Source organism: Prionailurus bengalensis, chromosome A1 (genome assembly GCF_016509475.1).
Source record: "Prionailurus bengalensis isolate Pbe53 chromosome A1, Fcat_Pben_1.1_paternal_pri, whole genome shotgun sequence".
In the NCBI taxonomy this organism is placed as follows: domain Eukaryota; kingdom Metazoa; phylum Chordata; class Mammalia; order Carnivora; family Felidae; genus Prionailurus; species Prionailurus bengalensis.
In genome coordinates, this window is record NC_057343.1 from 27,923,431 (window position 1) to 27,995,519 (window position 72,089).

The 72,089-nt window shown below is 41.4% G+C and overlaps 1 protein-coding gene across 1 annotated transcript; it reads right to left on the reverse strand.

Moving 5' to 3' along the window:
- Nucleotides 1-28,403: 28,403 nt before the first annotated feature.
- On the reverse strand, nucleotides 28,404-36,430 carry FAM216B (family with sequence similarity 216 member B). Its single transcript, XM_043579489.1, has 4 exons — nucleotides 36,330-36,430; nucleotides 34,413-34,525; nucleotides 31,529-31,649; nucleotides 28,404-29,804 (listed from the first exon to the last, which is right to left on the reverse strand). Exons 2-4 carry the CDS (start codon nucleotides 34,509-34,511, stop codon nucleotides 29,611-29,613), a joined length of 414 nt encoding a protein of 137 aa, XP_043435424.1. The 5' UTR covers nucleotides 34,512-34,525; nucleotides 36,330-36,430; the 3' UTR covers nucleotides 28,404-29,610.
- Between the last annotated feature and the right edge of the window lie 35,659 nt (nucleotides 36,431-72,089).

Consider the following 72,089-nt stretch of genomic DNA (forward strand, 5'->3'; position numbering starts at 1 on the left):
CATGGCCCTTTCAAACCAATTCAGTGTGCTTATTTAAGTCCCAGAGATTTTCCGGGAATTCTTAGATTATAACAAGTCCCCAGTTGCTTCAAGTCACAAGAATAGTCTCAGTTCAGCAATTTAAGGACGCAGCCCAGTTTAATAATAAAAATCTGAACTTCAATTGAAGTTTGATATTCTCCTGTCCCCCAGCTTTATACTGCTTCTTTGAGCTGGGAATCTAAGACTAGGAGAGGTGAACAATATCAATTTCTATCCATTCCAGTTATATGTGCCTTATCTTCATGCACACCCTTCACTCTACCCCACTTAGCGACTGCCTCCACCACGGTTGAAGTTGGGGGCAGGAGAAAGAAGTGAAGGAAAGAAAAGTTCTTCCTTCATTGAAAAAGATGTTACCTGGTATGGCAGATAATTTCTCTGCAATTTCTACTTTTACAGATCATAGGGAAATAAATTCTTCCAAAGATTTTTTTTTATGAAGTGAACATAACATTGTCTCCAAATACTGAAAAAGTTTACCAAAAAATAAAGTTACAAATTTTCCTTTCAATAGTAAGACAATTATCCTAAATAAAAAAAAAAAATGAAGCAGCATTCAATAGCTTTAGAAGATACTACAGCATGACCACGTGAAATGTATTTGAGTGATACGCAGCTGGTTTGGCATAAGAACATGCATCGTAATGTATCAAAGTACATAGATGTACATTGGTGAAATACTATAATAATATAGATAACCAAACAGGCAGTTGATAAAATTTGGCTTTCTTTCTTTCTTTCTTTCTTTCTTTCTTTCTTTCTTTCTTTCTTTCTTTCTTTCTTTCTTTCTTTCTTTCTTTCTATCTATCTATCTATCTATCTATCTATCTATCTATATTCAAATTAGTTAACATACAGTGTCGTCTTGGCTTCAGGAGTAGAACCCAGTGATTCATCTCTTACATATGACACCTAGTGTTCCTCCCCAAAAGTGCCCTCCTTAATGCCTATCACCATTTAACCCATCCCCACCCACCCACCTCCCCTCTGGCAATCCTCTGTTTGTTCTCTGTATTTAAGAGTCTCTTATGGTTTGCTTCCCTCTCTGTTTTTATCGTATTTTTTCTTCCCTTCCCCTATGTTCATCTGTTGTGTTTCTCGAATTACACATATGAGTAAAGTTATATGGTATCTTGATTTAAAAATTCAATTAAGTAAGCATATGTAGATCCCTCTTTAGCATGATTGTAAAAAATACCCATCTCCATCAACAAAATAGCTTCATACCCAGTGGAAAAACTCTAGAAACATTTCCACTGAAGTCATAAATAAGAAAAGAATGTCCGTTAACACTGCTGTTATTTAACATTGTTTAGACTGAGGTACTAGATGTTGTAAACAGGCAAGAGAAATGCACATTTGAAATGAAGAAGTAAAATCTTTGCATATGATGTGAGTTATAAACCTCTGAAGCCAAAAATCAAATGAAAAACTAAACAATAAAGTTAAATTGAGGGAGATGACCACTACAAAATATAAATAAACAACTTCTGTATGATCAACCACCAATTAGATAATAATGGAAGACCCCATCTCAAATCACAGTACCACACTGTGCAGAGCCAGACCCCAAAGCCAAGGAGCACATGCTCAGTGTTTCATCACATCTGTGAATTGCAACAAACACGTGGCATGCCTTAAAGTGTAAAATAAATAAATAAAACAAAATTGCAATAAAAAGATGCATTTCCTAGAATGAATGCAAGAAGAAATGTACAAGGTCTATACAAAGAAAACTTCTTAAGACCCTGAAGAGCCATGAAAATGATCACTTTAACAAGTGAAAAGGTATGCAGTATCCTTGGAGAGGAAAATGCTATCTCATAAACATAATTTGTCAAGTGAAATGATACATGTAGTGCAATTCCAATGAAATTCTGTTAGGGAATCATTGATGGACAAGCTTATGTTTCTCTACATGAATGTTATTCTCTAATATTTAATTTTAATTTTTAACCTCTCATGTTAGACATTTCTTTGGTATTTTACATGGTTAATGATTGTTTAAATTCAGTCGTGTGCTTAGGAAGTTTTTTGCCAATATTTCTTTGGTATAATAAAATTTTCATCTAGGATCATGTTCTTTCTTCCTAAGTATAATCTTCAGAATTTCCTTTATTGAGAGTTTGCTGGTAGAAAATTCCCTCCCTCTCTCTTTCTCTCTCTCCCTTTCTCTTTCTTTCAATTTTGGGGTCCTGGAAATGATCTATTTTGATTGTTTTAGTGTTTGCTTAGCTAGGTACAGTATTTGGCTACTGGATTTTCTTCTTGGTTCTTTGATGGTATTACCTGATTGTTTTCTGATTTCCATTTTGCTGTCGAGAATTCACTGGTCAGACTAATTGTTGCTCTTATATAGATGATTTGTATTTTCTGTGATTACTTTTTCAAATGTTCCCTTTGTCTTTAATAATCTGTACTTTTAGTCTGATGAGTCTAGCTATAGATATCTTTTTTCCTGTCTTGTGTAGGACTAGTTATCTTTCCTGAATTTAAGGATCCATATCTTTCATTAGTTCTAGAAAGTTCCCATCCATCATTTCTTCAACTATTGCCTCTTTCAAAGTCTTTTTGCTTCTTTTCAAATGTCAATTATATCTTTTGTAGACATTTTTTCAGTCTATCTTCCATGTCGCTAATGTTTTTTCTCTTCCCTATTTCTCTCTTTTTCTCAATGTGCTACATTTTAAAAAATTTTTCAATTCTATATCAAGGACCTTATTTACCTCTAATAAGCTGTGTCTGCTGTACTCTTTGGGCTGCTATTGGCTTTTTAAATTTCAGTGATTATAATTCTGGGTGGAGATATATTTGGCTATTTTTCAAATCTTTCTTTTCAATAACATGTAATTATTAGCTCGTGTTTTTATTTAGTTTAAATCTCCTTAAATATTTTAAACACATGTATTATATATTCTTTATACATTCTTCATTATTCTATTATATGAAACAGGCAGAGGTCTAACAGAACTATTATTTATGCTTACCCTTATTTGTGGTGGCTTATTTCCTCATATTTAGTAGATCTTAGTCTGTGAAAATCCAAAGAGGTCCAGTTTGAGGGAACTTCGGCATTGCCTACCTGTGACCATTTAAAATTAATTGTCTCCATGCTTCTTTCTTCCTTCTCCCCATTCCGTTATCCTCCAATTTTCTAATTCTTTCTCAAAATGTGTAATCTTCAGTTAAACCTATGCTGAGTTAATTTCAGCTGTTACATTTTTTGGATTCTAGAATTCTCATTTTTAAAAATATTTCAGTTCTTTGCTGAAATTCTCAATCTTATTTTTATTTTCTTGAACACATTAGGTACAATTATTTTAAAGTATCTGTCTGGTAACTATTTTATTATTCCCTATAGATCTGTTTATATTGCATATTATTTCCCTTTATCTTTGTTCACATTATCTTTGTGTGTGACTGATAATTTTTGATGGAGTCCTAATCTTTACTTATGAAAAAATATAGAAATAATGTGAGGCCCAGAATAATTTTATCTTCCTCCAGAGAGGATCCACACTAGTTTCTGGTAAGAGACCAAGGGCTCTAGCCATCCCACACTACCTTGATTCAATTTCAGGGATTGAGGTGGCTCAACATTGGGTATCAGTCCCTGTAAGGTCCAGTGTATTCATAAGTCACCTTTACTCTTAGGGTACATTCCTTTTGTGACCATACAAGTCCTTCGTCTTTGTTAATCCCTGGACTCTAATGATTGTCTCTTTACTCCACGAGGCTGTTGGAAACTGGTTATCTTCTCAGCTACATCTTTCAGTAGTAACAGATACCCCCAGAAGGAAAGCAACTTCAGAGGTGTGTCTCGCTTAGTGGGTTTTTCTGTTTTCCACAGATCTGGTCCTCTAATTCCTCATGGCTTTGTTTGTTCTCTGAATACTTCAAGTATATATTTGTTGTATGTTTCCAACTTTTCTAGTTGTCCTCAGTGGCAGGGTTGATTCTAATGACATACTCTACCATTATCAGAAGGAGACGGTTTTTATTTTTCTTCTGGTAAAAAAAATCTTTTCCGGATTTTGCACCAGTTCTCCATCAATATTAGTGGCCATCTGATATTGCTAGTCTATTTTGTCTGCTTATGTCTGGCTACTGTTTCCCTTAAGTGCATAGTTTTCAATGTATAATATATATTATTATTCCCTCAACAGTTGAGTCATATTGTGAGCTTCTTTGTAGAGTTTACAACCAGTAAAAAGGTAGTGGAAGGCCCAGCAGTGCTACCCTCATCAGTTAATGAATCAACAGTAAACAAACTGGAGAAAATCTTTAACCCTCTGCTGAAGCTTGGAGAGAAAGCTGGTTACCGCCAGATCTCTGATCACAGTCATAAAGATGGAGAACTATTTTTGAAAGATTCCCATCTAGTTCCACTGGGATTAGAAAGATAGAACTCCCTGGGCAAATAGGTAGTGACTTTCCCCAAAAGGATTCACAGGCCTCCAGCAGCTAAGCTACCTCAGAGAACCATGAAATCTCAGACTTAGATCCTGGTGTGAAAGAGAAGTAAGTCCTTGACTCCGTGGTTATCTCGTTAGCTCTTGGCAGGCCCCTAAAGAGGTGGAGTTTATCAACTACCTTTTTGCCCTGACTCCTTGGGAGATCCTCGGCCTCAGTGGAAAAGTCTTCTGAAGTCCTTTCTTCTCAGAGTCCTCCTCTCCTTGTGAGTCTACTTTTATGAAGAACACTGGTCTGTGTTCTTTGAGAAGAATATGGCTGTGGTGGTGGTGGTGGTGAGGAGGAAGAGGACGACAATAGCTGGAACCATTTATTGAGCACTTTTTTAAAGTTTATTTTATTTTTGAGAGAGAGAGAGCGAGTGAGCGCGTGCGTGCAGGGAAGGAGCAGAGAGAGGACCCCAAGAAGGCTCCACACTGCCAGCACAGAGCCTGATGCAGGGCTTGATCTCATGAACTGTGAGATGATGACCTGAGCCGAAATCAAGAGTCAGACCCTTAACTGAATGAGCCACCCAGACGTCCTATTGAGCACTTCTTAAATGATAGCCACATCACCATATGCTTTGGGCGTGCTGATTTCTTTAACCTCCTTTAAGAAAATCATATGCAAATGTTTCTTTTCCCTTTACACTGCAAATTGAAGCTTAGAAAGATGAGCCACTTGCCTATGGCTCATGTAGTTAGTAAGAAACAATGCTAGTATTTTAACATGCAAAAGACTCCTCTTTTTATAACTCTGGTACATTTTCTAAATGAAAATTACCTACATGTGCTGTGATAAATAATTCTTCAGCGGGGGGGGGACTTTTTAAAAAATATAATGTATTATTAAATAATTCTTAACATATACTTATTTTTGTAATAGTCTTGTAAGGACAATTGTAAAATGTATTACAAATAAACACATTTAGTATTATATATTATATTTAGCCACTTCAAGAGTCAAAGTCTAAAATGTAAGATAATCTTAAAAATTTGGCCATCTGTTATTGCAAAGCTTTTGATTTCTTCTCTCCTACTACCTAGCTGTAGAAACATGGGAAAATTGCATTATATTTCTATTGGTCTGTTTTTCAACTGTATAATAAAAGGGCTATCTTAAATTATCTCTGACTCCTTGAGATCAAAGACTTTTTACCTTCTTAAAAATACCAAATGACTTTTAGAAACAATTTAAGAAAGTTATTTTGTAAACTCTTTAGTCAAATAGAACTTCCCCCTTTATTTTTCAATCAGATGGTCATATTTTGCAGGTATGTTTTGCTTTAAACAATATATAAATTTTCTTTTTTTTTTAGATTTTTTTTTTAACGTTTATTTATTTTTGAGACAGAGAGAGACAGAGCATGAACGCGGGAGGGTCAGAGAGGGAGACACAGAATCTGAAAGAGGCTCCAGGCTCTGAGCAGTCAGCACAGAGTCGGATGCGGGGCTTGAACTCACAGACCGCGAGATCATGACCTGAGCCGAAGTCGGCCGCTTAACCAACTGAGCCACCCAGGCGCCCCCATAAATTTTCTTAAATAGATAAAGGTAGATTTTAGATGTTGGAAAAATGTGTGTGGCAGACACTATTAGCAGCTGTTTCTTCTATCCATTCTATCTCATTAATAGAAGCCAATTTATGTAATTTATAATTGAAATATAATTGACATGAAACACTGTAAGTTTAAGGTGTATATAGTGTGTTGATCTGATACATTTGTATGTCACGATATGATTACTACCATAGTGATAGCTAATAGGTCCATCATATCATATAATTATCCTTTGTGTGTGTGTGTGGTGACAATATTTAAGATCTAGTCTGCTAGTAACTTCCAAGCATATAATACAGCATTGTTAACTATAACCACAATGCTGTGCGTTACATCCCCAGAATTTAATCATCTTCTAACTGCAAGTTTCTACAATTTGGCCACCATTTCCCCCATTCCTCTATCCACCAGCCCCTAGTAACCACCATTTTACTCTCTGCTAATAGAAACTAATTTAGTTCAGCATGGCAACATGCCCAGCTGTAAATTCTAGCTTCATCGTCACACATGGAAAGGATGAACATGTGGCACAGTACTACTGGCCAATGAAATATAAAGTATAACATTGTAATAACTTTATATGGTGACAGATGGTAACTAGACTTACCACTGGGGTTATTTTGAACCGCGTAAAAATGCAGCATCACTTTGATGAGTACCTGAAACTAACAGAATAGTATATGTCAATTATACTTCAATCAAAAAACGAATAAAAACTAAAGTTGCCCATCTCCAGTCAATGCATACATACGTACATACATAAAGTGACAGTTTCTGGAAAGTGTTTGCTTTCCTGATTTAGACACCTCCTCTTCTTCATTGCCCTTTCTTCTTTCCTCCTACCTGGATCGCCAACAAAAGGCTTCTAGAAGCAGCAGCCGTCTTGCAACCGACTATAGACGAAAGCCACGTGCTAAGGATGAGGGGGTAGAAAGAAACTTGGTCCTTGATGGCCCTGGTGATAGTCTGAACGGTCTACCTCCAAAATTTTCTGTTACATGAGTGAATAAAGCACCATATTTTAAATCACCAACAGTATGGTTTTGCTGCCAAATGAGTTCATAGCTGGTAGAGCAGGTATTGATTCTAGTCTACACTAAAATAGTAGAATGAGATATAAGGCACACATTCCCTTTTGTTCTCAATCAGATTTAATCTGTTGTGAGTGTCCACCTACTTGGTTGGTGGGAAATTCATCCTCAGTCATTTTTGTGATTCCTGTCCTGTGTTCTCAAGAACGCCAGACTTATGAGGTACTTACACACACACACACACACACACACACACACACACACACACACACACAAAACCAGGGAAAATGCCACATCTTCAGTCCACAGTGGCTGTATTCACGGAACATTTATTTACCTATTTTCCAGGAACCGTATGAAGAAAGAGAATACACAATGAAAATGCCTGTAGCTATGAATGTGCTGTTTGGCCCTCAGCTCCAAGCAGACGGGGACGTGTACCATGTCCAAGATTTGCCTATGAGATTTTTAGCCCCTGATCTCCTGACCAAGATACAGAGTCCTGGGTTCAGGCGTCCTTCAGTCTACCATCAGGGCACTACCTGATCTCCCCTACTGGGCGAAATGTGTGAAACCCTATCCCTATATTTGATCTTAGGACTCTAAACCTTCTTAGGGTCCAAAAGCTTCTGCTCTGTCCAATTTGAACATTCCCCTCTGCAGAAGGGACCTAACTTAATTTTCACAATAATAGCAAACACTTTTGTGCTCTCCTGGTCATACAGATGAGGAAACTGAGGCGCCAAGGCTAAAGTCACCCAGCTAATAAGTAGCAGAGGCAGAACTTGGATGCAGAGAGCCTCATTTTCATCCCTGCCCCTAACGATGTATCATGCTACTCCCTGCTTATCACACAAAGGCTTCTCACTTCTGGTTACGCTTACCTCACTTCTCTTCTGGGTAAACAGGTCCCAACTGTTAGAAACACGATGCTGATCTTCTTTTCCTGGGTGTGATGAGGGAAGAGGTATTAACTCGCAATACTTTTCTTAATAACTCACTCTGTAATATAGCCAATGCAAAACAATATGTTGCTTTAAAACTGCATTAGTTGAAGCTCCTTGTGTCTTAGTGTTTTCATAAGTTGGAGATAGTCATTCAACTACAACTTTGCTTCTCTATTTTACCTCATTACAATTCAGTGATAGGGTAAAGAAGGATTGTCCAAGAAGGTGTTGGAAATCTTCAAGAAAAAAAGTGATATTATAACTAGAAAATTGATACAACAGCAGGTACCATACTGGTAAAATGAATTTTTGCTTTGGTATCCCTAGATGCTCCCTATTCAATTCTTACTAAAATGTATTTCAGTCTAGAAGAAAATAGGGACCCTGACCACTGTTATTAATGCTCGTTGCCTTTTAATTGAAGCACACTCTTGGAAAATGTCGTATGTATCCGGGGAAATTTAATGCATTCGGCGTAAGAATAAATCTCTTTTTTGAGTGAGTTACATCCAGGGATTTTTTTTTTTTCACTTTGCAGTCATTCCACAATCTCTCTGGTTTATCAACTCCTTTTTCTTTGCTAAGCGGTGATGGTAATGCATACATTTGCCTTTTCCAGTAAATCATCCTTTTATAATTTGGCTTTCTTTCAATCTCAGATTCCCATCAGAAGGGTTTTACCTCGAGGCATATTGCAACCAATTTCCCTCGTAATTAATGCCATATCTGCCTCAGAGTCCATTTCAACTCCCAAATGAAAATTGATGAGGCAGCCAACCACGATAATCAGATCACATGCCACTGATTAAACTATCAGTCTAGTTTCCAGACTATCACCTTATAGTGCTGCATCATAGCCAGAGGGGGAGTTTTCTGGTCTTTTGCAATGTATATTGCTCATAGTAAGTGTCCATAAATTGCCATTAGCAGACGAAGAGAGGGATTTTATATGACCCCTATCAAATTCTACCAGAAAGACTAATGATCAAAGAGGTTTGTGTTACAGGGACTGAGACGCCACAGCATATGAAAAAAAAAAAAAAGCTGTCTAGACTTGATAAAACGAGCCACAGACTGTGACAAAAATCTCCTGGAAAAGAAAAACTACTCGCGTAGGTGTTTTCTCTCATCCAGGTGGAATGTGGATGGTTGAGCTGCATTATTGCCCAGGGAACATGGTGACGAAATCTTCCATCCACCAGCCTTCAACTCCAGACCTCAGGGTGGGAGTGGGATTAGAGGTTGGTGTTTGAGATGACTCTTCCCCAAACGGTCAGAGCAAGATTGACTCATTCTCTCGTTCATTCGATTCATATATTCACTCGCTCACTCAGTGTTTTTCAGGCGTCAGGAGAAGCACGGGGTCACGTAATGAAAAAGATACTGGGTCTGTTCTGGTGGAGCTGATACATTACGGGTGGGTGAAGGGGGACAAGTAAGTAGCCAGACCGTTCAATGCAGAAGGGTTAAATGCTAAAGGGGAAGTAAGCATGAAGTACTAGTCAAGTATACAGCTATGTGTGTGTGAGAAGTTCCTGGAAGGGAGCCCTAGAGCCCTCCGTAGGTGGGGATAGTTAGGGATTGTTAGCCGGGTAAAGAATAGGGGCAGGGCAGGGCATTCAAGGTAGTGGAAACAATTTGAGTCAAGTGTGGGATGGATGGAGAGTATGACTTGTTTGGTAGCTTTGAAAAGCTAACCACAGGGGCGCCTGGGTGGCGCAGTCGGTTAAGCGTCCGACTTCAGCCAGGTCACGATCTCGCGGCCCGGGAGTTCGAGCCCCGCGTCAGGCTCTGGGCTGATGGCTCGGAGCCTGGAGCCTGTTTCCGATTCTGTGTCTCCCTCTCTCTCTGCCCCTCCCCCGTTCATGCTCTGTCTCTCTCTGTCCCAAAAATAAATAAAAAACGTTGAAAAGCTAACCACAGCTGGAACAAAGGTATGAGAAGGGTTTTGTGGAGAAAAAAAGACTAGAGGAAGGCTGCCTGAAAAATTCCATTGACTATCACAGGGAGCAGCGTGGATATTGGAGCAGTTATGAAAACAGATATGTATGTGAATATACATGCATAAATTTACCTATAAATGCAATACTTATTTAATCAGTAGAGTATGGTTTTTGTTTGGGTACCACTTTGAAATGTTTTTAAGCAAGTCATTTAAAAAAAATTCAGGACCACTGTAGATAGGAACCCTACCCCTAAGAGACTCTTTGACACTCTCAAGCAGATACTTTATGTCCCAATTTGAATGACCTGACTCCGGTTTATCTCACTAATATCCATAGCTACTCCCAAAGTAATGGCCAGTGTCTTCTGAGATAAGAAATTCCAGAGCTTTTTCCTATTATAGAACAACCTGCATCGGTGGGGACCTAAATCACATTGACTTACTGAATTAAAAAGGTTGACCTGTCCACTTTTCAAAGGCTCAGCTACCCTGTGCAATTTTCTGGCTGCCTGTGACCACTGAGTAGCACAGTGTATAGAAGGCTGTCATGGCAGTCAAGGGGAGGGAACCATGTGGCCTGCTTGGCAGGTATGTCCTACAGCATCAGAGGACACTCAAATAAGGACCCAGGTGCAAAAAAATAAGTTGACAACAAAAATACACAGTGAACAAATGGCTTAGTCCTATTGGCTATGCGTGCACTTTTTTTTTTTTTAAAAAGCTCGTTTGTTCTTACAATTTATTTTAGGCAACAGACATCTTGTCTCAAAAATGATAAGCTAATTTGATAGCTGTTGTAATTCTGAAAACAAACTGATGATGACGGTGATGACGATGATGGTAGGAGTTATTCGTACAGTAACATGCCCAAGACAAATCCCAGGGGAGCAACAGAAACAAAATCAAATGGAGAGATTTGTCTTTGCCCAAGTTCCTCTGAACTGGAAATTTCTAAAGGTGTTTTGTGTGGCACACTGCACTGTTTGCAATTTTTAGCTTTTAAACTTCAGGCACATCAAAGTGTTGGGAGAGATTCAAAGAAAGATAATAAAATTCTTCTGAGGCTGCCTTACAGAACTGGGCTAACTGCCTGAGAGAACAGTGCTGTTGAATCAGCCCTTGCTGAGGAAGCTGCCACACTGGGCCGCTGAGACCCCTCCATCTCATCCAAAGGACAAGGGCTTAGACCATTATTCATTGCCTGGCCGGCCTTGGGGTGGCTTGCACACCTTAGAAGAACAAGGGCAGCAGGCGTTCAGAGCATGGGGCCATGCTGTGTGGTTTCCTCAGAGAGGGTTAACTGTATGTTTGCCGTGGAGTTCTCCGCTTCCTTCTTTCCTTCCTTCCTATTTGGCCCTCAAACAGTAATAAGGGGGAAGTCTTAGGATCTAGTTCCTGATCCAAGAATAGATACATGAATGCCGTGGTTGCTTCAGAGCAATGTGCACCTGCCCAGACACACTGGATTCCAGACCACCTGCCATTAGTTTTACATTGTAAAGAAGTTTCCTTAGTTCCGTTCTTGAGAGCAAATCTCAGTACAGGATGGGGGTAAAGGCCCTGACACTAGGTTTGGCCCTTCACACAGATAAAGTGAAAGTGAAGGAGAGGCAGATGTGAAGGGAACCTACGTTCACCGAGTTTCCACTATGTGCCAGGCACTGAGCTAAAAGTCCTGTGCATATTCTTTAATTCAGTCCTCACTGGTGTCCCATGCCTTGCCCTTTAGTAACCTTTTGCTGTCTCATACCGTGAAGGTGATATGCTTAAGGCCACCCAGAGAATAAATGGTGGGGCTTAGGTCACACCTGGATCTATCTGGCTCCTAAGCCCGTGCTGTTTGCATTATGCCACATTTCAAGGACATAGACTATAGGGGTGAGGACTCTTATGGGAACAAACAAAAAAGACGTATCTGTGCTCAATATCCAAAAAAGAAGTACTAAACCTTCTCCGATGGCCCCTGATTTACTTGCTTATTTTTAAACAGAGAATAATGACCAGAAAAATGAGCAAACAGAAACTTCTGTGTTTTCTACTTCATGCCTATTTTTCTTAAATAATCTCAGTTACTAGGAAAGGATCTATTTAAAAACCTTATTCTAGCTAGTTTGTGACCCAGGACAGACTGTGAAGAAGTTTCTGGATTTCCATGTTTCTACATTTTGTTCATTAGATCATATGGATATTTTATAATTTTGTGATTGTCAGCTCTTAATAAAAATGAACTTGTCATCTAAAGGAGCCCTTTAATGTACCCCAAAATAGATTTCAGGGACCAACTGTCAGTCTCAGTAAATCCCTGCCTTCTTCCATTTTTTTTTAAATTTTTTTTTCAACGTTTATTTATTTTTGGGACAGAGAGAGACAGAGCATGAACGGGGGAGGGGCAGAGAGAGAGGGAGACACAGAATCGGAAACAGGTTCCAGGCTCTGAGCCATCAGCCCAGAGCCTGACTCGAGGCTTGAACTCCCGGACCTCGAGATCGTGACCTGGCTGAAGTCGGACGCTTAACCGACTGCGCCACCCAGGCGCCCCTGCCTTCTTCCATTTTTAACAGGGAACCAAAGGAACTTACAGTGAATTTGTTCAAACATGAGTAAGATCCATAGACTCAATATTCCCATCAGGAATCACAGATACTTCAGTTGCCCATGTTAGTTTCCTACATCTCTTCATACTGCACCACCTAAAAAATTTAGGATTGGAGCACATAGAGATAGAGGCAAAGGACAGAGGATGTCAAGTCCCTCAGGTACTTGAGGTTAGGATTCTTTCTTAACCCCTTCCTATGATTCCCTATGCAGAGAAATGCCATAGTAGAGATAAACTGGGGAGTTTCTCCATGGATTACACAGCCACAGTTACATACATCTCAGCATCTCTGAACCAACCAGAACAATGGCAAACTAGGAAGTAAAAGGAGGTAAGAGATAACGACACAAAGACTGAATAATAAAGTGGATGAGTCAGTTAGCCACGCAGGAGAAAAGAGTACAGTCGTAGGCTGGCAAAGGTTATAATTATCAAGCTCTGTGAATGTCAAGTACTGGGAGAGCAGAGCTAGGGGAGAGAATGGCAGAGGGCAAGGTTAAGGTGGGAGTGACATGGACAAGGGAAAGGGAAATGAGGCCAACTAATTAGGGATGAGTCACAAGAAGCAGAATCTGACAACAGAGAGCAGAGATCAGGAGGAGCAAGACTGCAGCAAAATAAGAAAAAGAATGAATTGTATGTGAACATTGAGTTCAGGCGAAAAGCAGACTTATAAATCCCCATGGCTCCTGAGTTGGCATCACTGGATTATGGCAAGGAGTCTATGTAACTGATGCTTAGAATGATCAGGCTGGGCCATCGAGAACATTTTAAAATAGGAGTGTCTTATGGACGACTGCAGAGACGTGTAATACATTTTGGAGGGATTTTAATGTAGTTGGATTTCAGTTTTATCAGTAAGTGCGTAAACATTTAGCTATTTGGAAGTATAACCAGTTCCCAACCATCCTGGGTAAACTAAAGCCTAGCCAAAGAGATCACTTGCCACATTTCCAAAGGCACAGAAATGGAAAGGAAATGGGGTCCTGTTGCTAGATCCTCGGGTGCCTGGGGGAAGAATGGAGGCGGCGTAGAATTGCAAGGCTTGGGAAGCCTCTTAGGGAGTGTGCCAGGCTGCTTTAGCAATAGCATTCCAGCAGGGCGCTACAGGAACTTGCACTGGGAGGAGGCTTGGCAGTGGAGTAAGGCAACTTAGGCACTCATCTCTGATGCAGAATCCGAGGCGGCACCAAAAACCTCTGGTAATCAAGATAATATTCTGACGGATTGTTTTTACAGATCGAAATTAGTGCAAAAACAATCCATGACGAACAAACCGTCAAACTTTGAAACAAAGACAGAATCAGCAGGGACACTGAAAACATCCGGGAGAGGCTGGATGAACTGGAGAGATGCTTAGGAGGAAGGACAGGTGGTTGATGCAGTGTGCTGAAAGCGAGACAGGGGAGTCAGGGACAGAGCCCAGCTTTATGACTCATGTGGCATGTCAGTCCCCGACTTAGGGGATTCAGAGAAGGAGGGCATTTGGGGGAGGATGATGGTAAGTTCCGCTAGGGCTTTGTCACATGTGAGGTGACATGAGCTATCAAATGGAGGAAGTTCAGCCAATTCCTGGAAATATAGCTGGTACTTGGCAGAGAAATCTGAGCTGGCTATAGAGAGAGAGGCTCACATGTAGATGCTACTGGAAGCCAGTGTATAGGTGAGCCTGCCCAGGGAGTAGGTATACAGACAGAAGAAACAGATGAATGTGCTGAATGTAATAATAAAAAGCAATAGTAAGTAACATTTATTGAGTTTTACTACGTGCTTACCACTCTGCCGAGTTGTTTACAAGCAATAGCTACTCAAATCCTCACAAGGACTCTAAAAGATCTATGCTATTATGACTCTCATTTTACTGATGAGGAAATGGATGTTTAGAGAGGTTAAGTAAGCCAGGATTTGAGCTCGGCAAGCAAATGGCCAAGCCAAGATTTAAACTCAGGAGGTCTGAAGGAAAGAGCGGGGGGCAACCTGAAGAGAAGAGCAAGGGCCAGGATTTGAATGCTGGCTTTGTGGTTTACGGGCTGTGTGATCCCGGCCAGCGCTCATCCTCCTGCCGTCTCTGTTTCTTCGTCTGTAAAACGGTGATAGCAAAGGCTACCTCCTCGGGTTAATAGGAAGATGAGACAGGGCATATTAAGTGTCTGGGTGCGCAGCACGAGCTAGCTAACTATGGCAATCGTGAGGAACACACGAGGGTCATGGCAAACATTCAAAGGGCCTTAGAGAAGAGGGGATAGAGGAAAATATAATAGAGAGGGAGAAGCAGAGCCGGGAGAGAAGCAGTCCAAGGGAGGGAGCATACCAGTGTTTGGTTGGTTTGCCAGCCATTGATGCCCTTGGCAGAAGGGGTAAGTTGAGTGAGGTGGTTGGTGGTGGGGGGGTGGGGGGGCTCATTAAGTGATGCTGAGGAAGGAGAGCTAATGCATGTGGACAATCCTTCCTGAAAGTGTGGCCCTGAAGGGAAGGGAAAGGCGAGATGTTGCATGAGGAAGACACAGTGGTCAGGAGGAGTACTCTCCCACCCCCTATGCGTCTGAGGATGGGGGAGAAATTGGACCTTTTTCCTCCCTGAGAGGAGAAGTCATGGAAAGTGAGAGAAAACATCAGGCCTAAAAATAGTGATGACTTTCTACTTAAACTTGAACAGTAGTGAACGTCTTCAAAAGTGCTTTTATAGCCAATGTGATATGGAGTCTTTAGAGCAATCCTGTGGAGTAGATAAGGTGGTTAGATTCCCCGATTTATAGATGTTGAAATGAAGACTCAAAGGATAAGAGATAAAGGGTTGTCAATGTGAGAAGATTAAGAGACTCCCTCCTCACCCCAGCTGGTGTGCAGAATGGAGGTAAGGTGCTGATTCTCTAGCATAGCCATGAGAGGGGCCATGTTCCAACAGAGGGCTACTAGGGGGAGGGGTATGCTCCCCGGAGGCAAAAATGCACGGGAGGAAGTGAGTGAGACACAAGAGACCCGTGGCTAGCCCCCACACAAAGTCTAAACCATGAGAGAGAGAGATCTGAAAAAGACTGTAAAGTTTAACTTTGCATTAAGAATATACTAAGATCCTTTTGGAATTGTCTTAAGACATTGAGAGAAGATTGGAATTGTTTGCAGTGGATTTTTTCTCTGGAGCCCTGGGCACATGGGGCATGGCAATATTTTCTTTTGTGCAAAAGAAGAAAGAACAAAGGTAGAAAGAAGAGGAAGTAAATGGAAAGATAAGGGTTTTAGGAAAGGTTGAGGTTTCAGAGAAAGACAGAATTTAGAGAAAGTGGTTGAAAATGAATAAAGCTGGGCCGAGGTCATATTCTGGGAAAGAAAATCTACACTGCATTTGAAAGAAAAACAAGACCTGGAGAGAAGCTGGGGGGAATGGGATATTAGTCTGGGTGCTAGTGACAAACTAAAAGTGGTATGACACAGGTGTGCTGTTTCGAAGGGACACATGCACCCCCATGTTTATAGCAGCACTATCAACAATAGCCAAAGTTTGGAAAGAGCCCAAATGTCCATCGAGGGATGAATGGATAAAGAAGATGTGGTATATATATATATACAATGGAGTATTACTCGGTAATCAAAAAGAATGAAATCTTGCCATTTGCAGCAACGTGGATGGAACTTGCCATTTGCAGCTAAGTGAAATTAGTCAGAGAAAGACAAAAATCCTATGACTTCATTCATATGAGGACGTTAAGAGACGAAACAGATGAACACAGGGAAGGGAATCAAAAATAATATAAAGACAGGGAGGGGGACAAAACAGAAGAGACTCATAAATATGGAGAACAAACTGAGGGTTATGGGAGGGGGTGTGGGAGGGGGAATGGGCTAAATGGGTAAGGGGTATTAAGGAATCTACTCCTGAAATCATTGTTGCACTCTATGCTAACTAATTTGAAGGCAGTCTGGGAGGCTAGAGGTGCTCTATGAGTTTGAAAAGGGAGCCCAGGTTCCTTATGTCTTGTTGCTTCCACAGGTGCTGTCCTTATCTGTATGACCAAAGTTGGCCCTCTACATCCATATTTCAACCCAGTGGAGGGGGGAAAGAGGAAGCGAGAGCTCTGAGTTTTCTTTGGAGAACAAAAGCTCTGAATTGGGCACACCACTCTATTTACATTCCTTCGTCAGAGCGTTGTCAGATGGCCGTATGTAGCCGCACGGGAGGTTGGGCAATGTGGTCTCTAGGTGGGCAGTCCTGTGCTCATCCCAAACTCAGGGGAGCGTGTTACCGAAGGAAAGAAGAGAGGACTGAGAACAATTAGTCTCTGCACTCACAGTCAGACACCATAGTTAGATAATTGGAGGATTCCAGTAAGTAAGCTTGAGTAGGCTATGCAGAGTGTGAGTGCTAATCTGAGTTCGGATTGCAGGAGTGAGGTGTGTCGGTTTTGGGGAGAAGTAAGACAGTAGTAAAGTGTGGAGGGATGATGTGTGTTTTGGGCGTGACTGAGATTGTACTAAGCGGGACACACTCCTAGGTCCATGACTCTCGTTTATAAATATGCCTCTAGTTTAGGAGTCGGCAAACGTTTTCTGTAAAGGGACCAAGTAGTCAATAGTTTAGGCTTCGTGGGCCATACGGTCTTTGTCAAATCTATTCAGCTCGGCTGTTGGAGCACGAAAGCAGCCTAAACAATATAAGCAAACAGGTTGTTTCCCAGTAAAGTGTTATTTATAAAAACAGGCTGTGGGCCAGATTTGACCTGTGGCCATAGTTTGCTGACCTCTAGTCTATTGCTCTGAAAGTACAGTCCTCTGAACCTACAGTATAACCCTATCAAGAATAACAGTTTCATCTACATTCACTAATACATTTATTTAACTGGGTGTGTTCTATGCGAGGCTCTGGGATATGAAAGAATGTGAGACAGTGCCTGAACACATAGGCAAGTTATTGTCTAAAGAAATATACACGGAAATAATTGCAAAACACCACGGTAACTTCTTTCTTTCTTCCTTCCTTTTGTTTTTCTTTTTAACTGAAGTATAATTAACATAGTGTTCATTAGTTTCAGGTATATAGTATAATGATTCAACAACTCTATACATTATCCAGTGCTCACCAAGAGGAACGATCCCCTTTATTTCACTCCTCTGCACACCCACTTCTCCTCTGGCAACTACCAATTTGTTCTCTGTCTTTTTAAGAGTCTGTTTTTATTTGTGTCTTTTTTTTCTTTGTACATTTGTTTTGCTTCTTAAATTCCACGTATGAGTGAAATCACACACCGGTAATTTCTGTAATAGATGCGTGGGTCAGAATCAGTAGGAACACGAGGGAAGGCATGCCAAAGTTTGCCTGGAGGTCAGAAAAGCCTTCTCAAAGGCAAGGCCCAAGTTGGAGCCGGAGGGGGAAGGGAAGAATCCGTGCCTCACCCAACAGAGAAGGGAATTTCAGAGCGCGTGCGTTGTGTGTGCGAGCGCGCATATGCGTGGGGGGTGGGGGGTGGACAGTATGTGGACAAAAATGGAAAATGAGAGTCTGGCATGTTTGCAGCACTCCCAACATTTGAGGAACAGAGAGATAAATGCTTAGAAGTCAGGTTATAAAAGGCCATTTATAAGTTGTTCCAAGGAATTTCATTTTATGCTGTAGGTCATGGGGAGCCATTGAGACTGCAAATGAGCTGGGCAGTTACAGTAGCAGATCTGTTAGAGAGCTCCCTCCTGCAGGAGCATGTGCCACGGAGGGGCGGGGCGAGACAAGAGCAAGGAAAACCAGTAACTGTTATCAATGATCGTATGTTTGGGGGAGGGGAAGGAGGGCCTGAAATGAGTTGCCAGGGGTGGGAAGAGAAGGAAATAATGGACTCAAGAGACTTCTGATATGAATTATTGGCTTACTGGAAGCAAATTGTGTAGGGAGAAGGAAGAATTCGGTATGACACCCAAGATTCTGACTTGGGTAACCAAGTACATGGTAACACTTATCAAGACAGTAGGGATTACAGAAGGACTGGGTTTGGGGGGGATTTAATGTGCTTCTGGTATGGATTTGACATAGCTGGGAAAATCCAGGTGGAGTCTACTGTGCAAATGGGTGTTTATGTCTGTTCCTTGGGAGAGCGTCTGGATCAGAACTACAGATGTAATCAATTAGGATGCCTCAGTTTTAGGGGGTAATTACACTCCATTACCTTCTGGAAAACACCATTGCAAGGCCAAAATGGACAAATGTAGAAGTCAGGGGGAATTCAAAATGTGGGTACAAGATATAAAATCAAACCAGAATCTGCCTGTACTAACAGTAGACTTCAGACTCTGCACTGAAATTCCCTATGACCAATACAAAGAATGAGGCCATTGCTTAAGTCACGGTATCTATAGGACAGTCAATTGTTTAGTGGGAGCCAGTTGGTCGTGGTACTGAAATTTAAGTTTCCCAGGTGATATGGTGAGCAACTTCTTCAACAGCATCTTTTTATTTATATAAAAAATAAAATCACTTCACTGAGTTCTTTCTTCTCCGTCTCTCAAAGGGTTACATTAAAGCAAAGTTGTACAAGAAAGTTGTTGTTCTCAACTCACCTGTCATCTTCATAAAGTCCCTAGATCAGGAACTCTCTGAGGGTTGTGCTGGAGAGAGTTCTGAACCAGGAGGAACCTATATGACATTCTCGTTGCTAGGGTGGGCAACACCAAGTAAATGAGGGCCTTACAGCCTGTTGTCTTAAAAAAGACAGAGTTCTTCTCTTATTTCAGTGGATTTTGTTTAATTATCCTTTTATATACATTTAAGAGAGTTCTCCAAAGGAGGTCAACATTTTAGTGCAGGTACTTTTAAGGTCACTAGGTTTAGGCCAAAAAAGCTTTCTTCTGTTCAGGATGTTACAAATAGGTCAGCAGAAGGCTGTCACCATGAGCCATTAGGGGAACATGGGAACGACTTGTACTGGACTGTTTTTATCCAGGAGTCTTTTGCGCCTCTAAAAAACGTCAGCTGAGTAAACGTGGAGTCTGAAATAGAAGAGGAGCAGATTTTCTAAATTAGGACATATGTTTGTCAGTTTTCTTCTCAAAAGAGTGTCTTTCAGCAGCATGCTTCATCATCTTGACTACCCAGGCTTTAGTCTTTACATTTAAGAATCAGATCCCTGGGGCGCCTGGGTGGCTCAGTCGGTTAAGCGTCCGACTTCGGCTCAGGTCACGATCTCGCAGTATGTGAGTTCGAGCCCCGCATCCGACTCTGTGCTGACTGCTCAGAGCCTGGAGCCTGTTTCAGATTCTGTGTCTCCCTCTCTGTCTGACCCTCCCCCGTTCATGCTCTGTCTCTCTCTGTCTCAAAAATAAATAAACGTTAAAAAAAATTTTTTTAAAGAATCAGATCCCTTACGTACACTGTGAGAACATCCTTAGCGCACTGCAGTGATCTACATTTATTTATAATTATCCTTCAAACTTTTATGACTGGGAGATGCTGGGAATTGAGTTGGTGGAAGGAACAAAGGAGTTAGAGGGATATGTGCAGAAAATGATGCCGAGAGAGAGAGGCACATAGACATAACAGAGATTTATTCCACTCACTCCTGGCTTAGCTTCCCAGGATCTTTCCTCATAAACTTTTTGTTCCAACTTATGTAAAAAATTCTAAACATAAATGAATAGGTAGTATTACAAGCTGTTATGAGCAAACACTTAAATAACCACCACACAGACCAAGTAATAAGAAGATATTGACAGAATTCCAGAAGCATCCCCTATTATCCACATGGCCCTGTCTGTCACCAAGTCTTCCATCCCATAGTAGTCATGCCCATCAATGTTATGGTAGTCACTATGCATCCCTAAAATACTAGCTTTTGATATAAATAGAATCATAGCACATAAATATTTTTGCCTGGCTTCTTTCACTCAATGTTATGTTTTTATAACTCACCCATGGTGGTGTGTGTTATAATTCACTCATTTCCTTTCTTTTTTAAAAAAAAATTTTAGTGTTTATTTATTATTGACAGAGAGAGAGAGAGAGAGAGAGAGAGAGAGAGACAGTATGAGTGGGGGAGGGGCAGAGAGAGAGGGAGACACAGAATCAGAATCAGGCTCCAGGCTCTGAGCTGTCAGCACAGAGCCCAACACAGGGCTCGAACTCGCAGACAGTGAGATCATGACCTGAGCCGAAGTCGGATGCTCAACTGACTGAGCCACCCAGGCGCCCCATATAATTGACTCATTTTCATTGCTGTGGAATAGTCTACTGTCCGAATTAACCCCAATTGCTTATCTATTTTATTATTGATGGAATTTGGATTTTTTCCATTTTGGAGCTCTCCCCACCCCTCCACTCCCAATTTATCCAATCACTCTTACTGCTCTTCTCTTGTCGTATATATTCCAAAATATACCAGGATTGGAAATTGGAGATGATGAGACTTTACCTGCTGATAGCCATTATAATCTTTGTCTGGAAAATTATCTTCAAAGACCCATTTGACCACACTTACCCTTTGATTAAGTGAGCTATTTCAAGGTGCCCAGTAAATGATAAAACACTAAAAATACTGAGTATTGGTTGTTCTGTTACCACAATTATTATATTTCTAAAGCCAATTTAGTTAGCTAACATTAATATACACGCCGTCAGGCATTGTGTGTTAATCCTCCCGAAGCTCTTCAGAATAGGAACTGTTATTATTGCCATTTTACAGATGGTGAGACTGAGACACAGAGGAGCAGCCCCTTACGTGCTTCCACACATCTGTTACGTGAGGTATCCAGAATTCAACCTTGATGACCAAACTCCATAACCGTGCTCTCAACGATTGCACTAAGTACGTTAACTAAAGGCAAACACGGGGAGCAGAACGTATACTTCTGCCCAGGTTCTGTTTCAAGATCATGTGGCACTTAGTTCTGATGACAAATAATCCTGCCAATGCAGCCACAGTAACCTGTGATAAGGCAGAAGAAAGATTTGTAGGTGAGCTCCCCTGCAGCTTGTGGGGACTCTTCATTTTGTTCTCGCACTGGAGTGGGTCCTGCAGAGGTAGAGGGGCTCTGGCAGTGACCTCACTGAGCACTCCCACAGGAGCCGACCCTGCAGTCCACAGCCACACTTCCCTGGCACCTGTGGAGAAGGTCGCCTTGGGCTTGGTCACAGCCCAGTTAGGTAGTCAGGGTCACAAGGCTGCGAGGTGAGCAGCAAAGACAGCCTAGGCAGAGGCGTTTCATTCCATACAGAATCTTCAGGGTCCGCCACAGGACCTGTCTCCTCACCAGCAGTCAAGAAATGTCTGGTGAAGGAGCTAGAAGGAAAAGCTATGAAGCTGGTTTGACTGGCTTTATGAAACTGCATCCCTCTGCTGTTAGAATGATTCGAATGCCATGCTTAACAAAGCTCTGATTCCCATGCTTTCCTCCTCTTTGGAACCATTTTAGTCTTCAGAACCTGCTGTAAGCACGCTCGTCAACACAACTGCACATGCATGGGACTCCTGCCAAAGAGTGTGTTTGTGGTGACACAGATTCAGTTGTGACTGTGTGGCGTTAACTTCCTGCATCCGAAAGCAGGGGCAGTCAATTAAAACCCTGATTTATTTACACATCCCCTCTCTTTCTTTCAATTGAATATCTTGTTCAGAAGAATTCTATTAATATGATTTATCACAATAAACAGCATGGTTCCTGCTTTAATTGATTCATCTTTTTCTCCATCTAAAATGTTTCCTATATCTCTATTCTGCATCAACTTTTAGTGTCCTTTTCACAACCCCCCCGCTCCATATCCTCACTGACTTTGATCATTTCTACAGAGTCTAGATTTTTTATATAGTCTACATCTTAAATCACTCATTTTCTCATTTTTAAAGTGCTGATTATAATCATCCCTTAAATTTACTGAAATTAGCATGAGTTTTTAAACCATTAGTCAAAAAAGAAGAGGCTTTTTTAAAAGAAACTCCCTGCTGTTCTTTGTGGATGAAACAGTTGACATTTTGTTAAGAGATTTTTATCTGACTTTAATTCTGTAGCTTTAATGTATTCTTCACAGTTATAAATGGAGCGGTTTGTCCTAAATGGAAGTGTATCTATATAAGCATAGTTATATCCAGTCTTTAAAATGGATCATTTCATTTCACACATGCTATAGAATCTTGAATTTCACCTTTACTCATCTCAATTTCTTTACTAAAAACGACTCTGTTGCTCCAAATTCCTATATCAATGGATTGGATATATCAAATTGTAGTAGTAATTGTTCGTAAGTACATATTTTATAACATGTACTAATGGAATAATAAAATATATTGCAATAACAATATGCTCTGCCTGATAGAATTTCGTCACGGGACTCCATTAACGCATTCGGCTGGTATCAGCTTTTGAAAACGCCTTCCGTTGTGGTGCAAGGAAAATGCTCTGGATAATAGTGAATGGTGAAAATGGGATTCAAATAGGAATTTCTAGGAAGGCTGAGCAGAATGAAAGAATACAGAAACATGAACGGATGCTGACCACGCAGTTTTGATATTGCCTGAAACTGGATTGATCCTGTGGATCCCTGTGCTCTCATCACACCCCAGCCTTTCACCCCTTACAGGTCAGGGGCTACCCTCATGCCTGAATGACACTGCTTTGCTCAGGTCACCAAAGGGTTCCTAATTGGCATCCCCAGTGGCCACATGTTAGCCTTCATCGTCGTCAGGCAGCCATTAGCCCTTCCTTTTTCTAATTTCCCTCTTCCCTGGACTTGGCTCTCCTACCTCCCTGAAAAATCCCTTTCAAGCACACTGGTCTGTAGGGCTCCATGCCTCACAGCCTTTCTGGCCCCTGGGTTCCATCTCTGCTCTTCTCCCCTGGGGATCTCCCCTCCTCTTGCCTCTGCACCACCCCCAGGGCTGACTTTTCACCCCCCTGCCAATACCTGCAGAATGCAGAGACCTGAAGTTCAGCTTGTCCAAAACCAGACAATAATTCACTGTCCCTCAGATCAGCTCTCCTGGGGCTGTTGGCCCTGTGCTTCTCCCCCAGGTCTCCCAGTGGTCCTTTGGGTCTGTTCTGTCACACCCAGCCTGAGTCCCCGGTTCTCCTGCCACCAGATCGTTGGGTTTTCCTCCCTGTATTTCATTCCTGGGTTTGGTCCTCCTTATTTTCTGCTACTGGAAAATGAGGACAGATGCCGGAGTCGTTTCCCTGATTCTTTCCTCATCTTCTCGGATTCATCCTGCTCAGTACTGGAAACCAGTTCTCAGGCCAAGCGCCTACTAAAAACACCACCAGTGATTCCCTACGGTTTACCAATTAAAGTTTATTAAAGTGTCTCCATGACCAAGCTGTAATTTCTTCGCAGAGTTATTTTCCAGCACAAAATATATATTCTCTCTGCACTGCCGCCAAATTTAATTGCTTGTAAACGTTACAGTTAATAAATATTATTTCCAGTAGCTCTCAGGTACTGTAAATGAATAAACGACATAAGAAGGGTGACTTAATATTGCCCTCTCACCATGAGACAGTTAATCATAAAATTATAACTTTGAAATAATATGTAAAGTCTAAAACCTTTTTTTTACTTGTTTCAATCATGTAGATTGCCTTCAGAATTGCACTAAAGACGAAAATCATTTTCTTTTTTTGTGTACGCGCTTCTCCTGTTTCATAGGAAGGGAACTGATACCTTGAGTTTTAACACCTGACTTTTTCTTACCAAAATTAAAGCTCGTTTAACTTACATAGATTATACATAGACTTTTTCGATCTTAATTAACTCTTGGTCTGGTTTCATGTGTTTCTTGACCACCATTTCCATGATCTTGGTCACAATCCATTTGACGTAGCTCTCAGCAAAAAGCTGGCCCTTCAGTTAGGAAATGGAGGCACATTTTGCACCTTTTCCCAGCCTTTAGCACACCATCTGACCTCTTGGCAGCTGTCCCTTCCTCTCTCCACAACCCCTTCCTTTCCAACCTTGTGCCTCAAACAGAACCCTGGACTTATGGGACTTTGCCTTCTGATCTTCCTTATTTACATAAATAGACAATGCAGCACATACTGTAATCACTTATAGAATTTAAATAGGTACTATATTTACAGTGGTATTTATTTATTTTTTCTCCTTCAACAAAGCCGGGCTTCTGAAATGCCACTGGCTTTCTATGATACTTTGTCAAGCCATCTTGATCATGTTTCTGGGCTCATTACATTATTTTCAAGGTGGAAGGTGTCTTTCTCTAGAACCCTCTGTAAACAGGTATTCATTTCCCCTCAGAGAACCACGCCCCATGGGCCTAGAGGATGCTGGAACTCACACCATATAGCTGAGTGTTTGGCTTAGTTACAATTGGGTAAAGCCTCTGACCCTGCTCCTAAGCTGTGATTTCCAATAGCTACAGGGATTTCCTCTACTTCTGACCTGACTGGACCCGTTGTGTAACTGGTACAGTATGGTAGCCTTAATGTGGAGAAAAATGAGCGACAGTTCTCTGGAGGCAGACAAGGGATTGATTTCGAACATAGGGATTGATTACATTTCAGGCAACAGGACTGTAATTTAAGGGGTAAGGCAGAGTCAATGAGGCCAATATAATGGTTTCCTCTACAAGCACTGATGCAATTAGGAACTCATTTTAATTGAAAAGGTGCAGGAACTCTTGGCCCTGTTCCTATGGCCTTCGTCACAATAGGAAATGGGAGGGAAAACCAAGTCAGGATTCGCTTTGGTTGGAATGGTAATGCATATTTCGTAATACCAAATCTAGGAACCATAAATCATTTTAGTAGAAAGTACTGTTATAATATGCCATTGGTCTGGCTTTGAATGAGAGTAATTGGCATTTTATTTATATGATTTATTGAAGGTTAGTATGGAGAATCTTTATCCCAAAAGCCACTCTTATCATTCAGTCCTTGGTCCTAAATCTTTGCCAGACTTGCCAAACAGAAATTCAGTTTATTATGGCTAAAGCCTTCTGGCTATTGAAGTCCCTTCTTACATGCTATCATACTTTAGTAAACATAAGTAGCACCTAGAATGCTACCTCTCTGATTCTGATTCACTGGGTCGAAGATGGGAGCCAGGAACTTACATTTTCCTTAAGCATCCTAAGTGAGTCTGGTATATGAATTGTATTTTGATGAATACTTCTCTACATCTAGAGATAACATTTAAGTAGGTAATTATTAAATGTCTCAGGCTTGTCTGAAATCAATTTTTCCTTAACAGCATGTTGGAATATTGGAACACAAATCAGCTAAGTTTCAAGAGAGGGTCATGGCAAGAAAAAAGTATGCAGCACAGGGCAGTAGTTCGAGAAAACATGCTCGGACTGGATGTCTAGGCAGGGAGCCCTGTCAGAAGCTAGCATAAGGGTACTGAGTGCATGTGGAAGGCAGCAGGGTGAAGACTAAAATTGGATTGGTCTCTGGGGAGCAATTGTCTGGGATTCACTCTTGGGGTCATGTAAGATTAAGTGTTTCTGGGGTGCCTGGGTGGTTCTGTCAGTTAAACGTCCACCTCTTGATTTTGGCTCAGGTCAAGATCTCAAGGTTTGTGAGATCGAGCCATGCATCCGGCTTCATGCTCACAGTGGGGAGGAGATTCCTTGGGATTCTCTGTCTCTCTCTGCCCCTCCAACCCCTCAAAATGAATAAATAAACTTTTTATTTATTTTTATTATTATTTTTTTTTATTAAAGAGTGTTTCCTTCTATTTTGTACCCTAGGTACCTCACTCACCTCACCCTAGTGCTGGCTTTGGTAGATAGCTTCTGCAATGGCTGCCAGTGGTCCCACCTTGTGGTATTCATGCCCTTGTGTAATCTGCTGCTCTTGTGTGTGGACTGAACCTAGTGACTTGTTTCTAATGTGTAGAATATAGCAAAGGTGATGGGATGTCACTTCCAAGAGTAGGTTATAAAAGACTGTGACTTCCATCTTCTACCCCCTCTCATGCTCTTTTGCTTTTTAACTCTGATGAAACAAGTTGCCATTTGTGACTTATTGTGGCTTATTGCCATTTCTGCCTTATTGAGAGACCTATGTGGCAGGGAACTGAGGGGAGCCTCTAGACCATAGCCAGTGGATCCTTCCCTGGTTGAATCTTGACATAAGACCACAACCTCAGCTGACACCTTGACTGTAATCTTTGGGATACCCTGAACCAGAAGCCCCAACTAAGTCTTGCCCAGATTCCTGACCACAGAAACTGAGAGGGTAAATCTTGTTGAAGTCACCGTGTTTTAGTATAATTTTTTTTATTCAGTAGTAACTAATACAGTGCATAAAGATCGTGGTGGTGGTGGAGTGATGGTTGCTGAACCTGAAGAGCAACATAAACAAGGAAAAGAGAGAAGGTACTGAGGACACACTGAACCCAGTATCATGTGTTTAAGCAGTTTGAACCAGGATAGTTCTTCCTACAGGGGTTGCTTCCTTTTCTTCTTCCTCACCTCCTCCAAGTCTTTGCTGCCCTAAAAAATAGCTGGACAGTTGCTTAATCAACGCTGACTGCTAAACGTTGAAATTTCTTCTATTGAATCTCCAAGATTATTGCCGTCACCACCTCCTTGTCTATCGTGAACTCCTTCCCTGAAATTTGCTATGGTTCCTAATAAGGAGGTCTGTACTTAACAGTGATAGATAATATCTTCATCCAGCAGCCATAGCCACTAGAATATAAAAAAAGTAAAATGTCTGACATTGCAAGGATGTGGAGCAACGTGAACTTTTATAATTGCTAGTGGGAATGCAAAATGGGATGATCACTTGGGAAAACACTCTGACAGTAGTGTATAGAGTTAAATCTAAATCTACCATACGACCCAGTAATCATACTTCTGGATATCTATCCAAGAGAAATAAAAACTTATGTGTACACGAAAGCTTATATTATTTTTTTTTTTGAGAGAGAGAGAGAGAAAGAAAGAGTGCAAGCAGGGGAGGGGCAGAGAGAGAGGGAGACAGAATCCGAAGCAGATTCCGGGCTCTGAGCTGTCAGCACAGAGCCCGATGTGGGACTCGAACCCACCAACCTATGAGATCATGACCTGAGCCGAAGTCAGATGCTTAAACTGAGCCACCCAGGTGCTCCTATATTAAAATATTTATAGCAGTTTTATTTGTAATAGTCCAAAGCTAGAAACAATCCAAATGTTCATCAACTAGTGAATAGATAAGCAGACTGTGGTGTTACAGATTATCCTCTGTTCCCCTTTGTCTGTCTTTCTCAGGATTCTCTCAATGAGCGCCTTTCATCTAGCACCATAATCGGTCATATTCCTCATAGGCCTTTGGGGTGGGGCTCAACTGGGAGGGCATTATTTTCTCAGAAGGGAGAGCCAGTAAGTGGGGCCTTCTGCACTGACTTAGATTTGTCCTTTTTTTATGGGCCTGGGACATTCACTTACCAATTAGCTCTTAGAAGCCTCTATTGGAAACAAGGTGCTTCTGAGATTTTTGACACCAGGGCTGCTGCTCAGAATCCTAAGTGGCCTCCTTAATATTCTGCATCACTAGCAAAGGCTTACACAGCAAATATTCATGCCCATCAAAAAAAAAAAAGTCTAAGATAAAAGTGCATGCATAACATAACACTTAGAGTTGTTGAATCACTATGTTGTACACCTGAAACTAATGTAACGTTGTGCGTCAACCATACTTCAATTTTAAAAAGTGCATGCAAGAAGTTCATCGGGATAAAAGGCCCATTTTGGAAGCAGTGGGAAAGCTAGTATAGGTCAAGTTAAATCTATCACGTACTTCAGTCCCTTAAAGAGGGCTACCCTATAGCTCACTATAGTTTCATTTATTTTTCTTCTTTTAAGCCTATCTAATGATTCTTAGAACTGGAAAGCTACATGGAATACATGAGTCAGGGCCAGGATTTGCAGAGGTCAAGCAACTTCTTTATTCTTTATGAATGGTTGCAGAGAGAACATCATCATCATCATCGAGATTATTTTTTTCTTTCTTCTAATGGTACAGCATCTTCCTTCCAGATCACTGTCAGCATATCCCTCGTCAAACAAGTCTATAATTCCATCTCAAGCAACTCCTTTTACAGGCATGACAAAGTCATTGGCTGATTTAAATGAGGGAGGGGGGTTGAACATTTAGCATAAAGATGAAGTAAAGGCATTTTTAAATTTTTTACTTTATGTGAGCACTGGTGTCTAACTTTCCAGACAGAAAAAAAAATCACTAGTGATGAAAATAACAATTCAATGTAACTCATATAACACTGTACCACTGTATGTTGTTTTGATTCATTGTTATCTCCTTTTTGTTTTTGTTTTGTTTTGCTTATTTGTCTGGTCTTGGGTGCTCGCTTAAAACCAGTGAGGCCACGGAAAGGTTAGACTTGAGACCCGTTCTTTGGGGGCTCTTTCTCGTTCTGCTGAGAGTGTTTCTTCAGCTGCCAGGAAAAGATGCGTGCACGAATTCTTTTGCCTGTGTCATGATCAACTCCAGCTCCGTAGATGAACCCAGCTGTGGCAAGTTGATAAGTCCAAGTTTCAAGATGACACAAAGGGATTGAGTCAGGCAAGACCCAGAAGATTTGGGGCCAAATTAAATGTTACTGCTCGATGGGAAAGAAGAGAGGAAGGAGGATATGGAAATACACAGCCCAGTTTCTGCTGAGATGATAGGCTCTGGAAACCCACCCCGCATGCTCACTGTTAACTCAGTACTGGTTTGTGTATTTTCCGAATCTGCAGTGGGTGGCTTCAGCAGTCACCCGGGGACCGGGCACCCGGCGCCCTGTGATGACTTTTCCCTCTCACGGTTCTTGGGATTTCTCTGGAAGGTTCTAATTCAAAGGCAGCTTTTATTTGGAAAGCTTCAGAAGTCATTTCACTCTACACATTATATGAGGAGTAAAAGGCTTGTTTACGTTTAGCTCCACTGCTCTTAAACCCTTGTTCTTGCTGGTAAAATTTATGTGAGTGGGAGGGAGATTATTCCTAGGTATGGGGTTTGTGTTAGAAGTTACTTTTTTTTTCCATTCTCATTCACCAAATAGGTACTGAGCACCCACTAGATGTCGGGGTACATGGGCAAAGCACCTGTTTCAGAGCTTGTGCAAAACCTCAGTTTCTGAGGTAGCCAAGCCCTGCACTTTTAGCCCTGCGTTGAACCACAGGTAGTGCTGACGGCCCTGTTCTTGTCATGGCTGAAGGCTTCTGGGAGATGGATCTTTGGGGAGCTACCTTAGCTGAGGCTCTCTTGGTTGAATCTCTAAGCACAGCAGCACAAGCCAAAGCTTCCTGTTGAGTAATGTGGCCTAAGGGGAGAGAAATGAGAGAAAGTTCAAAGTCAACAATCTTACAAAACAAATAAGCAAACAACCTTGCAAATGTTTATGAATCCATAAAATTTCCTCTACTCTGCACGGTAGAAACCATTGTGTTTAACACACCCAGGTTGTAGGATCTTTGAAGACAGGCAGTGTACTTCTCTTCTTTTGCATTGCTCATTCAGTTAAGTTAAAAAATACATGGTCATTGATCAACATGACAAATCAGTTGGGGAGGGACTTGGGCCATGAGTCATCTGAGCCTGACCTGTGTATCTTCATTTTCAAAATTTTCCTCAAGCCAGAAACTGATATATTGAATCTCTGTCAGTGTTTTTAGAGTGTAGGCTGCAGACCAGCCACGACACAATCATCAGGCTGAGGCCACATTTAATAACGCTTTTTTGAAAATTCAGATTTCTGGCTCTATGCCAAAGACTTTCCTAATCAGAAACTCAGAGAGTTAGGTCTGGAAATCTGCATTTTGATATCTCACGCAGGTAGATCTTATGCGCACTAAACACTGAATGTCTCTGCTCGGGTTTCCTTGGCCTCTATGCAATTTTACTCTACGAACAAAGCTAGTAGATGATGCTTCTGCAAGACTTCAGGCAATCCTGAGCAGGCTGCATTGAGCTTTGCCACTTACCGGTCACATGATCCTGGCCAAGTGATTTAACTTATTCACCTCTCAATTTTCCTTTCTGCAAAATGTGGGTTATAAAAGCACCTACCTTTTGGATGGAGGTGACTGAGTTTCAAGTAAGACAACATTTGCAAAGTGCTCAGAACTGTCCCTGGCAGATAGGAAGGCCTGATAACAGATACCTATTGTTAATGTTCTTGTTATTCAACCATTTGCAAAAACCGTGTCTTTTATGCAAACGCAGGAACAACAATATAAGGTTGATGTGCTAATGTTAAGTGAGCTGCTTAGAAAAAGAAAGCTCTTCCAGTGACAGAGGCCAGCTGGAGACCCAAGTCATTTGCTAGAAGAAAAGAGACTCAACGACAGTCACATCTTTCACAAGGTTGTTGCTTAAAGTCTGTGAAGATCTTTTGCAACCATCATTTCATTTGTGCTTCATAAAATCCCATGAGGTTGCTAGAAGAAGAGAGATGTCAGAGCATGGGCGTGAAAATGCATGATCTGTGCAGGCGACGGCCCTGATATTCACTCTAAGACTTGAGCAAGTTGTATAATGTGTCTGAGCTGCAGTTCCCCACTGCTGTGAACTGGGGAGAAAATGTATAATATATAATATTACATATTATATGTGTAGAGCTCCTAGCACAAGGTCTCTAGCGTGGGAAATGCTCACGAAATGTAACTGTTATTGTTGTGAGTAAACCAAGCCTCTGAATTCACACATCCAGCAAGCGGCTGACCTGTGGTTTGAGCCTAGACCATCTGCCTAAGCCCATTGCCATCTCTACTAGATCAAGTGCCTGTAAATCTCAGACAGTTGTTGACATTTTATGGCAATCCATACTCTGATTTCTTGAAGCCCTCTTAATTTACCCATAAAGCCTTGCTTAGGATTGTCAGGGATAATCATTTTTAAACATGGCCTGCCAGCCATGTTATAAAATAGCACACTGGCAGAGGAGGCCATTCTACTTGAATTATTTATCTGGAAACTTGACTTCCGGCTGCAGCACGCGAGTCCCTCCCTAAGGTGCCTGGTTTGGGTCAGGTAGTTAAAACTCACCAAGCAGCTGCTGGTGCCGAAGGCTGTGAATATAGCGGTTCTGCAGGGCCTCCCACTGGGGCCTGGAATTGTAAATCCTCATGATGCTGTAAAAATAGCGCTGCTGCCCTTGGGTTAGGTCCTGTCGGAGCAGAGCAGGTGATTTTGATGAGTTGGTGGAATTCTCTAGGACTACGAGTGTGACGTATTCAAAGCTGACTTCTTTTGGAAATAAGATATATATATGTATACATATGTATGTATAACAATTTTATGTGTGTGTGTGTGTATATATACAAATTGTGTGTATATATATGTATACACACACACGTATATATATATATATATATATACATATATATATATATACACACACACACACACACACATACATGTAACAATTGGAAAACAACAATTGGGTAGTTTCTTCCCCTAGTTTATTTAAACAACTTCCACTGGCCTGTGTGATAGTAAAAATGGATAAGCAAACATTCTAGGTTAAGTAAGTAGGTCAAGGTATTGGGCTGAGAGAGATCTAAGGATTTCTAACATCTTATAATTTTATTTATCTATTATGATCCTTCTTGGAGAAGGTAGGCCATGAGAATCTACACAGGGCCTGACATAGACCCGGCTTCTGAATGGGGTCAAGAGAACTTCCCACCAAGAGTTGTCAGTAAGCAGGGGGAGATAGCTGGATGAGTGGATGGGTAATGTGATAAAGGTTCAGCATTATTTAGTTAAAAGGTGCTATGAACACAGAGGAGGAAAATAAACTCTGTGCAAGGCTTTCTAAATGAGTTGACCAAAACATCGGAGTCTTAGGGTGAGGAGAAATTCCCCCAAAGAACCAGAATACCGGTTCTCAAAGGGCATTGGCATCACCTGGGAACTTGCTAGAAATGCAAATTCTCAGGCTCCACCCTAGATCTACAGAAGCCTAAACTCTGGGGAGTGGGACCCAGAACTCTGGGTTTTAACAAGCCCTCTGGGTGATTCTGACACAAGCACACTAAAATTTGAGAACCACTGTGCTGGAAGAAAAAGAAAGGCTAATTAGTGGGAGAAAGTGGTACAGATTTCCAATGGGGCACAAAATATCTGGATATATTGGGAAGCAGACTTTTTTTTTTTCTTCAAGCAAAATATAGAGTCTGAGCTGGGAAAGGCTTAGAGGTAGGCAGGGGAAGGTCATAAAAGCCTTATAGATGTAATGTTCCGACTCAAATCTTAAAAGTAATACTTAAAAAAAGTTTAAAGATTATCTTTTATATGAGGAGCCATTGAAGGTCTTTATTTAAGTCCGTGATTCTCAAAGGGAGTGATTTTGACCATTGAGGACATTTGACAATGTGTAAAGACATTTTTGGTTGTCATAAATGGTGAAAGGGAGGATGTATGGTACTGGCAGTCAGTAGGTAGGAGCCAGGAGTGCTGCTGAACATCCCACAGTGCACGAGACAGCCTCCCGGTCCCTCGTAACAAAGAATTATCCAACCCCAAATGTCATCCTTTCATGTGACCAGATTTTGCAGCTGGCCCTGCTGTGGAGGATGAGCTTCTGGGAAGACAGACCATTGGTAGGGAGAGCATTTAGAAGGATGACCTCTAGGGCAAGCAAGGAGCAAGAAGGGCTGGGACTACAGTTTCTGTTATATACCTCATCTATCATCAATGCTTATCGTATGTAGATGGGGAGACTGAGATAGTGGCATCAGCATTCTAGAAAAATCAAAGAACAAGAAGTTCACCGTAGGCTAAAAAATTCAAAACAATGACAGAATTTTCAAAGCAAGTTGTTAACCATTGTAATGAAAACTAAATTTAAGTGAATCAAATGTAAAAGTAAAGTGACTTTCATCTGTTAGAAATTTGGTGTGGAGGGGTGCCTGGGTAGCTCAGTGGGTTAAGAGTCTGACTCTTGATTTCAGCTGAGGTCACGATGTCACCCTTCATGAGTTCGAGCCCTGCACTGAGCTCTGTGCCAACAGTGCTGAATTCTCTCTCTCCCTCTCTCTGCCCCTCCCCTGCTCGCTCACTCTCTCTCTCTCTCTCTCTCTCTCTCTCCCTCCCTCCCTCCCTCACTCAAAAATAAGTAAATAAACTTAAAAAAAATGGTATGGAGTTGAAGCCTGTGTGTCAAATTTATTTTCTGGTGTCTAGAGACCTTAAGCTTGATATTGAAAATGTGTCCAGAGTGAAGGTAGCAAAGCCAAGTATTTCTCAATTTGAGACATCATTTCAACTTTACAGTTTGTGAATTAGATGTTTTAAAAGATAATATCTTTGAAGAAGATAATCGATTCTTAATTAAGCTTTTTCAAATGACAGACAACAATATAATATGAAAATAGCAAGCCAGTTTCAAAAGCAAAGCTCCAAAGGGCAATGGGAATAATCATTATAGAAGATAAAATCTTAGCAGTTATTGTTTTATTTCATGGTGGGGGGTGGGGGGGAATGCTATGTCCTTTCCTTAGCAGGGATCTGAGCTTCCTAAATAACAGTCTTAATATTCTTACCCTATTGCTTATCCTTCCTTCAGGCGATGGAAGAGAACTTAACTTTTGCAAAAAGTATTTATGAGAATGGCTTTAAATAACTTTGACTGAAAGGCACTAACATCGTTCTCTAGCAGGGAGCCATAACATGGTTGCTTCCCGCCACCGATTAGTGCTTTCGCAATGAAGACAAGACTGTCCACAGAGCTCCTAAAATGGGCTGGGTATAGGATCGGATCATCCAAGGGCTCATTTATTCACCACACAGGCCGTCAACGTGCACTGAGGGCCTTTGTCAGGCACGATGTTACCAAATACTGGGTAAACAAAGACATGAGAAAAAGTTCTCCAGCTTTGAAGGAGAGACCTACAAATTTTCTCCATTAGCGAATGATATGCTATACCTTCAGTAAAGAAGTCTCCAAGGCAGAGGAAGGGACGCGAATACAAGGAATCCGTGGAACATTCCCAAGTTTTTGCTGTCTTTTCCATTTTTCTCCCATTCTTTATCCTGTGCCTCCAGGGAACAACAAAGCATAGCATGAAATTGCATTTTGTTCAGCCTATTTTGGGACCTAAGTAAATAAGTAAGCAAGTAAGTAAATAAAGAAACAAATAAATAGATGTTATTTATGTCAAGGGATAAGAAGTTTTCTCACGTGTTTCCAAGTAATTGGATCTCACCAGACTGCTCAGTTCTGTACTTTTCCCTATTCCCACCTGCTATTTATGGAAGGACTTTTCTTTCTGCTTCATCTTGTGTGTGCAACATGTAGACTGGGGAACCACTCCCTGTCACAAGTTATTTCTTATAGTTATAAATAATAGTTATTACTTTATCTGACTTTAAAAGCAGTATATGTCATTTTTGAAAATTTATCCATGATCTAACTGTCCATAACTATTGGTGGCATTTGATTGATTTCCTATTATTCTTTCTTTTCTGTGTACATTTTGTATGGTTTTAGAAAAGGGAGATGATACTCTATATGTTGTGCACTTTCCCAGCTCATTGAATATCCCTTAAAAAAGCCTATAATTTTTAGTGGCAGTATAGTATTCCTTTACATTTTTCTCCGTTTCTTGCACATTTTGCAGTTTTCCGGCACTGCACTGTCCAAGAAACTATTAAACTTAGCTGTATTTCTTGCCAATTGCCTGACAAAATGAAGGAGCCGCAAAAAAAAAAAATGAGTAAGTCTTTTTTTTTCCTTTCCATATTGTTTAAGGTTTGGAATCTGAGATGTGTACAATAATAAAAAAAATTAATAATCAAGGAGTAATAGACATATTGGGGGCGCCTGGGTGGCGCAGTCGGTTAAGCGTCCGACTTCAGCCAGGTCACGATCTCGTGGTCCGTGGGTTCGAGCCCCGCGTCAGGCTCTGGGCTGATGGCTCAGAGCCTGGAGCCTGTTTCCGATTCTGTGTCTCCCTCTCTCTCTGCCCCTCCCCCGTTCATGCTCTGTCTCTCTCTGTCCCAAAAATAAATAAACGTTGAAAAAAAAATTAAAAAAAATGTTTAAAAAAAAAAAGGAGTAATAGACATATTGGAATAGGGTCGCCAAGGCATGGAGTGAGAACTCTAAGTGTTGTCTCCTCTGCTCATACCTTTGCCCTTGCCAACACCTACCCCCATCGGGTTGTTTGATTCACTGAGATCATGGTTATAGAAAGCTCTGCTTCATGCCAGTTCCTTCTCTCTCTCCTCTCCTTTATTATATGCTCATGCACATGCATACATAAAAGCACCCACATGTACACACGCTGAAGAAGTATTTCAACATGTGATAAATCTCTGCTTCTGAATTCATGAAGCTAAGGCTCCGATCTTCCTGAAGAGAAATTTATTAGGAAAACATCAGCCAACATCTCTGTGTGTCTTGTTTCCACGATATAAACTTATAAATTAAACTATAAATATTGTACTTAATACTGCCTTCCCTCAATGTGCACTTCAGAAACCACACTAACCAAGATAACTCTTTTAATATTCTCTGTGATAAAAGTTGACACTTTATCCTGTACTTAGATCTTCTCAGTATCCCTCCTCCCATTTTCCAGATCTGCAGAGCAGAGCATAAATATTCTTCAAAGCTAGAAAGATTTCTTCTTTCCTCAACTAGCATAAGGAAATGACTGACGATCTTTCTTGTGGCAACAATTCATGGGTGTTTTCTTGGGCTATTGCTAAGGAAATCCATCTTACCTAGTCAATTGGACTATACCTGATGAAGTTTGATTAGAATGCTTGGAAAATTCAAGGAGGGAAAATCTACCAAATAACTTCTGTCTGAAACAAAAAGATTGCTTCAAAGACTTACCCTGTATTATAAACTTCCCTCTTTTAAAAGCTGCTACTCCTATTCAGTGTAGTCTGCTTGCAAGGTCTCTTTCTTCATGGGATGGTGGCGGTCGAAATTCAGTCTGTTGATAAGTTGATATCTAGGCAACGTCATGTGATGAAACAAGGAGCTGGGGTGGGGGGGGGGTGGATGGATTTGGCTGCATGCCTTTCCCTGCTTCTGGGCAACATTCGACTGCACAGTTTATCTTTTTCCTTTGAAATTTTGTGTCTAATCAAGTGTCAACTTCTAAATCTACTACATCTGCATTATATGCAAACATGAGAAAAGAAAGTACATGGAGACAGAGAGGCTGAATATTAAAGGTCAAGAGATCCACCAGGGCAATGGGCCATTATATATTTCCCAGATTTGGAGTCAGTCCCCTCACCCACATTGTTCAGAATGAGGAAGAAACAGTTCCTAGATATAGACCTATGGGCGTGAATTTTACTGTGGTAACCTATGGAATTGTTCAAGACAGTACTCCTTTCTTAATTTTTGGAGGAGTAAGATATTCTCATTTTGGATCTTGGTTAGAGGCTGTGTATGATGATAATGAACCTGTGGCACAAGGATCTTGCCCACACTGATGTCATCAGCATAAGCCTCGCATTTTAACCTGACTCATGACAGCAATCTTACCCCTCCCTCTGGAGTAGCATTATTACTACAGACTTCCTTTTTTCCTTTTGAATCCTCCGTCTGAATGCCAGATTATCTGTAAAAATGAATAATTCCTAGGGAAAATGGAAGAAGAAATACCAAAAGAAAACCACAAATTCAAAATTCTTAAGTATCTAACGGGAGTATCTCATCAAGATGAGAGTGATGAATTGTGTAGCTTACAGAAGAAAGAAAGAACTCACCAGACACAGAAAGTCTGCATTTTCTTCAATAATTTAAGTTATTGAAGACTGGGGAATAAACATGGCAGACACAGGAGTCTATAAAAGCCTGTGGATACCACAAACCTCTCATTGGATCTGAGAGTTTGGTGATTCTCTACTGAGAGATAAAGAACAATTGAATGCAGAGTTGACATCGTCAATTGAATCTTCCTTGAATGTTTTCCCAGCATATGATGAAATGCCTTCCAGGGTATACCACATCTGCTGACTGTTACACACACGGGCTGATTCATAGCAGTGTGCATCAGTCCCTGCACCACCAGGAAAACAGAAACAGATCTAGGTGTTTGACAAAGAGCTTAATGTAAGGAATCTGTTTCAAAAGTACTGGAGGGGCGCCTGGGTGGCTCAGTTGGTTAAGCGTCTGACTTTGGCTCAGGTCATGATCAGGTTCGTGGGTTTGAGCCCCGTGCCCGGCTCTGTGCTGACAGCTCAGAACCTGGGGCCTGCTTCGGATTCTGTGTCTCTCTCTCTCTCTCTGCCCCTCCCCTATTCACACTCTGTCTCTCTCAAAAATAAATTAACATTAAAAAAAAAAAAAGTATTGGAGTGGGTTAGAGGAGCAAAATAAGAAAGGCCTGCTCATGCAATGATAGGCAATTCCACTCAACGACTAACACACCTAGAGCTGGAGGACAAAAGGGAAAATGATTTTCCCCAGAGTCCATAAACACTGTGCCATCCAGGCTGTTTCCGTTGGAACACGGCCTGAGTAGCACCTCAGTACCTGGCACTCAACCAGTGCCCTTGCTTCCCTGCTCTGTCCCAAATGCTGATGTTACAGTGGCTGTCACCCCCACCACTGCCCCTGCTGCTACTGTCCCTGACATGGTTGCTGATGCTTCCACTGCCACAGACGTAAGCAGAAACCATGAAAGCAGTTTCTCCTTTCCTCTCACCTTCCATTTTCTGTCCCCCATTGGATGCCAGCTGGTAAGGGACTCTGCAAAATGCATTTTGCAGTCTTCCCACTGCCGTGATAAAGAGAAGGGTATAGAACGGTAAGTGCAAAGCTGGGAGATGTTGACACTAGCCAACACGTGGGGATACCATCAGCGAAAATCTAAGAGGTACCTCTTGTTTCTGTGATGTCAGGTGGGAGGCTCAAGAACTTAGATGTACAGTCAAATGTTTGCCTGTTACCACTAAGGTTTGTAATTTTTAAAGAAAAAAAATACCTAGCTCTGTACATAGTGTCAAGGAATGAAACAGGAGGTTTGGGTCAGTAATTTAACATTTAAGAATGATGAAACCATGCATATCATCAGTTTTGATCAAAGAAATTATTTTTCCAAAGACTAGACTTTTCAAAAAGAATTAAAGTTGACTACAAAAAAAAAAAAAGAATAAAAACACCTAAAATCTAATTACTATAAGGAATACAGTGTTGACTATTGGTAGAAAATATGCATGCTCTCTCAGAGCTGAAATAGTGGTAAAACAATGGAATAAGACAGTGGTATACCTATATAACTGTCCTTAGAACATGTGTTTTTATGGAATAATAGAATAATAAAGTGTTTTGATAGAATAGTAGGGTAAATATGATCTCATGGTCATTACCAAGTGAGGAAGGAAGAGGGACCCATGATTAGAATCCAAGATGAGGTTAATTCAAAGAATCTTAATCAAACAATCCAATCCTAATCCTAATTCAAAGAATCGAATCTTCTAGAACAAGAGGCAAAGCTTAACTCTATTTCATTGAGATAGGTATTTCCCTGGAAAAGCATGAACCCAAGGGGAAATTATCTGCTCATTTCTTTCTGCTTTTGCTCCTTTCCATCATTTCCAGGATCCTCTTAGCTGCAGAGCTCTCCAGGGAAATAGTTATGCTAGGCACAGATATCCTCCTTGTGCTACCCCAAGCCCTCAGAGGGCCTCAGTGCACCATCATGAAATGAAGGGACTGTCCCTGTCCCCATTCAGAGCTGCTGTATATCACCTGGACTTTTGAATGTCTCTATACAAGAGTCTTACACAGACTTTGTTAGACTCTCTTTCTCGTAGGACTACATAGCCCGTTGGGTGTAATCTTGCTTGGTGGGTGTTGGAATGGGTGTCAATTATTCCTCTACTATCTTGTTTTTCTTCCCTCTGATCTCTTCGCAGAAAATTCCCACTTCCCCAAAACTCCAAACCAAAGCTCTCACACATACAAACACCTTAGGGGGCACTGGTCTCAAAAACTAGAAACCTTAAAAGTCCCAGTTTGGTCTATAAAAGCCACTTTCAATGAGTAATAACTACTTTGAACACTTAAATGCAGTGATTATCAGGAAATGAAAAGCTGGATATGGTCATATATGTGCTAAGGACTTTGGGAAAACAGATTCAAAAAGTACTGAAAAAATCTAAAATAGAATATAACTCAAAAACAAAATGGTCTGTGGATTTAATTTTGACTCTATAATCCCAAATAAATGCTATGGAACGAAGAGGTATGATGTCAAAAGAAACTAGAACAGGTGTCCTGGGAACTTGTAGATAATTCTAGATTCCAGACCTTGATTTTTTTTTTAATTGTAAGAATTTGCAAGAAACTCTTTTTCATTAGGGACTAGCAATGGTCCTCTAAAAATAGACCTTATGACATAGTTATTAAGCAGGAGAACCAGGATTCAAACCCATGGTTACCTGCGGTCTATGGTTTCTCCCCTTGGCCTTTGGAAATAAAAGGGAATTTGAGCAATACACTCATTGCTCTAATAGGAAACTCTGTCTCCTTGGGTGTGTTCTGTTCCCATCTGCAATATTGCTTTGTTGAATAAGGGGAGGCTTCAGATTCACAAAGTCTTATGGTCATAATTCTGGAGCAGGTTATTAGTCTTAGGATACCAAGTCATCCATCTTCTAATCTAGTCTCCTGGGAAGGTTTCACACAAGCAGGCCATTCCCATCAGTTCTCAAACCTGCCTAGGGGTTTCTGCATTCACAGCACTTAGGGGTTTAAAGCTTAGGTCCTTGTCCATGAAAACACTTCCCAGATGTATTCTAATTTTCTAAAAAGTGGACTGAATAAAAATACCATCTACTGCTCGGCAACAGATTGGCAAAACAACTTTATAAACATTTAAAAGATCAGTACTGACAGCTATGTTTTCAAGCAATGTCATTTCCTTTTGTTGTTGTTCTTGTTAACAGGGAGACGGTTCTGGGACTCTTAGATGTTGTAGACCTGGTATTTCTGCTGTTGACAAGGTGCCTTGTGCAACCCTCATGGACAGATAAGTACAATTTGAAACTTGTTAAAATTTTATACTCAAGTGTGCTAATTAATGAGTTCATGACAATCTGGATGGGTTTTTGGTGGCACGCTCTGATCTGTTCCACAGTTTCACCAGCTTATTAAGTTCTCAGATGACGAAGATCTAGTTTCCAGATGATAGAGATCTAGGTGGGATGGAAAACATGGCAGATGGCAGATGACGAAAAGATCTCGACAAGTTAAAGTGATGGACTGCATCTAATAGGACAAAATGCAGTAGTAATAAAAACAATATTCTGCATCAGAGTTTCATTTCTAATTGGACAAATACAGAAAGAAAATGTGATGCTTAGTAGCAGTTCAGGCACAGGGAAAGGCAATGCATCATGAGTTAATGAGGCCGCCGGAGGGATTCATGAGTGTGTATCCACAGAAGTATAGTATCTAAAACAAGGCAGAGACTGGGACTGCCCTGGTGTGCTTTTTGTGCTTCAGTGTGTGCAGACAAGGGACATAGGCAAACTGGGCCATGTGGCTAAACTAGAGGTGCTTCGTCATAGGATAAGCTGACACATGCATTAAGAGCTATCGAATCTGGAAAAGGCCTATGGCAGAAGGGGGCGGGGTGGGCAATAATGCGTCACAAAGTATTTGAAGAGATCACGCGTTTGAGATTAGACTTACTTTGTATATCCCCCAAAAAGAAAAAAATTAGGATCCATAACTAGAAGCCTGCCAGGATATAAATTTCTGGTGTAAGAAACCACCTCAAGAGAGAATGAGCTCCCCATCCCAGATGTCTTAAAAATAAACTCCCTTGATGAAAACACTGTAAAGGGTATTTACACATTATACTGGGTCGCCGACACTATAATTCTGTAATTCCAAAGGCCTATATATGAGTCAGAACATCCCAGCTCCCCCATTGCCTGCTTGGCCCTTCCTGATACAGTCCATCCTTCTTTCCATAAGCTTCAACGTTCTGTGCTTTGAGTGAAGCCACAAATTTGGCCAGTTCTTATGTAACTGTGGCTCACTGTGTGCCATTCCAGGCACCTTTGTAACATTAACCCATGTAAGCCTCATAACGTACTGTGAGGCATTCACGATGACTAGCTCCATTTGGCTTCTGAGGAAATGGAGCGGAAGAGAGCCAGGAAGTGGCAGGACTGGCACCTGAGCTCAGGCATGTATCTATCTCTCCTTCTTAGAGACCTGGGCTACCCACAGCGAATCTCCTCTGGGCAGAAGCGCCCTGAGAGGTAATCTTTGGCTTGGAATTGACACACTCTAGTTCTGAGACGTTCCAAGTCCAAAGTCAATGGGGCAGGAAGGGATACTCTTCTCTAGGAGGTCATGGGAAGGAGCGAATGTTTACTTAAAGGTAATTTGATCTTCCATGAAAGGACTGGATTTAGGCCAACTCCTAGCCGGGGGGCAGGGCTGACTTTCCCAGAAGCTAAAGGATATTTATCCAATGTCAGCTGTGGAAGGCTGTTATCCAGAAAGAAAGAGTAAATGGCTTTTAAATGGGTAAGAAACAGTGTCAACAGTGTCTGCCTTGATCTGAAAGGAATTTTTGTAGTTCTATCCACATCTTAAACTATTAGGCAAAAGATGTAGTGTGTCTAAGTAGATAATTATCTTTTTCTGTTTCATACCTCCAGGGACAGGGACAAAGATGAGGAAAGGAACTACCATTTATTATATGTCTAATAAATGCCACAAACTGTGCTAGGAACGTAATAATAATAATAACATATGATTATTATAATTTTATAGTTGTATGGATAATAATAAAGATAATTGTTACTATTACTATTTTATAGTTGTATGGAGGAAACAATTGAGGTTTTGGGAAGTTACTTGACAATTTATATTATCATACAAGGGGGACCCAAGATTTACACCTAGGTTTGCCTGGCACTAGGGCTTTATTCTTTCTATTGTACTATGTTGCCTTTACCACATTTTGTTCTATTTATTTAAGAGCTATTTCTAGAACATTCTACACGGAGTCTCCTAGAAGAAAATCATCCTCAAACAGGATAGTTCTTTATATGTATGAAATCAGTCATTGTCTAAGTCATTGCCTCTCCAGGTTAAAAAAGGTTTCTTTAACAATTCCTTTTATTATATGTGTAAGCTTCTGGTAGTTCCATTTTTCAGAAGGTCCCCAGGTAGTCCAATGTGGAAGAAGAACTCTTAACCAAAACAATCAGGACTAATAGCTGGCTCATTACTCTTGTCATAAGCCTATGTAATATTTAATTAAAGCATGCCATTCCAATAACAAGAGCAATAACATAAACAGGTTTGGGAACGTACCCACATCGGTAAGTACACAGTACAAATGGGAGTGCCATTAGAAAATCAGGGGATGCTACAAAAATATGATCAGAGATCTTCCACAAAAATGTGTTTCTTGGAATCTCTGTTAATGACTGTGGAAAATTCCTTGCAGCCCAGATCGCAGGTGTAGTAGACTGAAATCCTTTTTGTGGAGAATTCCCCATCAGGCTTGTTACCGTTTCCCTTCTTTCCCACTTTTGCTGGGTCTTCTGCCTTTGTATCTTTTGTTTTGGTCCTTTAACCCTTTATCAGTTATGCGATATGCAGTATGAACCCCAGAGAAGCTGCATGCAACACAGCCTTCCCCCCGCCACCCCGCAGGTAATAAGAGAGGGCTTTCCATCCTGTCTTCTCTTTCTTGTGTTACCGCCTTCAAATCTAGTGATCCAGTTCTAAACACCTCACCTGGTGAAGCCAATGTCTCATCTTATAGCTGTTGCTCCTCCTTCTTTCCAGCACCCCTCCTCAATCGTGGACACAGCTCTCAAAACTCTAGCCCGCCTCTCCTGGTGTAGGAGATTGGACTTTGTGGCCATCATCTGCAGCCCTTTCGAAACCCCACAGCTAATATTGTCATCTGCGGTGTGGCGGCTTGTTCACGGTTGTGAGCTGCGCTCCCTGATTATTTTGAGCTCAAATTAGGGACAGTAAAACCCTGAGGTTAAAATCTCAGATGCTTTTAGCAGAAAAACCTGAGTTTTGCAGGATGATTCTATAATATTCTGCCTGTGTAACTTTGGACAGGTTTCTCAACCTCTCAAAACTTTGGCTTCCTCATCTGGAGGAAGGCTATTTGAGGAGTTCCTGTATACTTAAGGGTTGCTCTGAGCATGAAATGAGCCAATAATGCTTGAGATGCAGCAAGCGCTTGATCCATGGGAAACTTGCGTGTTGCCTCTGTGTCATGCGTGAGTCTAAGAAGTTTACATATATTATCTTGTTTAATCCTCACATAAACCCCACAAGCTAAGTACTATTAAGTCCTATTTGATAGACGAGAAATCTGAGGCACAAAGAGTCTTAACAGCTCAGTCGTTTATACAAGCTATTAAGTGGAAGTGCCAGGATCTAAACTCAGGGGGGCTGGTTCCAGACTGTGCCCGGCTGACCACTATGCCATGCTGCCTCTGCACTGGTGGCTCTTACTGTCTACATTACTGCTTATACCTGCATCACCTCGACAGAGGGAGGAATGGGAAAAGACTGACCCTTCCTTTTTTGCATGAGGTCATCCTTCCTGCTTTCTTTTACCACCAACGTACGCTCCCCTTTTATGCTTCCTGTACAGAAAATCCATTTGTAGCCTCTTCCCTCTGCCTTGCCACTTGGGCCCAGCACCCTTCTTCATCTTCACCACACTAGGACACCTGATAAGGCAGAAATTCACAAGTTTCTAGGTCATAGCTAGTTAGAGCCAGTCTCCATGTGCTTTCCTTAAAAAAATATATATATATTATAATATGTTATATTATAATATATATTATATATATTATATATAAATAAATATATATAATATATAAATATATTTAAATATATAATATATAAATACATTTATATACTTATATATAATATATAATATATATTATAATACATATTATATATTATATATTATAATGTATATTATATTATATATACTATTATATATATTATAATGTATATTATATTATATATACTATTATATAAATTATAATGTATATTATATTATATATACTATTATATATACTATTATATATACTATTATATATATTATATATTATATATTATATATATTATATATTGTATATTGTATATTATATATTATATGTTATATGTTATATATTTTATATATATATGTATATATATATATATATATATTTAAATTCAAGTTAGTTAACAGTGTAGTACTGGTTTCAGGAGCAGAGCCCAGTGATTCATCACTCACATATAACACCCAGTGCTCCTCCCAGCAGTGTCCTCCTTAATGCCCGTCACCCATTTAGCCCATCTTGTCACCCAACACCCCTTCAGCAAGCCTCAGTTTGTTCTCTATATTTAAGAGACTCTTATGGTTGCCTCCCTCTCTGTCTTTATCTTATTTTTCCTTCCCTTCCCCTGTGTTCATCTGTTGTGTTTCTTAAATTCCACATGAATGAAATCATATGATATCTGTCTTTCTCTGACTGACTTATTTCACTTAGCATAAAACCCTCCAGTTCCATCCACGTTGCTGCAAATGGCCAGATTTCATTCTTTCTCATTGCCAAGTAGTATTCCATTGTATATATAAACCACATCTTTATCCATTCATCAGTTGATGGCCATTTAGGCTCTTTCCATCATTTGGCTCTTGTTGAAAGGGTTGCTATAAACATTGGGGTACATGTGCCCCTATGCATCAGCACTCCTGTATCCCTTGGGTAAATTCCTAGTAGTGCTATTGCTGGGTCATAGGATAGCTCTATTTTTAATTTTTTGAGGAACCTCCACACTGTTTTCCAGAGTGGCTGCTCCAGTTTGCATTCCCACCTGCAGTGCAAAAGTGTTCCCCTTTCTCTGCATCCCCACCAACATCTGTTGTTTCCTGAGTTGTTAATTTTAGCTATTCTGACAGGTGTGAGGTGGTATCTCATTGTGATTTTGATTTGTATTTCCCTGATTGATGAGTGGTGCTTTAAACCTCCCCTATAACTCTAACTGGGCTCTTATGGACTACCTTGGTTTGTCAATGGCCTTTCAAAACATTTCTCTTGAACCAGACACCTTGTAAGTGACCAGAGCCAACCCTGATGAGCCTACTTACTTCCTATGATCTAGATGTTGTACTCCTCTTTAAACTTCCCTAGAGAGTGTTGATACCCTTAGAAGCCACATCTGGGTTAGCATGTGGCATCATATTAAATTTATAATCAACTATCAAAGATAACTTTCCAAGGATGGCCATCCTCTTCCTATAATAATAAAATGAGAGTTTTTTATTTTTAACCCTAATAAATCTTAGTAATTTTACACTTGCATTCAATCCTGTCAAAGTAATTTTGACTTTGCATTAGGTTGTCTTTTATAGTAGTTACTGCCAAATGTTTGCATAATCTGAAAATCATGTGTCCGTGATGTTGGTTCTTAGCAAAATCTAGACTTTAATAGCAAACACCTAATTTATGAGCATTTACAAAATAAGACAATGGTCACTCAGAGCCAGTGAGTGATCACCAGGACCAGGTCATGTTGTGCTAACCTCATTTCCTTTTGGTCAGGGTCATTACTTAATTAGAGCAAAGCCATACACAAATTGTGTTGTGACTTCCACAAAGTCCTTGACAAAATCTCGGATTATGTTGCTATGAATGAGAAAGTGAGCTGTGATCTTTAGGTTGGTACATGCTAGGGGAATTCATAGTTCAATGAACTACTGAGTCCAAGAATCCAAAAAATACTTATGAATGACTTTAGGTCAGCCCAGATGATTTCTCTATAGTAGCATGTAACAACTTAGTGCTGGGCCTTGTTTTACTCAACTTAGGTATGGAAAATGTGCACCGTACTATGCATGTATGATGTGTAGTCCATTCTTATTCCCATTTGAAAATTAGGATACTTCTAAAATTTCTCCTACATTTTCTGTTGTCCAAGCTTGCCTGTAGTGTTTCTGAAGTTGATCAAAAGTGTCTTTAGTGCCTGGAACACCAGACAGCTGGGTCTGGCGTTGTGAGCACATACAAAGTGCATGTTCTGAATTGTAATTCCCTCTTTATATCATTGGCTCAGTCCTGCCGGTCAGGTTTTAATTTTCTTTTTCTTATTGGGCAAGACAGAAGCAAAATTGGAGTGGAGTAATTTTGCTGTCATCTGTTGAATTGTACTCAACATTCCCTAACCCTCTGTGTGCTCATCTTGTTCTTATTCTTGCCTCTTATTGCTTCTTTTTTTAAAAAAAAATTGTTTTAGAGAGTACGCAAGCAGGGGAGAGGAGCAAAAGGAGAGGGAGGGAAGTAGGTGGGGGAGAGAGAGAGAGAGAGAGAGAGAGAGAGAGAGAGAGAGAAAGAAAGAATGAATCCCAAGCAGGCTCCACTCTCAATGCAGAGCCTTATGTGGGGCTCGATCCCACAACCCTAGCATCATGACCTGAACCAAAATCAAGAGTAGGACACTCAACCAACTGAGCCACACCGGTGCCCTGCCTCTTATTGTTTAAAAATCACTTTCTGTTGTTCTGACACTTTTTTCAAGTTTTAGCTCATCCTAGAATTTTGCCTGTCTGGCACCATTTTTACAGGTCTGGGATATTTATTTAACAAATTTATAAAGCAAACATCTAATGGAGCAAGAAAGACGATAAGCTTCATAAACAGGTGAATTATGTCATGGGTTATAAGATGAGCATAGTGGAAAATGCAAAGGAAAGCAGAGATGCGGAATTCTGGGTTGGGGGATGAGTTGCAATTTTAAACAAATTGGCCAAGGTCGCTCAGTGAACCGACATCCTTTAAGCAAAGACTTGAAGGAGGTGAGCAGTCAGTTAACCTTTGTGATGGAAATTAATTAAATGGTTCTTTCTCCCTTGCTTACACAAAGGCTCGTATGTTCTGAATCAGTTGTAGAAAAGGAGCATTACGTTTATTACCCCTCCAATTTTCCATGAACGCTTCTCCCCACCTCTCTCACCTTCTTTCAGTCAGGGACTAAGATCGACAGACTAATGCTACGTCCAATTCTTCATTTCAGCTGTCAACGAATGCTTTCTTGACATGTAGTAAACACTTAGCAAATATTTATTAAGTGAATGAATAAAGAGTAAAAGCCACTCGCTAATTATAAAAGGTGGCAACTAAGAGCTAATTTTGAAGCCTCTAGGAATATATTCCCTTGAATGGGATCCTCTGAAGATGCAAGGTAGGCGGTGGATTTGTAGTTTGGGGCTGGAGGCCTTTCTATGCAGTTCCTTGAGGAATGCCTTTAGTGACGTGGGCGTAGAAGCTCGCTCCACGAGCTTCCCGTGAACTTGGGAACTGTACACTCAGACATTGATCCTGTGAGAATAGGAAGTGGGAAAATCACCCACGAGGTATTTTTCCATTTAGTTTTTAATCTTCTGAGTGAGCTTTGCTGCGACTCACCACAAGACAAACATCCAGCAGTGTTTTTCCCAGGGTCCCACATCTTGGGCGGGCTGACTGCAAAAGGCACTTGCCAGAGGTCCCCGCACTGAGTGTGCTGTTTGTAAGGAAAGAAAACAGGAATTCACAAACCAAGGAGTTCTGAAACACTGTGTAGGAAAACGGTCTGGGATAGAACTTTTTCTTTGGTTTGAAATATGCAAACTATGGAAATCTAATGCATCCCGTATTCTACGAACATAGATAATGAGTGAAAGAAACTTAAAAGATGGGTAACCGTCTAACTTATTGTCCCAACTGGGACACTTGGGGGAGTGAAAGGGTCTCTGTTAATCGCTACACTTGGAAAACAGGCCTAAGCCAAGGTTTGACTTCCTTAGGCAAACCAGAATATGTGGTAATGCTACGTAGAAGAAAAGTGCTGTGAAAGAGAATGTATAGAGAAGTGTAGGTAAAATGTGATACTTCTCCCCCTGCTGCTCACTTTACCTTTGACATTGCCATCCCTATCATAGAGTCACCAAATCATAGGATTTGGGGGCACAAATTGTGCTTGCAGATCATACACCCTTCTACTCAAAAGATGGTCCATGGCTAGCAGCATTGGCATCATCTGGAAGAAATACAAATCTCAGGCCCCACTCCAGACCTATTGAATCAGAATCTGTGTTCTCATACGATCCTCAGGTGATTTGTGTGAGTGTTAAAATTTGAGAAGCACTGACTTAAGCCATTTAACAAATGAAGAAGCTGAGGCTCAGAGAGGAACAAGGGTTCATCTAAGTTCACTAGTTATATCCAGGATATCATCTCCTGTCTCCTAAGGCTAGCTTTCCTTCCATGTGCAGTGGTTCTCTTCTATCAGACCTAAAAATTCCTGAGGCTAGCAAAAGTGGAGCTGAATTCTTGACCTGGAGTCACCTCAGGGTCAGCAAAGTCACTGCATGCAGTCTCTTCATTGGTAAAATGAGAAAAATTGACGATTTTGCCCACTAGGTTTCCCTTCAAGTTCTAAAGTTCCATAATTTTATGAATTGTGGGGCATCTCGGAAGCCTGAAGCTAAATGAGAAGAGTCCCCCAAAACATGGTGGAGGACAAGTGTCTTGATTAATGCTTTTCATGAGGAAAACATGTTGTTTCTAATGAGAAACAGGAAGGACCTTCCAGGACCTGGAATGGCAGATGCAACTGTTGATCCTAGGAAAAAGTTTTGGGGGACAATGGATAAAGACAGTATGGGGTGTTTACGAAAGGGGAAAAAAAAATCAGGCAGCTTTAAGCATGTCCCTAGTAAATTTAGACCATGGCATACAAAATAGCCTGTAAGTTAACAAAACTTTTCCTTAATTGGAGGTCATATATTCACTGCTTCTGAGACTTTCCCTTGCAACCTTGGGCATCTATGTCTACGGGCAATGAGATAGTTAATTTCAAGTGTCAACTTGGCTGGGGTTTGGTGCCCAGTAATTTAGTCAAATACTAGTGTAGCTATTGCTATGAAGGTATTTTTTAGAAGTGATTAACATTTACAGTCAGTAGACTTTAAGCAAAGCAGATTATCCTCCGTGATGTTGGTGGCCTCTTCCAATCAGCTGAAAGCCTTACAAAGGCTGAGGTTTCCTGAAGAAGGAATTTTGCCTCAAGACTGCAGTATAGAAACCTTGCCTGAGTTTTCAGACCCTGTGGGTTTGGGACTCAAGAATGCAACATCAACTGTTAGCCGAATTTCCAGCCTGTCAGCCTGCCCTACCAATTTCAGACCTGCCAACACCCATAATTGCTTGAACCTGTTCCTTAAAATCTGTCTGTCTTTCTCTCTCTCTCTCTGTACACACACACTCAGTTCTGTTCCTCTGGAGAACCCTGTCTAATCTAGGCAGGGTTTACAGATCAATTCTTATTTAAAGAGAAGTTAAGTGACAGACAGACTTTGGGTGATCTATTGATAAATGTGAAAAGTAGAAAAGTCTTTGTTCTGAAGTTCTGCCTGAAGAAGGCAGGGTTCATTTCTGGTTCACTGATTTATCCTTAATATCTATCTCTGTGCCTGGCACAGAGACAGCAGAGGCTCTCAATAAATGTTTGTGAGAGAACTCACATGAGACTAATACTCGTCTGGGAATTTTGAAGGCTTGGGAGAGGGAAATGGAATACCTTGGTATCCATATGCCATAATGATTAAGAACATAGAGTTCATTGCAAGGTCTAATCCCAGCTCTGCCATTGGTAGCTGTATGACCTTGGGAAAGCTACTTAAACTCTCTTAATCTCAGTTTATCTATACAAAAAAAAGTGGGTATAATAATGTGCCTGCCACAAAGGGTTTATGTGGGGCTTCTGTGATTTAATTCAAGTAAAATACTCAAAACAGTGCCTGGTATCCAGTTAGCACAACAGAAGTGTTAGCTGTTATTACTATTATCTTCTCACATTCAACAAAGAACACTCATTGTCTGCAACTGTACTAACTGCTGGATTAAAAAAAGAAAAAAAAAGCAAGACAAAATGACAGTCTTGGAGGAAATCAATCAGACAAAATGACTAAATGCAATGTGATGAATGTGCAAAAGGCTTATAAAGTATTTGGGAACACAGACAGCAGCTGATTATCTAAACCACGTAGCCCATGAGGCCTTTATGAAGGAGGGAAAAATTTAAGCTAAATCTTGAAAAATGAATAAGAGTTCACAAGACAAAGAAGTTGGGAAAGACATTTCTCAGGGAAGAGACAGCACATAGAAAAGCATAAAGGCGCGGTTTGGGAAGTGATGAGTTCTGTGTTGAGGAGAAACGTCCAGAAAGAAATATTCAGTAGGAAAATGGCAAGAGGGTCTAGAGCTCAGAAGGAGGTAGAGGCTGAAGGAATGAATCTGGAAGTTACGGTGTCAGCAAATTTGTTCCAGCAGTTGTGAACCGTGTGCGAGAATGAGCATGTGGGTGAGAAAATTCAGAGATCTCCAAGGATCATGGTGTTTAAGGAGCAGTGGGGATGTGATGTACTTGAAACAGAATTAGAGAGGTAGCAAGGAGACCCAGAAGAGAAGAGTACCACGGAAGCTGAGAAAGAACATTCCCAGAATGAAGGAATGCTGATCTTCTCTCTGTCACTATGGATTTGCCTTCCATAGAAGTGGAATAATACGTAGTCTTGTGTCTGGCTTCTTTCCCCTAGGATAACGTTCTGAAGTTTCATCTATGTTGTAGCAGTATTTTATTCCTTTTTTTGTGGCTGAATAATTTCCCAAAGCCACATTTTGTTTATCCATTCACCAGTTAATGGTCATTACTGTTGTTTCCACTTTGTCTATTATGAATAACGCTGCTATGAATATTCATGTACAAGTTTTTGTGTGAACATATGTTCTTAATTCTCTTGGGTCCAGCAATTGGAGATTAGCTAAATAATATAATAAATTACTATGTAACCGTCAAAAAGAAGGATATAGAGTTGTATATGTTCATATGGACAGAATCATTAAATGAAAATACAAGGTACAATGTGTATTGAATAAACCCTTTTTTATAATTATAGACAAACAAATGAATAAATATGCAAAAAAAAAAAAAAAAGAATGAGGAGATGCTAGAAGGAAAGTGATTGTTTCAAGTCGTATCTTGTCCCTAATACAGACTTTGCCAACATGCAGATGTTTTTAGAACATTCAGAAAGAGATGCACCAATGTGCTTATGTTAAGAAGAAAACAACAGACAAAAAAACCCTCACTAATTACATAGCTTCAAGGTAATCTTATTTCACCTCTTTGGTAAGGTTTTCCATGAATGTGCAATTAAGATAATTGCCAGTAACTGTGTGAATTTAGTCAAAGCAGGAAGTATGCTGTTCTAGAACTTGTGTGGGTGCAATTAAAAAATAAAAAAGGAAAACATCTGTTAATGCTCTTGAAGAACTTCCAGTGCTTTCAGTCCTAAGTTATCACCCCCCAAATTGCCACTAATCCTGGCTTTGTCCCCACACAGCCATCTATTCCCATTTACCTACTTTCCTTTTGTTTTGCGGAAATCTTTCCCAAACAAATGCTTCTCTAATCTGTTATATTGGTGGCCTCCAATGAAGCTTGCTTCCAGGGTTCACACCTTGGGGGGGTCCTCTCCCCTGGAATCTGGATTGGCCTGTGACTCACAATACCAATAAAATGTGGCCAATAAAATGTGGCCACCATGAAAGTGACAATGAGCCAGTTCTGTGCCTAACCCTTAAGAATGTCTGACAGCTTCTACTTTTGGGCTCTCCAGAGCCCTAAGCCACCATGTAAGAAGTCTGGGAGCTCTGCTGGAGAGACCACCTGGAGAAGCCACGGAGAGAGGTCATGCGAAGAGAGAGACGTCCTGAGATCCCAGCTATCCAGCATCCTTCTAGACCTAGTGACTCAGTGAAGCCAAGCAGCCACTGAAAGGACCAACAGGGGAGCTGCCCAGCTGAACCCTGCCCAGTTACTGAATCCTGGGCAAAAAAAAAAAAAAAAAAACCTTAAGCCAGAAGTTTCGGGAGGATTTTCTATGCAGCAGTAGGTGACCAAAAGGAATAACTGGTCTTTTTTTGGGAGAGGTGTAAGGAATTTTGAAGGGATGTAAATAACCTTACCCTGAAGGGTTAAGGACCAACTTCTTCATGTTGCAAGTGGGTCCTTCCCTAATCAGCCCTTTCATATCACTGGGAGAGAGATATGAAAGGGAGGGAATTCAGCTCCTTCCGCCCACACTTTTTTCATCAAAGCAGCATCCCTTTTTCCATTAAAGCTGTAGATCTCAAGTTTTTCTCGCCATCTGCTGTTTTCATGTGTGTGCCTGCTGAGGATACTCAAGTACATGTTCATTCCCTGGAAAATCCCCTTACCTACCTTTCCAGCTTGACTATTCCCCTGGAACCTACTGTCCTACGGGTGTTCCCTCTCGTCTTCTTTTTACCTTCTCCATCCCGTGGACCGTCACAGTCCCTGTGTCTCTTGGACGCTGGTTCTCGAAGCGTGCACGATGGGCCGGCAGCACCAGCAGCTCCTGGGAATTTATTAGAAATGCAGTTTTAGATTCTACCTCAGACCTACTGAAGCAGAAACTCTGGAGACAGGGCTTCTGATGTTTTAACAAGCCCTCTCGGTGATTTCTAACGTACACCAGCGTTTGAAAGCTACAGGCCTAGAGCACAGGTCAGCAAACTTTTTCTGTAAAGTGCCAGAGAGGAAATAATTCAGACTTGGCGAGCCTTATGGTCTCTGTTGCGGCCATTCAGCTCTGCTATTATAACATGAAAGCAGCCACAGACAATACGTAAACGAATGAGCACAACTGTGTTCTAATAAAATCTTACTTATGGGTGCTGATATTCGAGTTTCATACAGTTTTCATGTCTCACAAAATATTGTTATTCTTTTAATGTTTTTCAAAACTGTTTAAAAAAGTGAAAATTATTCCTAGCTCAAAAAAGCAGGCAGTAGACTGAGTATGTCCCGCAAGCCTGAGTTTGCAAACACTTGCCTTAGAACATCTCTGGTTTGCTCTTACTCAGGATGCCTTTGGCTGAGGCATCCACCTTTAGTTCAGCAATCTTTTCTTTCTGAGGCCCCCCGGGGTGATTACTTCCACGCTCTAGTAGGCCGTTGATCTTCTCCGAAGCCATGTCTTAAGGAAATGGTTCCAACTGAGCCTTTGTATGGAAGAAGAGGTCTGTGTATGGCCCTCAGCCAGGGCCTTCCTTCTCCATGAGAACTTACTCAACCTCAGGTCAGCCTTAATGGGGGTGGATTCGGGCCACTCTGCTCCCAACAGACTGACGGTATAGTCCATGCTGAGCGGGGCCCCCCACCGACCCCAGTAAACCAGAAATAGGGAGTAGAGATGACCTCTCCAGAGCCATTCCAGGCAGGGATGATCTTGGACCAGGCCACGTCCCTCTAGGTACTCCCCTCTAGAGCTGTGCTCCCAGGACTGAGTGCTCCCAGGACTGAGTGCTGGAATCACAGTTGTTTGTTTAGTGCCACTCCAAATCACATCTTCCGAGTGGGCTAGGGAACAAGAAAAATGTGTATCTTGGCACGGTTGACAGAAAGCACACAGGGAACTGTGGGCTGGGAAGGGAGTAAGCGTTACAGTCTTCTAATTTAAAATTTTTTTTAATGTTTATTTTTGAGAGAGAGACAGACAGACAGACAGGGTGTGAGATGGGGAGGGGCAGAGAGAGGAGGAGACACAGAATCCGAAGCAGGCTCCAGGCTCTGAGCTTCCAGCACAGAGCCCGATGTGGGGCTCGGACTCACAAACCGTGAGATCATGACCTGAGCCTAAGTCACTCAACCGACTGAGCCACCCAGGCGCCCCAGCAGTCTTCTAACTTTAAAAGAAAAAAATAATAACACTGAGTCTCCCTGGAATACTGCGGCTCCCTGGAATACAACGTCATTCGCCTCCCCTTCTCTTGCTCCACCCCTCCCCCCCCCCCCCCCCCCCCCCCGCCCCAGGGAAAGCACAGATACCATAACAGCAACCGGTGTTTATTTTCCCATGCTGCACCCAGTCACACACGCTTGCAGCCATTACACAGCTTCCTCCATCTCTGCCACTGCTCTGGGATTTGTAGTACTTCCAGACTCCGGTGCTAAATGGCAAGCAGGTGGAAATTTTTTTTTTTTTTTTTTTTTGTACCATTAACAGAGGCAAACCATTTCAGGGCTCCTCATTTCTGGCAAAGCTGTTGTTGTTGTTGTTGTTGTTGTTGTTGTTGTTGTTATGGACGTAAAGCAGAAAGGTGATGACTTGGTGAACTTCTTTTCCTGCTTCAGAATCAGAACAGAATCCCTCTCCTGAAAAAGATCAGGAACACAGTGCGTGTATCATTGTATACAAGGTTTTCCAGATGGAGCTCAGTGGGAGCCCTTCACTGGGGTCCAGGGCTGCAGCCTGAGCAAAAGAGTGGCTTCCTACCCAGAGACCGCATCACGCTGCATGGGAGAGAAGTAGGGATGGGGGGCTGGAATGACGGGGACCGTGTCCTCCTTAGCAGTGACCATGAATGGGGCACTCCGCACAAGAGATGATGAAATAGAGGCACGGAGAGATCAGGTAGCTCATCAAGGTCACCCAGTGAAGTGGCCAGAACCGATGGTAGGTCCAGGTGTATTTGGTTCCATGTTCCTTCAACCACTCCACGGCTCCCCCCACCCAGCACCCACTAGTCCTAATTAGCCCATGTCCTAATACTAGCACTTCAGGGTGCCACGCGCCACATGTTGTTCTAAGCACCCCACATAATTAACTCGTTTAGTCCTCATCATGGTATAGTAGACACCATTATTATCCAAATTGACCTGAGAGGCGGCTGAAGTGCAAAGTTAGCAAGTAGCTCAGGCACCATCTGAACCCAAGCCCACTGGCTTTAGACACTTGCTCTCAACCACTGCACTACGAGGCTCGGGAATGAGACAGAAGGCTAGAATCCTTGGTTAGCTGTGTGATCTTGGGCAAGCTATGTAATATCTCTAACCCCCAGCTCTTTTATTTGTAACATGGGCTCAACAGGGTGTTAGCAGCAACAAGTAAGTGAACTGTCCCCTAATAGCCTACTTGCCAGGCAGGTAGCAGACGCTTTGATAAGTGGATGCTGTTATTTATTATTACAGAATCCATCCAGGCTAAAGAGAGAGAACCACGGACTTATAAATCTTTTTTAGCGATGTTTTTCTACGGAAGAAATACATGTACACTATAGAGAATGCAGACGAGAATGAAGAAGGCAGCAGCCTCCAAATTCCAGCAGTATAAGATTAACTATATGCTTTGAATATATAAACTTCTGATGTTCTTCAATGCATATATATGCAGTTATTCTTAGAAGGTTGAGATTATACTCTACATTATGCGGTACACTAAATTGTGTATTATGACCGTATTTCTACTTCATTAGATCTTCTTCTACAGTGTCATTTTGAAAAAAAAAAAAAAAAGATACAGTTTGCACTGAATGGTGACACTATAATTTTTCCACTCAGTTCTTTATTGTTGGGTATTCGGGTGGCTTGCAGTTTCCCCCTATTTTTTATAATAAGTAAGGCTTTGATGAAAATTTTTTAAGTGTAAGAACACAGCCTTTCACAGCATTTGGTACTTAAGGGTCCCATTTGAGACCTGCATTTGAGTCCCTTTCTGGCTACGTATTTGCCACGTAACCTTAACAAGTTATTTGCCCTTTTTGAGGTTCAGTTTTTCCACTGGTGATCAAAGACAGCAATGCTTACAATGTCTTAGTAACCACCTCACAAAATGACTGTAAGGATTAAATTGAGAGACTCGGCATAGACCCCTAGTGTGTACCTGTCAGGTCAAATGATATGCGTATTTTTGAGACGCAGGATAAAATTGCTCTATTACTTTCCAGAAAGGTTGAGCTATTTTTATCCCTGCCAGGAGTGTAAGACAGTGCCCGTTTCCTTAGAAACTTGATAACGTTGAATATTAACATAAAAAAAAAAAAACTCTGCTAATTTGATTGGCAAAGAACATTTCAGTGCTGTTTTAATTTACATTTCTGATCATGTGGATTTTTTTTAAATGTTAATTTTTTGAATGTTTATTTATTTTTGAGAGAAAGAGACAAAGTGTGAGTGGGGGGAGGACCAGAGAGAGAGACAGAATCTGAGGCAGGCTCCAGGCTCTGAGCTGTCAGCACAGAGCCCAACATGGGGCTCGAACTCATGAACCGTGAGACCTTGACCTGAGCTGAAGTCGGACGCTCAACTGACTGAGCCATCCAGGCACCCCTGATCATGTGGATTTTTAAATAAATGTGTACCGGGGCGCCTGGGTGGCGCAGTCGGTTAAGCGTCTGACTTCAGCCAGGTCACGATCTCGCGGTCCGTGAGTTCGAGCCCCGCGTCAGGCTCTGGGCTGATGGCTCGGAGCCTGGAGCCTGTTTCCGATTCTGTGTCTCCCTCTCTCTCTGCCCCTCCCCTGTTCATGCTCTGTCTCTCTCTGTCCCAAAAATAAATAAACGTTGAAAAAAAAATTTAAAAATAAATAAATAAATAAATAAATAAATAAATGTGTACCTATTTGAGTCCCGTGGTTCTACTGCCTGAGGAAAGAGAATGCCAAGAGTGACTAGAAATACTCAAAATGAAGGATGGCAAGGAGTTCTAAGATATGCAGCTGAAGGGGAGAGGCCAGTCTTGGAAGAATAACACTTTGTACACATATAAACTGTGCCTCCAGAGACCTGGCCTCCTATCGGTCTCTTTACATGGCGTTTTCTGGGAATTTGAGGCCCCCCAAATCCAACACTGGGGTTCTTGAGTCTCCGTTGGAGGACGGACAAGGGAGATGAACCTGTTCTTCCCAAATGGTTTGCCGCAAGCCTCCTAACCTGGCCCTGCTTCCTGTATGGCAGGGGCATCAGCTCCCACAGCCTCTGTTTCTGGTGCCCTTGCCTCCCATGGCCACAGGCATGGAGTGAAGAAGCAGCAGGACAGGTCTCTCATCTGCTTGATGATGCGATTCCTCTGGAAACTGTCGAGGAGAAAAGGCAAGCCAACTTTTGTCAATTAAGGAGCAGAAAAACTCTGGGAGTGAGTCCTTGGCTCTTTTTCATGACTTTATTCCAGCTCAGAGGAAAATAAATAAGCAGGGTATGGAAACACGGCTGAACCGAGCCTTTATGAATCTATGTCACCGGACTTCTAGGATGTCACCCACACCCACACACGAACGTCAGTGAAAGATACATTCAATTCTGCCAAGCTCATCTACTGATTTATTTATTGCCTGAGGTCTTTTGCAGTGCACTCCTTACTCTGACCCCGAACCAGAGCTACACTGATTCAGTCAGTCATGCCTGATGCCCACTTCCAAGATCACTGTCCCTACATTACTGGTGGACAGGCCCCAGTATCCTCTTAGTCTCCCGGGACATTCCAGCACTCTCAAAACACCACCTTTTGTCAGAGGAAGCCAATAAACTCCCTTGAAGTGACAGATTCCCCTTCCTTGCTTTTCTCCATTGGCCCCAAGGAAAAATCTCGCGCCACCTGTTGCCCCAAGGTTTCCTCTGACCAGTTTCTCAGGTCTTTGACCTCATTTGTCCCATTTGTTTGTCTTGCTACCTCCCTGTTCACCTCCAACAGCCTGTCTACCCTTAGGCCTTTCCGATTTTACCTCCCAAACATCAAGTCTCCTCATCTCTGATCATCAGCACTCTCACCTTCTGTCAGGCTGCCATCATTGCTCCCCAGGACTCGTGAAACTTTGGTTTCCACATTGTTAGTCTCCTCTTCAATTCGTTCTTCCCACCACGCTGGGAGATCTTAAAGTACTTCCCATTGGCTTCCCGTTGCTTTTAGGAAAGTTGCGAGGCTCCCACACTAGTCCCCGTGCTTTAGCTTCATCTCACAGCCCTTATTCCCTTGGCGTCTGCCACCCTGACCGTGGCCATCTTTCAGTTTCTTGGACCATCCCTGTGCCCTCCTGCTTCTGCATCCTTCAGATCTCTACCCAAAAGTCACTTCCTCTCAAATGTTCTTCCTCACCTCCGTGACCAAGTCAAACCCCACACGTGTTCTTAGCCCTCCGTGTCATTTGTCTGGCATGGGTTCTTTCACAATTCATAAATTTACATTTTGTGTAATTATTTAACTTATGTCGTAGCCAATTAGACTAAAATAGGTGAAGGAAGAAGCATGGTGTTCTTACTACTATATTTCAAGCACACGTTTGGCATATAGTAAATAATCAGTAGATGTTTTAATTAAAATAATGAATGAAGAAATGATTTAACAAGGACCGGGTAGTTTTCTCAAGAAATGCTAAGATTTTTCCTCAGAAATAGAACACATTCATCTATGTATGTAGGAATCTTCTTGGTTTTGCCACATTTAGGTAACATGACCAAGGAGGCATTTATCTTTGGGGTTCAATGAATAGGGGGAAGCACCACAGTTTCTATTCTTGTGTGCCAATTTTGTACATTATTATAATGATTTAGTGTGGGCATGGTTTAGGATAATATAATAAATGTGTTGAATTAATTTACTTCTTCTCCAACACCTCCTACCCTTAACTCACCCAACCAGCCCTTGTCACAGATTTATGCAGGGACCATTTCAGCACTACAGAGACAGGCTGTATCTTGCTGCCCCCATCATCGACCACTAGAAAGGTGTTTCTGTCTTTGTCATTACTTTGATGGTTCTCAGGAGTATTGGTCAGGTAGTCCGTAGAATGCCCCTCAATTTGTGTTTGTCTGATGTTTTCTTTATTTCTTTTTTTTTAAAAAAAGTGTTTATTTTATTTGAGAGAGAGAGAGAGAGAGAGAGAGAGAGAGAGAGAGAGAGAGAGAATGAGAATCCCAAGCACATTTCATGGGGATCAAACCCACGGACCATGAGATCATGACCTGAGCTGAAATTAAGAGTTGGACACTCAACCAACTGAGCCATTCAGTAACCCCTTCTTTCTTTCTTTCTTTTTTTAAATTGAAATATATTTGACATATAGTAATGTGTAAGTTTAAGGGATACAATATATTGATTTGATATATATTTGCAATATGATCGCCATTGCAGCTTTAGCTGGAGAAAGGTTATACAGGAACCTCTCTAATATCTTTGCAACTTTCTAATAAATATAAAATCATATTAAAATACATTTTAGTTAAAATTAAAGATTTTTTTCATTTGTAATAATTCTTACCCATATACATAGGTAAGAATTGAGCATATGGATGTTTTAGAAACGTGTGCTGTATTTCCTCCAAGCTTTCTGCTTGGAATATGATCCTTTCTCCATCCATGTATTCTAATCTTACTTAAATTTCTAGGTCCAGCTAAAGTTCTATAAGAATAATCATCCTCTTTCTAGAGTAAGTACCATGTGCCAAACAAAGTGCTGAGCATATTACATGTTATTTAATTTCATCCTTAGTACATGGTGGAGTGGGTATCATTTTCCCTGTTTTTACAATGAGTGAGAGAACCAAAGCTTAGAGACTCTGAATAACTCATTAGCATCATCTAGCGTGCTCCAAAATCATACATTTAATCTCACTGTGCCCTGCTGCCTCCATTTATCCCAGGAAGCACTTCTTGGTCAATTTTAGTCTTAGTGACCCTCTCTTCTGAATTGCTGAAGTTCCTTCTGGCTGTGACACTCAACTCCAGATTTTATTACATTATGTGCTAATTTGTTGGGGCTCCCTGTAGACTCCCCTTGCCTCCCCATTTCTCCTCGTGCAGTACAAGAGTGATGGCTAGCACCCTTGATACTTTGCTTACCCCCCACCATGGATGGAGAAGTGGAAAAAATGGAGCAGGAGTTCATTGGGGGAACAATCTACGTGAGAAGGATGGCTGAGGGCACATCCTATAACAAATGGGGTGCCCAGTGAGGCAGTCAAGCCTTTGGAAGTATTATGATAGTTTTGTTCACATTTGCACATGTCCCAAGCAAGCTGAATAATCATAAAAGGAAGTGTTGCATCCACGGAAAAGGCAAGCAATGGGCTCCTTTGAAAATAAACAACATGCATCTTATCGATGGGATGGCATTTGGCAAAATAGAAAAACATATGCTGTGGTGGTGAGTGTTAAAATAACAAACCACAGCCCAAACCAAGCATAACAAACCAAGCAGCTTGGTTTCTCTTAATTACAAGTTGTTACAGCTCTTTTCCTTTCTCGATTGTGAGCCTCTATCCTAATTGTCTCACAGACTTGTATGAGGAGGCTCTTCAGCCTGTATTTACATCATCACCCATACACCATCACATTGTCTTGCTAACCAGTTTTCCTTGCACATGCTTGCTGGGTTTGTTTTGTTTTGTGTTTTTAATTGTATGTCCCACTGCTTAACTAACTTTTTCTTCAGATTCACTCCAAATTCCTAGCTGTGCTTCTGGTCATGAAGCCGCCCTCTCTCAAATCCTTTAGGTTGCAATCATCAGGCTAACTTGCTTTCCCTCTCAGGCACTGTGAATGAGACTTACTCCTCTGAGTCCATTTTCAGAAAAGCAGGTCAAAGTCATCAAGAATAGACTTCCTGAGTGGTGACTTTCTGTCTCGCCATTCATCACTTCCTCGTGAACAATGGGAAAATAAATTTCATGTGACTCTAGGCAGGTATCAAGCAAGATCCTCTGTTGAGTCCTGGGAGGATATAGGCAATTTTATGGAACTGGAAAAAAAAGAAATTTTCCATTTTTCAACCCTGAGATTTCTCCTTTCATTTTAAAATCGCAATTGCTTCCACTTTTATCATTTCAGTAAATCCTAGGAAATGATTCTGAGGAGTTTATTTGTGTAGTTTGAAGGCAGAAGAGTGCTCCAGTGAGTAAGGGACAGAAAGGGGTGTTCCCAGTCCAACAGCAGGTGCAGTCTTTTCTCAGAAGTAACTCCTACCCTGTGAGTTGGATTTATTAAACCAGAGGTTATGGCATAGGAAAAAGTAATGAGCCATGTGGACCCGTTAGTTCTAAATTGCTTTCACCTAATTGTGACTCAGCTCCACAGGATGAAAAATCATCTGGCTACAGCCCATAATCAAGAGATATTCACACTACAAAAGAAAGTCTCTAAAGGGTGACCCCGGACTTGACTTGTAATTATTTCCAAAAGGCATTTGAAAGCTCTGGCAGAGATTTTGGCTTAAAATTAGTTGAAGGGAAGGAAAAATTCTTCCTCTACCCTTCAAGGTCTTCCAGCTGGACTAAGAAATTTACATGAGACAGATGAACAGGAATAAAAACTCAAGTTTTTATTATGTGCACATGGAGCCCCAATAATGAAAGTGAGACCTAAAGAAATTACCAAAGCAGACAGTTTTTATGCCTTTTGGACAAATAGACAACAGATCTATGAGGAATTGATGAGACCAAAGTTAACATTGGGAGGTTTGATTGGTAAGGAATTCTAAACAGAATTTGGGCTGGGGTCGTAACTTAGAAAAAAGTAACAAGGGTTGTTTATATAGCATTCTTGGTTTTAAATTTCCTATCTCTGGTAATAAGGATGTCTCTTTACTTCCTGGTACAGGGAGGGTACCTTTCACGTGGGAGGTTTATTTCCTGCCTACTGGAGGACAGAGGAAGATCTGAGTGTCCTTCTTACACAGGCTGTCTCTTAAGTAACTTGTGTTTAGAATACTCAGTGTGACAAGGGGGCCCATTTTGGGGCAGTCTGTCCTTGGCCCCTACACAGTCTAATATCTTTTCTTGGTAGAACGGGCAACTGTCCTGCATCTTTGAGAAAGAGTGAACTGAGAACTAAGGTGGAATACACTGCCCTTGATTTGGCCTGTGGGATTTCGAACAGGGCTGAGATTAACCTGCTGACATCCAGCTTCTACAGGGCAGCACAGCTATTTGCAGATGGAGATCGACAGCCTAAGTGTGCCTATCTCCGTCAGAAGCCTGGCCCCTGGAACTGAGCCATCAACAGGAGCACCGCAAGGTAGTCAGAACAGCTACTGAGCAAAGGAGCCTATATGCGTTCCCTCTGTGGAGAGAGAGAGAGACGCTGGCTCACAACACGGCCTTCTCAGCTACCTCCTTATAGACAGAAAACAGCATGATCCAGTTCTTCAAGAATAAGCATAAAGCATGGGGCTTCTAAGTACAGGGGTGGGGCACCATAGACAAAATATGCCTGTTTTGTGCTTGAGAAGCCCATTCCAAGAAGAAATTCTGAATAGTTCAAATGTGACCCGGGCCAAAACCTAACGATAAGGGGGAAAAGGAGCTATGCTAATTATGTTTCCAAACTCTACTCTGAAAATGTTGCCTTACTTGTCGTCTAAGCTCAGCTTCATTCATTCATTGATGCATTCACTCATTCATTCATTTGCTCATTCACGAGCCAGGGCCTGTGCAGGGCATGGGAGATAGAATGGTGAATGAGGCATGAGATACTCACAGGCTGAAGGGGGGGGTGGGGGTGGGCAGGACCAGCCTTGTTATCGAACCCACTGCCTCCTGAAGACTTCTTTTAAAATGACATCACAGCATTTGCTGTAGTTTTCTGGAAATAACTTGTTACCCAAATGAAGAAATGAATGTTGCTGTTACTTTGGAGACTCAAGTTCAGTGGTGACACACCCTGAACAAGGGGCGTGCTAACAACTCACCCCAGTAGTTGAGGGGTACACTCAACTGGAGGCAACTGCTTTTGGGGAAGAATCTTGATAGAAATCTCTACAAGGTTAGTTCCTCGTATCGATGGCAGAGGGGGATGGTCTTCTGACCGAGTTTATTTCCAAAGGAATCCTAGGGGAATTCACCACAGCCCTTTGTGACTGGTGGGTGGATAAAAGAAGTAGAAAACCAGCCGGCAAGGCTCTTTCAAACCAAACAACAGGGTAGTTTGCACGTCTTGAAGTTTCTCTCACTGTGTTACAGGATGCAAAGTACATCCACATTGCTGAAACAAGGGGCATGAGAAGGGTGTCTATTTGATGCGTGTGTCTATTTAATGTAGGTGGCTCTGCTGGATGATGGAAGCCCAGAGGGGTGGAGAGAAGGAAGGGTAGATGTTTGTGATTATATCATAGTATCTTAAAATCAGTGTTTGATTAATGAGTTTTCTTGGTGAAAGCGATTTAACATGTTAGACCCATAAGAAGAGACCGCCAGCGATGTGATAAAGCTAAGAAAAATTATAGCAGATGACACTCCTGGGGCAAGCCCTCCTCAAAATGCCACACTCTGTGCTTTCACAAAGTCCTCACCGAAGCACATGGCAAAAGACAAGCGTCCCGTCCACAGTTGCTCTGAGTGGGAATGTGGGGCTGGAAGAAAATGGACAATGTTATGGTTCTCTCAATCATATTCTTCAGTTACAGTATTGACTTCAAGAGGCACCACGGTTTGTTTTAGTGTGGTTGAGGAAGATGGCAAGGCACAGCCGTCTCCTCTTACAAAAGGTTTCTGGAAGGTTACTGGTAATGACCTACCAGCTTCAAAGGGAGTCTGGGGAAGTGTAATTGAAGGAACTGGGTGAACTCTATGAGGGAGCTCAACCTTCCTTTCTTACAGCCCCTCACCACATGACTGCTCTAGGAACTATATAATCTTTCCCTCTCTTCCCTCTGAGAGGGAGATATGGGCAGCTTCTGTGAGGTAAACTCTGTGTTGTGAGGTTTGCTGTTGTGAAGTGTGCTCTGAAATGGGAAATGCCCTGGGCTTCATTTTTTGCTCATCTCACAGAAGTACTTAAAAAATTCAGGTGAGATTCCTCCTGCGTAGATGGTGACCTTTTGACCTCCTATCTCAGGGCTCACACCTTGACAGCATCACCCAAAACTCCACCATGTACATGTCCTCATAGTCTCTGCTTTGATCACCTTCCCCAAGTACAGGTGCACACAGCACTCCATGAGCAGCCCAGCCCCGAATCCAGGAGCGACAGTCACCCAAACCCATGCTAATGGCAGTGGGCCTCCTGGACGGCTTGAGAGAGCTCTGGACATGTTTTACTTGGGAAACCCTGGACCCCTCCTTCCCAGCTATATGAGAAGAGAAACTTAAGAGGATGAGAAAGTTAACTTCGTGCAGAACTTCTCTGGCCTCTAGATCCTTTTTCTCTCCGTGGTCTGAGTCTGTAGGTCCACCAAAAGCCACAGAGAGCCATGAGCAGCCCCTGGGGAGCAAGTTGGATGGAGGAGATGAGAATATCATGAAGGACCTTTGCCCTGTCAAAAGATCTAATATGTTCTTCAGTTTAGAGGCCACATCAGTTGCATTATCACCTTCCCCATGTCAGGCAAAATGGGGAGTGACAATAGGGTAGCCTGCCTCATCTTTCCTCCAGACCCAGGAGAGTGTTTGGTCTTTGCCACTGACAAAGGAGATTAAGACCATTGGATTAAGAGCTTTCAAAATTTAGGAGCCTTGGAAATTATTTAGTCTAGTGGTTTTCAAATGCTCTTTAGCTATGAAACCCTTTGTTTCAGGAAACCGTTCTGGAAGCACCTTACTGAAAACAGAGGAAGACAGACATGTTCTGACTGAAGCAGGAGCAGGGCAAATTCTGGACCCCGTCTCCTTAGACCCCAACTCGGACCCTTTAGAGTTGCATGGCCCAATATGGCAGCCACTCGCCACATGGAGCTATTTAAGTTTAAGTTAATTAAATAAAATTTAAAATTCAGTTTCTCAGTCACTCTAGCCACATGTCAAACACCCCACAGCCCCTAGGGATGAGTGACTACCAATTAGATAGCATGAATGTACAACATTTCCATCATAGCAGAAAGTTCTATTGAATAGAACTTCAATTGAACAGCTATGCTCTAGAGTCTAGGAGATCCCTAAGGAGACTCTGGAACTTCCTGGACCCTGAGAAACACAGGTAGAAAACCACTGGTCCTATCTAACACTTGAGCAAGAAGAAAAATGCAAAGAGGTGGTGTGGTTTGCCACCCAGAGTCTTAACCTCATAACTCCTACTCCATTTCTGTCTGTTCCCAACGTCTTACCCCACTAGTCTCTGTTGCCTCTCAGGATTCACCAACGCCTCCCCCAAGCCTTTTTCAGACATCCCTACTATTGAAAGAGAGGGCATTCAGGTCCCAGGCATCTCTCAGGTTTAGAAATGGATTTTAAATTTTATACATGTTCAATCAGCTTTAGGCACTTAAATAGAGACATTTAAACTCACATCAGGCCCAAGCAGATGTGGAGGGAAATACTGTCAATTAGTGAGAGGCTAATTAATCTTTCTTTGCCACATGCACTCTGGCAAGATCTAGAAAGTGCTGTTTCGCTCAGAGCTGTGGGATCCTTTGCTATGGAAACAATGCATGATTATAATGTTGATTTCTTGACTTTGTTCAGAAGTTGGCAGAGGAGGGCAGATTGTGCCAGCAGTCACCCCTGCAGTTAGAAAGGAAAGGAATTAGAAAATAGAAAGATACTTTAATTAGTGAAGCTGGGTATTTTGGATTCTCTGCTTATCATAGGATAAGCATATTTTATTCTACGTAGCATCTTCCAATTCAGGTATTTCAAAGTGATTTCCTAATCACATTTTGTTATTTCTCAATCTAAGTATTATTATTATTATTTCATGACACAGAGGCTTGGATGAGGAAATGAGGCTTTTCAAGGGCAGAGGCATCCTACACAACATGGTAACTGGCTGTGCTTTTTGCAAGGACTCACAACTGGCCCGGTTTTCTACATGTTTGATAACTTCTTTCTTCCTGTCCAAATCACTCTGTGGCTGCTACAGAGAGTCCTGTGCTTACTTACAGGGAGATGCCCTAAAGAGGGCCAAGCCAGAAATCAGACAGCCAGCCAGCGGTCTCGGTAGCCATCTAAGTGTCCCGAAGTTAGGCAAGGTAAGCTTAGTGTCAGGCACTAAATTTGTACCCAGCACAAAGCTGCATCTATGCAAGTGAAGAGAACAGTTTCTAGTAATTGGCACTGACTCCTGAACTCACATTTACAATATGGTGTGGTGTTTGTGTTAGAAGAATTTGCAGGGATGGGTGCTGTAAGCTTTAGCCCTCGTCACTACAATGAAACTGTTTTCTCTCATGTCAGGCCGCTAATCTGTATGTGTTACTTCCTTGGCTTCTTTACCTCTCTCAGTAATCTTCATTCATTCATCAAAGTTCAGTTGAGGTTGCTTTTATCTGTGAATCATCTCTGACCACACTACCTTCCCGAATGATAGGCAGAGTTGGGTGCATTAGCTTCACTGTCCTTAGGGTAGCCCATACATTTCTCTGTTCAATACACACACAGTTTTGAAATTATTTGTGTAGTTTCTGTTACCCCTTTGGAATATGAGCTTACCCCCTCTGAGACCCAATTTCTTTATCTATAAAATGGATCAATTTTATACTTCTTCTATACTATACTTCTATACTTCTGTAAGAGTACAGAGGTTCTTAAATGAATGGTAACTAATATTATTATATGACTAGTTGGAAGGATGGATGAATGATATGGAGGATGTGACAGATGAGTTGTGTCATAAAAAATGGAAATTGTCAGGTAGAGATGATATCTTAATTCTAGTAACATCCTCCGTAAAGTTCGCAGCGTATCTAAAATTGGGAACTAGTTTGTTGAAAGTCCATTATTCAATTCACTAGAGTGCCTTCATTTTGTTTATTCATTCACTTATTTAAAAAGTTGGAGAGGACAGAAGCCCTCTTGCACTGTTTGTGGGAATGCAAACTGGTGCAGCCACTGTGGAGAACGATATGGAGGTTCCTCAAAAAGTTAAAACTTACTCTCATAGAACTACCCTATGATCCGGCAATTGCACTCCTGGGTATTTATCCCCCAAATACAAAAACACTAATTCAAAAGGATACATGCACCCCTATATTTGCAGCAGCATTATTTACAGTAGCCAAATTATGGAAGTAGGCCAAGTGTCCATCAATAGATGAATGAGTAGTGAAGAGGTTTCATATATATAAAGGAATATTTTTCAGCTATAAAAAAGAATGCAATTCTGCCATTTGCAATGACATGGATAGAACTAGAGACTATAATGCTAAGCAAAATAAGTCAGTCAGAGAAAGACAAATACCATATGATTTCACTCATATGTGAAATTTAAGAAAAAAATGAGCAAAGAAAAAGGAAACAGGCAAACGAAGAAACAGACTCTTAAAAAAATTTTAAGTGTATTTACTTATTTTGAGAGAGAGAGAGAGAGAGAACACAAGCAGGGGAGGGGCAGAGAAAGAGAGAGAGAATTCCAGGCAGGCTCCACACCATCAGCAAAGAGCCTAATGTGGGGCTCCAACTCACGAACATGAGACCACGACCTGAGCCAAAACCAGGAGTTGGATGCTTAACTGACTGAGCCACCCAGGCACCCCCCTGCCGCCCAAGAAACAGACTCTTAACTACAGGGAACACCTGATGGTTACCAGACAGGAGGTGTAGGAGAGGGGTTAAATAAGTAATGGGGATTAAGCAGGGTACTTGTTGTGATGAGCACTGGGTGATGTATGGAAGTGTTGAATCACTATATTATACACCTGAAACTAATATAACACTATATGTTAACTATACTAGACTTAAAATAAAATTTTAAAAATAAAAATAAAATAAAATGTATCCTACATATACACATAGGATTTGGGGGAGTTTTTGACAAAGGAAGGACACACAACCCTCTCTGGAAGAGTTTGAAGTCAAAGATACATGAAATAGTTAATCCTGTAGACATTTAACTCGTAAATGCAAAGATGAAAAATATATAAAGGATATATAAAGGACATATATGATGAATGCAGTGGGTGTTCAAAGGGTACAGATTTCGTTCTGATTTTGAGGAAATTTTCATGAAGGAGGTGTTTTGAATGGGCCTTTAAAGATAGGTACCATTTTGAAGGGGTAGTTGGGAAGGGCTGTCCAGTAGTGGTAGACTAGGGGCATAGGCCTGGAAGAACCATGGACAGGGCCGACTCAGGAGGCAGAAATAACTCCACCACCTAAGGAGAGATCTTACACTGAGGAATTGTAAGAACTAAGATGCATCCATTTATTCAACAAACACTTACTGAATTCCTGTCACATGCCAGGCACTGTTCTAAGCATGGGAAGGATAATAATAAACAAGATAGATTCCCGGTTACAAGGGAAGACTGTCAAAAATAATCCCAAAAAATGTCCACTGAATAAAAAGGAAGACTAGGTTGTTAGGCCAGATTTGACTTTTCTTATTGGACTATCAAGTGATTGCTGGACGATTGAAGGCAGGAAAGAGAATCATTATAATGGGCTATAAAGGTCAAGCCTTCTGAGCTTCCATGATGTAGCTACATGTCTCCATCTGGGAGAAGAAGCGGGTCTGAAAGGGGAAGCCTTCCTATATGTCACATGGTTATTTTCAGGGACTCAGTGTAACAACTCATTTAACAGATATTTATTTAGTGTGTACGGTGTGCCAACAGTGATTCACGCAGAGTCCTACTCTCCTGAAGCTATAGTCTGGTGAGGAAATCCATAAAATACATAAATAAGCAAATGGATTCTTTCAGTGTGGTAAGTGCTAGAAGAAAACGAGCAACATCACACAAATGAATGTAACTGGGGTTTGGAGGAAATAGGGGAAGTGCTAGTTTGAATAAGATAATCAAGGAGGGTCTCTCTGAGAAGATGGCATGTGAGCTCACATCTGAAGGTGAGAAGGTGCAGCCATGTGAAAATCCAGAAAGAGAGCACTCCAGAGGGAAAGGCAACAAGTGCATAGTGCTTAATGCTGGAACGAGTTATTAGGAGCTAAGAGGGCAAGGGTCTAGCCAGCAAACTAGAGTATGTGGAATAAAATCTGTATTATATTTTAACTCAGTGAGAAGATATTGAGAAGTTTTAGGAAAATGAAGTAAAGCACCCAGTCATGAAATTGTAGAGACTAGTAGTCCAAGAGAGAGGTGATAGATATTAGGCTGGGGTAGCAGCAGTGGGGAGAGACAGAAGTGGGCAGATTTGAGATATATTTAAGAAGTGATATCAAAATAGGGTTGAGGGAAGAATTCAGTTGACTCCTGGGTCTTGGGAGAGCCTTGGGAAGATGAGGCAATAAATGCATTCATGGGCCGAATCCCAAATGGCTTAAGACATGTTGAGTTTGAAATGCTGTAAGACAGAGACGTAGTATGTTAAGCAGGCAGCTAGCTACACAGGACTGGGGCTCAGGGGGAAGGTCAAGGATGACAATTGGGATTTGGATTCCATGAGCATTCAAGGGCTGTTCAAATCTATGGAATGGGTGAGATAAGTTAGGGAGAGAGTATAGATGGAGAAAAGAAGGTGGCCTAGGACCAGACCCTATACTACTTCAAGAATGAGAGGCTGAATAAAGGGAGAAAGAGCCAGCAAAGAATCTGGTGATGAGTCTCTAGAATAGTAAGCAAAAACTCCAGAGAAGAAAGCACTTCAAGACAAAGGGAGTAACAACCACATTCAATGTTGCAAAGAAGCGATGGGAAGTAAGGGCAGAAAAGGGGCTATTAGCTTTGGCAATTTGGGAGCCAGGGGTAAATCCCAGCAAGGGGAGTCTTGGGTGTGATGGTGGGGTACCATACCAGACACTTCCATGAAGTCTCAGCATTAGGAAAAGCCCTCCCACTGCAAAAGAGCTGGATATAGCTTAGCATTGCAAACCTTGCACAAAAAACAAGAGAGAGATTCAGAAGCCAAAACACCCCAACAGGACACCAAAACAACAACTGACCTACTGACAAATCTAGAAAAGAAAACTAACACCTCTACAATTTGCAGAATAATGCAGACAGTTCGGTTGGCCTGAGCCTGGACATGGGGAGAGGCGAAGCACAGACCACGTCATGAGACACACGTCTTTAGTGGATGTCTTAGGAAAAGACTGGCTTGCTTTCAACAAGGGGAGCGACAGGATATGGCTCCAGGTGGAAAGCTGAAAGGAGAAAATCCATCATCGCCGCCATCATCATCATCATCTTTTTTTTTTAACCATAGCCTTGCCTTCAAGTGGGCCCGAGGTTCAGATTTACATTATCTGCATCATCAGGGAATGCACAAGTCAAGAGCATTAAACCAAACTAATTCCAGGTTAGTAGCAACCTCTACTCAGCAAGCTCAATTTCATAAATATGTTTAGAATTCTGCACATCGAAGTAAGAGAACTCGCATTGCCTTCAGGCACATCTGCAATAATTACAAAAATATAGCCCATACTGGGCCTTAAAGGAAATCTCAAAATTTTTAAGATTGTAAAAGTGTAACTCAGGGGCGCCTGGGTGGCGCAGTCGGTTAAGCGTCCGACTTCAGCCAGGTCACGATCTCGCGGTCCGTGAGTTCGAGCCCCGTGTCGGGCTCTGGGCTGATGGCTCGGAGCCTGGAGCCTGTTTCCGATTCTGTGTCTCCCTCTCTCTCTGCCCCTCCCCCGTTCATGCTCTGTCTCTCTCTGTCCCAAAAATAAATAAACATTGAAAAAAAAAATTAAAAAAAAAAAAGTGTAACTCAATCACAAAAGTAAATCAATTATATAAACAATTATGAAAATACATTTTGATTTTTAAAATGTATTTCTATATAACTCAGATGTAACAGAATAAGTCACTACCGAAATATTAAAATAATGAGAATTTAACTTAAATGAAAATTCTGCACTTCAAAACTTGTGAAATGCAAGTAAAACAAAACTCTGAGGGAAAATTATAGTCTTGAATGCTGATATTAAAAAAAGATAAAGAAATGGCTGGGGCACCTGGGTGGCTCAGTTGTTTGAGCGTCCGACTTCGGCTCAGGTCATGATCTTGCAGTTTGTGGGCCTGAGCTCAGCTCAGAGCCTGGATGGAGCCTGCTGCGAATTCTGTGTCCCCCCCACCCCTCACTCTCCCTGCCCCTCCCATTCTCAAGCTCTGTCTCTCTCTGTTTCTCAGTAATAAATAAGCATTAACAAAAAATTAAAAAAAGAAATGGCTGGAAATGTCCAAGTTATTATTTTTACAAAGAAAGAGAAATACAAAAAATGCCAGAAGGAGTGAGATGATGAGAATAAAAGAAAAACTAATGAAATTGAAAAAAAAAAACTATAGAGAAGACAAAACCAAAAGGTGATCCTATGGAACAATTAATAAAATTGACAAATCTCTGGAAAAATTAGTCAAAAGACTGTGCACATAATTAAAAAGTATTAAGAATGAAAAAGGGGACATGGCTAAAAATGCAGCAGAGATAAAAATATATTAAATAAATACATTAAGAAAAACTATGAAGACTCATGTTAACATTTGAAAACGTAGATAAAATTTCTAGAAAAATATGGCTTACTCAAACTCGCTCATGAAATATTAAAATTCTGAACAGCTATAGAATAACTACAAGTTAAGTCAGTTAACAATATTTTATAAAGAAAGCTCTAGGCGTGGACAGTTTTATAAGAATTATACCAAACTTTCAGGGGTGCCTGGGTGGCTCAGTTGGTTAAGCATCTGACTCTTGATTTCAGCCCAAGTCATGATCTCGGCTCAGGTCCTGATTCCATGGTTCATGAGTCTGAGCCCTGTATTAGGCTCTGCACTGACAGTGTGGAGCCCGCTTGTGAATCATTTTCTTTCTCCCTCTCTCTCTCTCTCTCCCTCTCTTTCTCTCTCTCTCCTTCTCCCCCTTCTCTCTCTGCCCCTCCCTATTTCTGCTCTCTCTATATATATCAAAATAAATAAACTTA

Excerpts from the sequence above, each read along its gene's own strand:
- FAM216B (XM_043579489.1), bottom strand. The coding sequence starts at position 34,511 with ATGGGAGAAAAATGGAAAAGACAGCAAAAACTTGGGAATGTTCCACGG. Across the intron at positions 31,650-34,412 it reads TGGAGACTTCTTTACTGAAG|GACCTAACCCAAGGGCAGCA; the intron begins GTATAGCATATC and ends CTGCTCCGACAG. Across the intron at positions 29,805-31,528 it reads TCGGCACCAGCAGCTGCTTG|GCCACATTACTCAACAGGAA; the intron begins GTGAGTTTTAAC and ends CTCTCCCCTTAG.